This window comes from Schistocerca serialis, chromosome 4 (genome assembly GCF_023864345.2).
Source record: "Schistocerca serialis cubense isolate TAMUIC-IGC-003099 chromosome 4, iqSchSeri2.2, whole genome shotgun sequence".
Lineage (NCBI taxonomy): Eukaryota > Metazoa > Arthropoda > Insecta > Orthoptera > Acrididae > Schistocerca > Schistocerca serialis.
The window spans coordinates 912,777,711-912,849,799 of NC_064641.1; positions in this window are offsets into that span (position 1 = coordinate 912,777,711).

Below are 72,089 nucleotides of genomic sequence, written 5' to 3' on the forward strand. Positions count from 1 at the left end.
ACAGTCACAGTTGATCTGTTAGTTCATTGGGATCGTCCTAGTTTGAATACTACGGGGCTCAATTGCTGACTCTTTTATGCTGGATGTCAATACCATTACCGGCGCTATATCGAGTATGAAATATATTTCGCATTGCCTCAGTTTTTTCCTTTCCTATGTATGCTGGTCATTTGCAGCATTTCACAATACATCTCCATATATTTGCGTGAAAGATTTATAAAGTTTGCAGGATTTAGGAAAATGAGATTCGTTAGACCATCTGTTCCTTGAAAAATCCCTATCACCTATCTGTACTGGTTTTTTTTATTTTAAACTTATAGACTGCATGCCGAGTAAGTATAGCGTTTCTTCACTGACACCAAATATTTTGTATATCCTGTTATCGTTATGGTGGTTAACGAAATCAGCAACCTCGTCAGGATTGTGAAATTTCAGTGGGAGTTCACCGAAAGATATAGTAACTGGTTTAAATGTTTCTCTCGGTATTTACTCTCAATCCAAATGCCCTAACTCTAACAGACGAAGCTTTTCTCAAACAGCTTTCGGTGCCTTGATGACCATCTTGTTATATATTAAGCAAACTCCTTATATACATACCATCTAATTCTATCATCTATGTAAGCCCTCTACTTTCTGTTCTACTCCATCAGCCTTTACAGTTAACTCTTTTACTTTCTTTTCAAATGGGGTAACCCTAGCATCTAACTGATTGATCAGTCTCAGAAGCTGTAGGGAATATGTCTCTAGGTCCTTAACTTCACGTTCGAACTTGTCCATGGTGTAAGGTATCCTAACATCATAGCTACATATACAGAAACTCCGGGAAATTTCATCTATACCTACCATCATTCAGTTTCCTTGTTTTATTGATAAAAATAGACCCGTATTGCGTGTGATTACAACAATCTCCAAATATTTTTACAAATTGATTGAATGACGTATACGTCCCTACATGAGCCTGGCAAATATTTACCATGCATTCTCTTCACCTGACGTTCAGCGATCTACATCTACATCAACATTGATATTCCGCAGACCACTGTACAGGCCCGAGGGATATCTGATCGATTGCTTCTGACCGAAAGTTCTTTGTTCTGATGTGACGTAACACTTACGGTTACAGCATAAGTCTGCGTGAAATTACCCGTTGCTTTCCACAGTCACAATTCTACATATATTTCTCTTTCATATGATGAGTTAGTTTTCACTTTTGGTTTCCTTCTCAGAAATTGTACCAAACGTTCCCAGTATTCATTCACAGTCCGAACCAACTCTAAATCACTTTCAGGCAATCCCAGAAAACCTGATGTGTAAGCATAGTACTACCGGCATTTGAAGTTTATTAGGAAATTTTTTTGGAAGTAACTGCACAATTTCCATCGAAAAAGGTCACGATACCTCTATTCTGATACACCACCACATTTTAATTAATATTAGTACTGTCAACACAAAAAACTGATTTACACTTCAGGCACACTGGTGAACAAAACCTGGTTCTCTGATGCTTTGTGGGACATCTCCATTGTTTATGTGATGTACAGAACAACACAACTGATTAGTCGTCTGCCTATATTGACGTTGTTGTTGCTGCCTTTAGTCCACAGACTGGTTTGATGAAGCCTCTTCGCCAGAACATCCTGTGCAAGTCACTTAATTTCTGGATGATTACGGCAACCTACAGTCGCTTGAACTGTTTACTGCACTCAAGCCTTGGCGTCGCTCTATAATCCCCCCCCCCCCCCCCGCAAAAAAAATCCCCTCTTCCCTATGCACTTCATTTGGCTGCTAAGTTAAAAAAAAAAAAACATGATGCCGTAAGCTGTGCGCTATCAACTTATGGCTTCTATTCTTTTCCTCCTCACTCGGTTTAGGAGTAATCATCCTACACCACCAAAACCTCATATGCAACTCCACCTCCATGTGTTCGTCAGTTTCACTGAACTGCGCCCCATTACTTTAAGCATTTTCTGAGCGTGAAGGGACGACACGTAGTCCACTGTTGATAATCAAAGTGCAGACAACAGCTGCGACAGCGAAAGGCACTGGCACGGAACTGTGACAGCCGAATTAACATTCGGCACGTGGATTAATCACGATTGAAACATTGCTATTCGTAGGCGTACTGAAATTCTATACGAGGCCGACTATCTCAGTGTCTAATCCTTGGATTACAATCACATACAATATTGAGCCTTAAAAAGTTTATTTATGTATGACCATTACTACATTTTTCATTTTCCAGTGCTAACATGTATGGGTGTAGACTGTTTATGTGACTTAATGTCACATCATTCTTGTAGTACTGCGTTTATTTTCAGACCTGTGGCGTAACTCTGCCAATCGTCTGACGGATGCGTTTCATGTTTTGAAACATTAGGCGCGTACGGACTTTGTGACGAAGCTCTCATTGTTTTGAGCCCGGCCGAAGACAGTCGGGTGTCTTTATTGCTGCCTGATCACAAAGGGGCAAGTCAGGCCGACCAAGTACGACGTTTGGCGGTGGCTTTGAAGTCGAGCTCCTCTTACTGGTAGAGTAGTGGGCGGCCGGAATGGCGGCAAGTCTTAGAGCTGCTTCCGTGGTACAGTCGGCGCGGCTTGCTGGCTTCGTACCAATAATTGCTCACAAGGGGTCTCCTAGCGGATGTGATTGGGGACGGAGGACGTGTGTGGGAAGTGTCCTCGGCGATTCCTCACAGTGTCGTCCTGGCGCTGACCAGACTGCAGCCGCGCCTACCCACGCAAGAGACATGTGCCGAGACATCACTGCTGGATGGACTCCTACGTCGTGGACACGAGTTACTACGATGCCAGAGGCGGTCGCACAGTTCACTTAAAAACGACGTTTTCCCCTACGTGTGGTAAAATCCGATTCGCCAGACTCAAAATCACATGTGGAGGGGGTCCGAAGCTACTAGTTCCTCTCGTCTGATTGGCAGAACGATTGGGGGAGACTAAATTAAATGCGTCTTCCGTGACGTAGACGCGGAGAAGAGCTCGTAGGTGAGATAGAGGGAACAATCTGGCGCTAGGCTCTAAGTAAATTCTCGAACCGGACTCTGAGAGGAGCAGTCTTCAATACTCTGGCATTGGTGGACATCAATTCTGATGGCCAATCTCGAGAACCGCAGACTTCGAGTCTCTGGTAGCAGACTCCAGTGCGTGCAGACGTCGCCTTCACTCTGTGATGGTGGCCGTTCGGTTTGGTAAGCGCGGTATCGGTAAATTGGGCGCCAGAACCAAGCCGAACTTGTCAAACTTAAGAATTTTGTGCCGTTACACCGGGTAGATTTTGGCCTAATTCATTTGAAGTGATTTATTTATTTCCATCCCGCTATTTTTCCTTCCGGTATAACACCCAGTGTATTACATGAATTTGTAATGTTCTTCGAAGGTGTTAATTATGGCACATTGAAGTGACAAAAGTCTTTGGATAGCGATGTGCACGTATAGAGATGGCCGTAGTATCACGTACACGAGGTATAAAAGGGCAGTGCACTGGCGGAGCTGTCATTTATACTCAGGCGATTGATGTGAAAAGGCTTCCGACGTGATTATGGCCGCTCGATGGAAATTAACAGTCTTTGAGCTACATGCACGGGATTTCTACCGTATGATGACATATCGCTCTGATTACACCGGATATTCTGGGAACAACTGTCAACTATGCAATGCAGCATGTTGCTGAATAGGGAGACTAGATTTAACACATGTAAATTCCGACCATATCCCAGTGAACGTGCCGAAATTACCATTATCATATGTTTCGTAGTTCCTCCCCTTTTCTTGCACCCACACCACATTCTGACTGCTTATAGTGACCCGCCGGGTAGCCGCGCGGTCAGGGGCGCCTTGTCACGGTCCGCACGGCTCCCTCCGTCGGAGGTTCGAGTCCTCCCTCGGGCATGGTTGTGTGTATTAGTATAAGTTAGTTTGAGTTAGACTAAATAGTGTGTAAGCTTAGGGACCGATGACCTCAGCAGTTTGGTCCCATAAGATCTTACCACAAATCTCCAAATTTCCTTACAGTACCATATTTTCATCTGGTGGCAGAAAGTGAAACAATTATTCTTCAAGATTAATCGTGAGCGTGTTGATTAATAGCTGTACCTACGATATTTCAGCATCCAGCAATGTATACAACCCGCGCTACCGCATTTGAAACACTGTAGTTTAATTATAACCACCCGGTACTTGAGCAACGTATTTTTTTAATAAAAGAACATACCCCATGATTCTATGTTTCGAGGCTGAATTAATAAAAAAAACAAAGATACGCAAAGATGGCGGTTTTAATGCTTCAGATTTTCTACATTGTTCCCAACCCCCCCCCCCCCCCCAAAAACACACAAATACACACACACACACACACACACTCACACACACACACACACACACACACACACACACACACACACACACTTGAGTACAGTGCACAGAACGTTCATATAAACATGTGAAACTGTCAGAAAACGCCTTATCTGTGTTGTTGTTCAATTCGTACGTCATACTGGCTTAAAATTGGTTTTGTCATCAAACTATTGACCCTTCATGTGAGTCTCGTCATCCATGATGATTTTTGCCATAAATTATTTATCCATGTTTTGAATTATTCATATTTTGCATTTCAATCAAGTCACGGCAGGCGCTTCTCCTGTTCGGGAGTCAATGTATCGGGGACAAACTTCCACACTTTTCTGTATGCTTCAAAATATTCTGGAGAATATCTTGAACACTTGATTTAGAATGTTACTCCTTTGTGATTTGTGACACATAATCATTGCCACTACTACGGTCGCATATGAACATCTGCTGTTTACAGTTGTTAGTTCAGGCTGCCACCATAGTCATTGGGCTGACGTCACGATGTTAGTCAGTCTCGGAACTTACTGGACAGACGGTGTATACGGAACAATACTGAGTCGTGTTTTTACCAAAACTAGGAATTTTGAAAAGGAAAATGTGATCAAAAGGTTACAGAGTGTCAGGTGAACGTACTAAAAACATTCAAATTTCAAATACAAAAAATACACATTGAAGCACCAAAGAAACTGGTATAGACAAGCGTATTCAAATACAGAGATATGTAAACAGGTGGAATACGGCGCTGTGGTCGGCAACGCCTATATAACACTTAAATAGTGTCTGGCACAGTTGTGAGACCGGTTACGGCTGCTAAAATGGCAAATTATCAAGATTTAAGGGTGTTTGACCGTTGTGTTATAGTCAGCGCACGAGCGATGGGACACAATATCCTCGAGGCAGCGATTTTCTCTCACAATCATTCCACGAGTGAGCCGTGAATATCAGGAATCACGTAAAACATCATATCTCCGACATCACTGCGACCGGAAAAAGATCCTGCAAGAACGGAACCAACGACGACTGAAGAGAATCGTTCAACGTGACAGATGTGCAACCTTTCCACAAATTGCTACAGATTTCAGTGCTGGGTCATCAACTAAGTGTCAGAGTCAGAACCATTCAACGAAACATCATCGATATGGGCTTCCTCAGCCGATGGCCCACTCCTGTACCTTCGATGACTGCACGACAGAAGGCTTTACGCCTCGCCTTGGCCCGTCAACACCGACATTGGACTGTTGATGACTGGAAACGGAAGAATCTCGTTTCAAATTGTATCCAACCAATGAACGTGTACGAGTATGGAGACAACCTCCTAAAACCATGGACACTGTATGTCATAAGGAGGCGTTGAAGCTGGTAGAGGCTCTGTAATGGTGTGGGCGTGTGCAGTTGGAGTGATATGGGACCCCTGATACGTCTAGATACGACTCTGACACGTGACACGTACGTAACAATCCTGTCTGATCACCTGCATCCATTCATGTCCGTTGTGCATTCCGACGGACTTGGGCAATTCCAGCAGGACAATGTAGCACTCTACACATCCAGAATTGCTATAGAGCGGCTCCAAGACCACTCTTCTGAGTTTAAAAACTTCCGCTAGCCACCATAGTCCCACACATGAACATTATTGAGCATGTCTGGGATGCCTTGCAACGTGTTCTTCAGAAGAGATGCCGGCCGAAGTGGCCGCGCGGTTCTGGCGCTGCAGTCTGGAACCGCGAGACCGCTACGGTCGCAGGTTCGAATCCTGCCTCGGGCATGGATGTGTGTGATGTCCTTAGGTTGGTTAGGTTTCACTAGTTCTAAGTTTTAGGGGACTAATGACCTCAGCAGTTGAGTCCCATAGTGCTCAGAGCCATTTGAACCGTTTTTTTCAGAAGAGATCTCCTCCCCTCATACGGATTTATGGATAGTCCTGCAGGATTCATGGTGTCAGTTCCCTCCAGCACTAATTCAGATATTAGTCGAGTCATGCCACGTCCTGTTGGGGCATTTCTGCGCTCTCGAGGGGATATTACGCAGGTGTGCCTTTTTCATTGGTTCTTCTGTGTATATAATGCGTATATAAATCGCTAAATCACAAAACTTCCCGAGGAACTCACACTAGCACTGAAAGCCAAAGAACTAAAGCAGTGAAAAAGCTAGTAAAACATAACACTGATTAAACTGACTTGCATCAGACGCTCGTTCCGAAGTGTCCGAAAAATAACGTTCGATATATCTATTTCAATTTTTTTCTTGGGAGACACTGTACCTGAGATGACTTAAAATGTATTTAGGAATGGACACGGAACGTTCATTATCAACAGTCACAGTATCTTGTTTTTGAATGGAAAGAATATAACTCCATTTATTCCACGTCAGGACTTTTAATTAAATTTTGCTCCAGTTACTCCATATCCCTTTATAATTGTTCTAGCCCCTTCAGAACTTCTGTTCAACTAATCAAATTTTAGCCGAACTTGAATTGACTTTATTGTATAAATTGCGTATTTCTTACCTATGAAAGCTTGTAAAGTGTCCTAACCGCCAAACTATTTTTCTGTAAATACATGTTTCTGCTTCTATTTCGATATATTATCAGGTATCGGTCTTAACCATGCACATTGATAGTCACAGTTTTAAAAATATATGATCTGAAAACAGTTTCGCTGTTAGATACAATAATTCATATTTTTCAGTGTTAACTGTGAAGATAATATCGGTCTCGACTTGTAATTTCATTAATTTTAACATCGATAATGCAATCGATATTATAAAATAACAGATAGCTTCTATTATTACTATTTTCGAAACGTTCAAACTTATATGTTAACCATTAGGGCTATAAACTTTTATGTAACTTTGTAGTCAGATAGCGTCAGAGTTGTATTAGAGCTAATCAGAGCGCAGTTAGCATTTTTAGAGTTTGGTTCATGATGTTCTCGGCTTACGATCAGACAGTTTTTCATTGAAAGTCTTTGGTTTGTGAAAATATGGGTGCTCAAAGAGAAGATAAACATAAACAACTGTGGTAAACTGAAATTGTTAGTGCTTCACATACAGTTAATACCAAACACATGAGACATATTTTTAGAGAATGTTATGCAGCAGCAGAAGAGACCCAGACAATGAATCCCCGGTCAAAACAAGTACTACTCATTATTGCAATGCACTGAATCCTATCCTTAACCCAGGAAAATACTGCTACAACTTGAAAACAATTCACGTAGTGATGTTTTCATGAAGAATAATTGTGAAAAATTTAAGGATGGCATCATTACACCTTAAAGCACATCATTCTATCAATTAAAATGGTCCACCGTGGTCCTTCCTAAATGCCCCCCTCAGTTTTTGAACGGCTAGCAGTGTCAGTGTTCAACATAAATTTCATTTTGCAATTCTTATTGGACTGATTGACATTTAGCCTCTCTTACAGCTAAAGAATCACATACAAACACATTAACTTTGCAGCTGTCAGCCAAGTCCTCATCCAGTGATGGTGGGTAAGGGTGTAAGATAGTCTTGTAATTTGCATGTGCTCTTGTATTCTGGTAGGAAATTCTTCTACGTGTTTCACAATGCACGATTCAATTCCGTTCTTGTATGAGTATTTCTCTTATTACGACTCACAAACTCGACGAGTAGCACATGTGATGTACGTCATGTATTTAAACTATAGAACACAGATCTGGCGTTAGGAAATGCGAAAACCTATCCCTGTAAGCACTAGCCATACTCAATCATACTTAACTTCGTCAGGTCATGACACAAAACGTATGTTAGGTGGCAGCTTGAATGTATGTCGGTTTCGCACCTTACATGATACTTTATACAGCATAACAAGTAGATGGATATACCCCTGACATACTTAAGCGATAAAGAGCAGATTTGCCTATCAAAATATACAGTATGTAATGCAAAGGAATGACACTCGATTCGACAGTATTAACACTCCAAATCCAAATCCTGCGTGTCAATGAGCAAAATGTGCAAAAAGCAGCTGGAAGAAACAGTTTACTTTCGGTGAAGACACGAGTTGCGCTGTCACAGCCCAACTACAGTGGAACGCTTCTAAGAGGGGTTGGTGACCCACTGCGTGAGGGACAACAAACGCGCCGGGCGATACATCGATGGGAACAAGCAGCGATGCACTGCTGCTTGCGAAGGGGAAATTCTTTACAAAACTGTGTTAGGCAATTTCCAGACGGATACAAACAGACCAGTGACGCAGTTGATCGCGTGAAATGCCCATAGCACACTCATGATGTATGTGTGTAACATTTAGGCGTCACGAATGGGCATAAAATGTCCGATTGGCTGAAATAAACTTGGAAGGAGTAAAAAGGGGCGATACTTCGATGCAGTTTAAAGGTAGACCCTTTGCGATTGGCAGAGGTAGTTTCCACAAGATGAAAGGGACGCTTCGATTGGTCTGAAACATCTGTGACGTGAAGCACGAAAAGACACAGGTGAGGGACAGTTTGCTAAGAAAGACATAAGACCGAAAACTTCGGGCAATCGCCTCTGAACCAACGTCAAGTGTAGAACAGGGCACATTGCGCTCTGTACGACGCCAAAAGAGGAATTTTTTGAGAACACTGCGGTCACTTCGGCTGATATTCAGCTAGAAATTAGCTGAGAGGTCGTTGAGCTCTGATAGCGGATAAACAAAACAGCCTCATAGTTAGCTGTTGTTGCGAGAAATGAGAAGGCTTTGAAGTATACAATATCAAATGGCTCTGAGCACTATGGGACTTAACTTCTGAGGTCATAAGTCGCCTAGAACTTAGAACTACTTAAACCTAACTAAAGTAAGGACATCACACACATCCATCCCGAGGCCGGATTTGAACCTGCGACTGTAGCGGTCGCCCGGTTCCAGACTGAAGCGCCTAGAACCGCTCTGCCACTTCGGCCGATGAAGTATACAAACTGCACAATCAATTCACGTAGTGATGTATATCCTTATATTTTCCTGGCTACGTACGAGTGCATACTATCTTGCCTAACGAGAAACATATGACAGCTTCAGCTGATAAGAACAGTAGAGATTTTGATTAGCTTTTATAGGATTTTCAAAGAGCATCCAAGCAGCCAACAGCACATTGCAGCTAAAGGTAAAAGCCTCTGGCAGAGGCGTAAGCTTGTTGGTTCACCAGCTTGCGTCCACTGTGACCTCGAGCAACCTTGGGTAATCTTTTCCTTATGTTGTCACAAAAACTAATCAACCTTGTTAGACTTGATTGCCATCCTAAATATTACCGAGCTTAGAATCGGAATCGGATGATTTGTCGCGATATTGGCCATGTTCACTGTGTATGAGTGAGAAAAATCTTGCAGAGAGCCTTCTATTTAAATATGGTATTGCTGTGTTCAGTATTACTCGGCTGTTCACTATATAGGAATTCCACAAAGATGTTCAGTACCTATCTGTTTCGCCTGTCAGGGATTTCAAGTAGAATAAAATGTAATTAATCGTCAACTACTAATGCTTTAATCTGTAACACTTTTCCTTGGTTTTATTTACTTCCAGAATGCACACAAAAAGGTACTGAACTGGGAAGTCACTCGCAGGATAAGTGAGCACTTTACAAAATACCCCCCCCCCCCCCATGAACCATGGAACATGCCGTTGGTGGGGAGTCTTGTGTGCCTCAGCATTACAGATAGCCGTACCGTAGGCGTAACCACAACGGAGGGGTATCTGTTGAGAGGGCAGACAAACGTGTGGTTCCTGAAGAGGGGCAGCAGCCTTTTCAGTAGTTGCAGGGGCAACAGTCTGGATGATTGACTGATCTGGCCTTGTAACACAGACCAAAACGGCCCTGCTGTGCTGCTACTGCAAACGGCTGAAAGCAAGGGGAAACTACATCCGTAATTTTTCCCGAGGGCATGCAGCTTTACTGTATGGTTAAATGATGATGGCGTGCTCTTGGCTAAAATATTCCGGAGGTAAAATAGTTAAAACAGTCCCCCATTTGGATCTCTGGGCGGGGACTACTCAAGAGGACGTTGTTATCAGGAGATGCAAAACTGGCGTTCTACAGATCGGAGCGTGGAATGTTAGATCCCTTAATCGTGCAGGTAGGTTAGAAAACTTAACAAGGGAAATGGATAGGTTAATGTTAGGTGTAGTGGGAATTAGTGAAGCTCGGAGGCAGGAGGAATAAGACTTCCGGTCAGGTGAATACAGGGTTATAAATGCAAAATCAAATAGGGGTAATGCGGGAGTAGGTTTAATAATGAATTAAAAATAGGAATGCGGGTAAGATACTAGAAACAACATAGTGAAAACATTATTGTGGCCAAGATAGGTTCCAATGGCTCTGAGCGCTATGGGACTTAACATCTGTGGTCATCAGTCCCCTAGAACTTAGAACTACTTAAACCTAACTAATCTAAGGACATCACACACATCCATGCCCGAGGCAGGATTCGAACCTGCGACTGTAGCTGTGCCCAAGATAGATACGAAACCCACGACTGCCACAGTTGTACAAGTTTATATGTCAACTAGCTCCGCAGATGACGAAGAGATTGATGAATGTATGATGAGATAAAAGAAATTATTCAGACAGTGAAGGGAGACGAAAACTTAATAGTCATGGGTGACTGGAATTCTATAGTAGGAAAAGGGAATGTAGTAGGTGAAGATGGATTGGGGGGAAGAAATTAAAGAGAAAGCCGCTTAGTAGAATTTTGCACAGAGCATAATCATAGCTAACACTTGGTTCATGAATCATAAAAGAAGTTTGTATACATGGAAGAAGCCTGGAGATACTGGAAGGTGTCAGATAGATTATATAATGGTAAGACAGAGATTTAGGAACCAGGTTATAAATTGTAAGACATTTCCAGGGGCAGATGTGGACTCTGACCACAATCTATTGGTTGTGAACTGCAGTTTAAAACTGAAGAAACTGAAAAAAGGTGGGAAAATGAGGAGAGGGGACCTGGATAAACTGAAAGAACCAGAGGTTGAAGAGAGCTTCAGGGAGAGCATTGGCGAACGATTGACATGAATGGCGGAAAGAAATCAGTAGAAGAAGAATGGGTAGCTTTCAGAAACGAAATAGTGAAGGTAGCAGAGGATCAAGTTCGTAAAAACACAAGGGCTAATAGAAATCCTTGGGTAACATAAGAGATATAGAATTTAATTGATAAAAGGAGGAAATATAAAAATGCAGTATATGAAGCAAGCAAAAATGAATACAAATGTCTCAAAAAGTGTCAGGAAATCGTTTCTGAAAGTATTTGTAGGGAGTGTAGCCATCTATGGAAGTGAAACGTGGACGATAAATAGTTTAGGCAACAAGAGAATAGAAGCTTTCGAAATGTGGTGCTACAGAAGAATGCTGAAGATTAGATGGGTAGGTCACATAACTGATGAGGAAGTACCGAATAAAATTGGAGATAAGGGAAATTGGTGGCACAACTTGACTAAAGTGCGCGACATTTATGTTGGCGGCCGAGTTTAGGTTCGTTCTGCGCATCTGACGTCACAAAACACGGTCAGCCAATGAACAGAGAACGACGTTGCCAGGTCTCGACTGCAGTGCAGAGCATGGACGAGTGTCTTCAGTTTTAGAAACGTTCAGTTATAAATAAAGTAACAGAACAAAAGCAATGTCTTGATAGCAGACTTTCTTTTATAGAAAGTTTGGAAAAAGCATTCTTTATACCAATTGCTTCATATTCTACATATTCTATTAATTAATTAAACCAAACAAGCAATAAGACTCCTAATTCAGGCGATAGCAAGGAAAGGTGTTTGTATCAATCTCACGAACCGCTTTTTCGCAATAAAGAACAGCAGTAATTGTTTATTTCCTATTGTACTTCAACAAAGCGTGAGTAATTCATAGTCATTGTTCTTGATAAAACTTTACGTAGTTTTCGTGTTAGATTTCTTAGTGTTTTCTTGATCGTTTAGAACAGAAAGCGCCCTAAAACCGTCTTTTGTTTGTTTCGCGGCCGTTAGCCACTAGTCACCTGAATCAGCAGTTGTCTTGTGACAGCCAGAGCGACAGCAGCAGCGAGTAGTGTTTGTATAAAGCGTTTATTTTGCATTTTGTTTACGACCTTCCACTAAGGAAGGGGTTCTATTTGTGTTTATCTGCTCTGCATAGTAACTAACAGTTCTTGATAAAACTTTACGTAGTTTTCGTGTTAGATTTCTTAGTGTTTTCTTGATCGTTTAGAACAGAAAGCGCCCTAAAACCGTCTTTTGTTTGTTTCGCGGCCGTTAGCCACTAGTCACTTAAATCAGCAGTTGTCTTGTGACAGCCAGAGCGACAGCACCAGCAGCAGCGAGTACTGTTTGTATAAAGCGTTTTTGTACTTATTTGCTGCGCTTAGCTTTTAAATAGTTTTTCTGGGAAAACCTATCGTAGTTTTCGCGTCTCGTATTTCAGTGAGTGTTTCTTGATTATCAGAGTAGCTCATCAGAAGATTATCTTGGGAATTTGTCACCGTATAGAGTAGGGTAAACATAGTCATGTGTAGGGGCTGTGGTTGTTGTGAGCGGACGCAAGGAGAATTGGCCACTCTTCGGGGGCAGGTGGAGGCTTTGTCTGTTAGGCTCATCGAGCTCGAGGCGCAGGCGTCGGCTCGTAGTGGCGTTGGGGCAACTGTGGTGAGACCTATGCCTACTTCGGTGGCCTTGGAATCACATGGAACCCCTGATGTCGCTGCGTCTTCCGGCAGTGAGCATCTTACCGGTCAGCCATCACTCCAGGGTGGTTGGCGGACAGTGGTGGGCTCGCGCGTGCCTGGCCGAAAGGCGAAGGTGGGATCTGGCCGCGTGGCAGCTGCCTTACCCCTTTCCAACAGGTACGGGGTGCTTCCTAGTGGTGATGACATCGTTTCCGAGCCACCACAGGGTGCCTCGCCTGTTGGGCCAGTGGCCGATTCTCCGGCAAGGTCCCGACAGTCACAGAGGGCGGGCCTATTAGTTATAGGGAGCTCCAACGTTAGGCGGGTTATGGAGCCCCTCAGGAAAATAGCGGGTAGGTCGGGGAAGAATGCCAGTGTGCACTCAGTGTGCTTGCCGGGGGGTCTCGTCCGTAATGTGGAGGAGGCCCTTCCGGCAGCTATTGAACGCACTGGGTGTGACCGGCTGCAGATAGTAGCACATGTCGGAACGAATGACGCCTGCCGCTTGGGTTCTGAGGCCATCCTTGGTTCCTTCCGGCGGCTGGCTGATTTGGTGAAGACAACCAGCATCGCACGCGGAGTGCAAGCTGAGCTTAATATCTGCAGCATAGTGCCCAGAGTCGATCGCGGTCCTCTGGTTTGGAGCCGTGTGGAGGGTCTAAACCAGAGGCTCAGACGACTCTGCGACTATAATGGTTGCAAATTCATCGACCTCCGTTATTGGGTGGAGAACTGTAGGGCCCCCCTAGACAGGTCAGGCGTGCACTACACACCGGAAGCAGCTACTAGGGTAGCAAAGTACGTGTGGCGTGCACACGGGGGTTTTTTAGGTTAGAGGAACCCCCCCCTTGGGCGAAACGATAAAATACCTGACGGCTTACCAGAGAGGACATTATCATCGTTGATAAAGAATGTCCGTCCTCAGAGACCAAAAACAGGAAAAGTTAACGTAATATTGGTAAACTGCCGGAGTATCCAGGGCAAGGTTCCTGAATTAGTATCTCTTATTGAAGGAAATAGTGCGCATATAGTATTAGGAACGGAAAGTTGGTTAAAATCGGAAGTGAACAGTAACGAAATCCTAGACACAGAATGGAATATATACCGCAAGGATAGGATAAACGCCAATGGTGGAGGAGTATTTATAACAGTAAAGAATTCAATAATATCCAGTGAAGTTATTAGCGAATGCGAATGTGAAATAATCTGGGTTAAGTTAAGTATCAAAGGTGGGTCAGATATGATAGTCGGATGCTTCTATAGACCACCTGCATCAGCAACCGTAGTAGTTGAGCGCCTCAGAGAGAACCTGCAGAACGTCGTGAAGAAGTTTCGTGATCATACTATTGTAATAGGGGGAGACTTCAATCTACCAGGTATAGAATGGGATAGTCACACAATCAGAACTGGAGCCAGGGACAGAGACTCTTGTGACATTATCCTGACTGCCTTGTCCGAGAATTACTTCGAGCAGATAGTTAGAGAACCAACTCGTGAAGCTAACGTTTTAGACCTCATAGCAACAAATAGACCGGAACTTTTCGACTCCGTGAATGTAGAAGAGGGTATCAGTGATCATAAGTCAGTGGTTGCATCAATGACTACAAGTGTAATAAGAAATGCCAAGAAAGGAAGGAAAATATATTTGCTTAACAAGAGTGATAGGGCACAAATCGCAGAATATCTGAGTGACCACCATCAAACGTTCATTTCTGAGGAAGAGGATGTGGAACAAAAATGGAAAAAATTCAGAAACATCGTCCAGTACGCCTTAGATAAGTTCGTACCGACTAAGGTCCAAAGCGAGGGGAAAGATCCACCGTGGTATAACAATCATGTACGAAAGGTACTACGGAAACAAAGAAAGCTTCATCATAGGTTTAAGAGTAGTCGAATCATAGCTGATAAGGAAAAGCTGAACGAAGCGAAAAAGAGCGTAAAGAGAGCAATGAGAGAAGCATTCAACGAATTCGAACATAAAACATTGGCAAACAATCTAAACAAGAACCCTAAAAAGTTTTGGTCATATGTAAAATCGGTAAGCGGATCTAAATCCCCTATTCAGTCACTCGTTGACCACGATGGAACCGAAACAGAGGACGACCGAAGAAAGGCAGAAATACTGAATTCAGTGCTCCGAAACTGTTTCACTGCGGAAAATCGTAACACGGTCCCTGACTTCAGCCGTCGCACGGACGCCAAAATGGAAAATATTGAAATAAACGATATCGGAATTGAAAAACAACTGCTATCACTTAGTAGCGGAAAAGCATCCGGACCAGACGAGATACCCTTAAGATTCTACAGTGATTATGCTAAAGAACTTGCCCCCTTTCTATCAGCAATTTATCGTAGATCGCTGGAAGAACGTAAAGTACCTAGCGACTGGAAGAAAGCGCAGGTCGTTCCCATTTTCAAGAAGGGTCATAAATCACATGCGAATAATTATAGGCCTATTTCGCTTACGTCAATCTGTTGTAGAATAATGGAACATGTTTTGTGTTCTCGTATTATGACGTTCTTAGATAATACAAATCTCCTTCATCATAACCAACATGGATTCCGCAAACAGAGATCATGTGAAACTCAGCTCGCCCTATTTGCCCAAGAAATTCACAGTGCCGTAGACACTGGCGAGCAGATTGATGCCGTATTCCTGGACTTCAGGAAGGCATTTGATACGGTTCCGCACTTACGTTTAGTGAAAAAAATACGAGCTTACGGAATATCGGACCAGGTTTGTGATTGGATTCAGGATTTCCTAGAAGAAAGAACACAACATGTCATTCTTAACGGTTCAAAATCTGCAGATGTAGAGGTAATTTCGGGAGTACCGCAGGGAAGCGTGATAGGACCTTTATTGTTTACAATATACATAAATGACTTAGTTGACAACATCGGTAGCTCCGTGAGGCTATTTGCAAATGACACGGTTGTCTACAAGAAAGTAGCAACATCAGAAGACTCGTACGTACTCCAGGAGGACCTGCAGAGGATTAATGCATGGTGCGACAGCTGGCAGCTTTCCCTAAACGAAGATAAATGTAATATAATGCGCATACATAGGGGCAGAAATCCATTCCAGTACCATTATGCCATAGGTGGTAAATCATTGGAAGCGGTAACGACCGTAAAATACTTAGGAGTTACTATCCGGAGCGATCTGAAGTGGAATGATCACATAAAACAAATAGTGGGAAAAGCAGGCGCCAGGTTGAGATTCATAGGAAGAATTCTAAGAAAATGTGACTCATCGACGAAAGAAGTAGCTTACAAAACGCTTGTTCGTCCGATTCTTGAGTATTGCTCATCAGTATGGGACCCTTACCAGGTTGGATTAATAGAAGAGATAGACATGATCCAGCGAAAAGCAGCGCGATTCGTCATGGGGACATTTAGTCAGCGCGAGAGCGTTACGGAGATGCTGAACAAGCTCCAGTGGCGGACACTTCAAGAAAGGCGTTACGCAATACGGAGAGGTTTATTATCGAAATTACGAGAGAGCACATTCCGGGAAGAGATGGGCAACATATTACTACCGCCCACATATATCTCGCGTAATGATCACAACGAAAAGATCCGAGAAATTAGAGCAAATACGGAGACTTACAAGCAGTCGTTCTTTCCACGCACAATTCGTGAATGGAACAGGGAAGGGGGGATCAGATAGTGGTACAATAAGTACCCTCCGCCATACACCGTAAGGTGGCTCGCGGAGTATAGATGTAGATGTAGATACCAACAGTGTTTGTCAGTATTTGCGTGACGTGTTAGACTCCTCATGGCGTTCTGTAAGCAGGCGAGCTGCATTAGCGTAACGGTTAATGTGTTTGGTTTATGTGCGAAAGGTTATGAGTTCAAACCTTGTGCAATGCTAAATATTTTCATTATTTAAAACCAATATCGAAGTGCCTTACTTCACGAATTATATTCGTTTGAATGCAATTTTTTTTTAAATTTCTAGTGCTTTGTCTCTTCATTAACCCTTCCGCTGCTGCAGACACGTGCTCCCCGCATTCCGCGCTGTGCACGATTTTGTCATCACTGCACTGCTCGCCTGTGCAGACACATGGTGTTCCCACTGCTTTGACACACTTATCATTCGATTTCACAAAAACTATTTGGCCCGAAAATTTGATTTTTACACGTGTTCTTGACTGATACCTTCCCCCCATAAATGACTTAATTTTGTTTCGAGGTTCAACACAGTTTTTATGCAGCATTTTAATGTAGTAAACCATTGCACGAAATTTTGAAGAGTTTGCAGAGGTAGAAGTCCATAGCGTATACTTTCCGTATGGTCGATTTTAGTTGCCACAATGTTGAGAATGAAATGTGGACAAGATACCTAAATTTCATATAAAATTTACTGTATAACAATATCTCATTTAAGTACCACATGGGTGTCGCATGTAATATTGAGAAATATTCCGCCTTTCGCGACTGTAATAAAAGTTTTATTTACACCGGACGCGTTTGGCTTTATTTTAAAGCACTTCAATCAATGAAAGGTATGGCACATATACAATGATACTTACGTTCTCTTTCTTGTTTTTGTTACACAGTCGCAGTTTATCAATGGTACTGAAATATATTCCTCTTCTCCAACTGTAATAAGCGACTTATTTAGACAAGACGCGTTTCTCTCTTTTGAAGCATCTTCAGTGGACAATATTTTGTCTCCTCCATTGCCAAGTCACCTTTCGTAGTTTTGTGCTGCGGTAACACAATATTCAACGTTTGTGTTGGCTGATCAGTGTTTTAGCAAATAAATGATGTTTGTGTGTGCCACACACAAAAATTATATTTGACATAGCTCAGAGCACTTCACTGATAGACGATATATTCAAGTCCTAATGTTTTTGTAAGTCCACAGTTTTGTTTAATGTATTTTGTCTACTTCCTTTCGATTGATTGAAGTGCTTTAAAATAAATCCAAACGTGCTCAGTGTTGATAAAACTTTTGTTACAGTCGCGAAAGACGGAATATTTCTCAATATTACATACGACACCTATGTGGTGCTTAAATGAGATATTGTTATACAGTAAATTTTATATGAAATTTAGGTATCTTGTCCACATTTCATTCTCAACATTGTGGCAACTAAATTCGACCATACCGAAAGTATACGCTATGGACTTCTACCTCTGCAAACTCTTCAAAATTTCGTGCAATGGTTTACTATATTTAATGCTGCATAATAACTGCGTTGAACATCGAAACAAAATTAAGTCATTTATGGGGGGAAGGTATCAGTCAAGAAGATGTGTAAAAATCTAATTTTTGGGCCAAATAATTTTTGTGGAATCGAATGATAAGACTGTCAAAGCAGTCGGGACACCATGTGTCTGCACAGGCGAGCAGTGCAGTGACAAAATCGCGCACAGTGCGGAATGCAGGGAGCACGTCTTTGTAGCAGCGAAAGGGTTAATGCGGCCGTGATGGCTTTACTTCATGAACTGCGCGCTCCCCCCTAAACGTAAGTTTGCGAACTATGCTATACTATGGCGCTGCTTCTATTGGCGCGTGCGTCGTGTGCAACTGGCAACGCAGCAATCTCCCGCGTCTGGGCGGGCATGCACGAGCCGCCAAGATAAAAGAATTGAACTATAATCTATGATTACCGAAAGAGGCGGACCCGAGAGGGCAGCTGACGTTATCGGATATACAACACCTTACTTACTCGCAATCACTCTTAATAACAAAACTGCTAATATATGAATGCAACAGCAGGTAACAGCCAGTTTTATGGAATTTGGAAGTGGTGAATGAATTAATAATAGGTAATATATGATGTAGTTGCAACGAAGAAATATGAAGCAGCAAGCCAAAGAGAAAACAAATGTTCAAATGTGTAACATCGTATGGGACGTAACTGCTAAGGTCATCAGTCCCTAAGCTCACACACTACTTAACTTAAATTATGCTAAGGACAAACACACACACCCATGCCGAGGGAAGACTCGAACCTCCGCCGGGACCAGCCTCACAGTCCATGACTGCAGCGCCTTAAACCTCTCGGCTAATCCTGCGCGGCAAAGAGAAAACACTTTCACAAAATAAATAAAGATAGGTAGATCTGAAACAATAATGTTTTTGTTTGGCTGCATTACTTGATTTAAATTAGTTTTCATTTACTCAATTATTTATTTTTTCATTCAAACTGTAGTTATTTATAATACCTCTGAGTGTTGAGTTGAACAAACTCGCTGTCTTATTGAGCTGTCGATACCGAACAATTTGGATCATGTTCCCCTAAAAACAAAACTGACAGAAATCTTTAAATATATTCTCAATTTGACAGACTAATGACATTAAGTTACATTAATAGTAGGAAATGGTGCAGATCCCTAGTCTAGATAGCAATGATTTAGGGTAATGACAATATCAGGGAATTAGAATTTCACATGGTCATCGGTATTACTTTTCACTGAAGTTCACCCGACAAGCCTTACAGACTTTCTGGACTAATTTGACGAGTACAGTTGTTGCTGTTAAAATGACAGTGTCGCCGTCTCTGGCTCAGCTTCTTTTAGCTCAAATTATTAAAAGAACACTCTGATTAGTTGAAAGATTGTACAGCAAGATCTTGATGACATCTGGAGCTTAATTCATCTGCTCACATGCACCACTTGCATTGTGCATCTTGGCATCACATGGGCCTACTTCTCGTCTCGCGCGAGATTCATTCTGCTACTCCACATCATGGCTAGTACAGGAGTGCCCAGCGTGCATGCTTTGTTGTAACAAGGAAATGCCCAGAGGCGTTGTAACATTACAGCGTATTTTCTACTAAATATAAAAACACCCAAATTTCCCTAACATTTCCCTACTGATAGTGACACAAAATAATAAACAAATTGGCTTTACAAAAGATGACATTAAATGCGAAAAGCTCATATAGTTTACTTCAAAGGTATAAATTTCGGAGTTACAAAAAAAAAGTTTTCAGAAGTTAAAAATTAAACAATATTTATGGAAAATAGTGAAAAATATCACATCTGCATTATAGTGTGACACTATCGCAACATTAGAGAAGCAATTTAAATACAAAGGTATTTCCAAATTATATATACAAGTTTTTTCTACTATACTATTGTGGTAAGGTCGATCAAATTTTACTGCCATATAGTTCAAACTTATACGCAAAACAACTGAACGATCGGCAGGAGTTGATCTGGGGAAGATTAGTTTGGGTTGTGATGGAATGTAGAAACATGCGATTTAATATTGGCACTTTGACTTACCTTAATAGATACGCTGAAGGATGTCAAACACATATTTACAGAATTTGTAGATTAGGGAAAAGCTTTTGATTACGTTTACTGGAAAACATTCTTTTAAATTTTGAAGTTGACTTTGATAAAATATAGGAGAGAGAGAGACTGTCCGCAATTTTTTCAGAAATGTATTTGCTGTTGCAAAAGATGAAGAGCTTGAAACGTCAGAAGGGTAGGGAAATGTTGTGGTCCAGCTGTTATTCAATTTAACACACAGCAAACAGTTAAGGAAACAAAAGAGTAAGCTCAGCGACAAGAAATAAAAACATAAGATTTTACAACTGCGGTGTAACTGTGTCACAAACAGCGAAGTGCTTGTATAATCACTTAAATGAAATGGTTCGTGTCTCAAAAAGAGGTTATAAAATGAACATCAACAAATGTCGAACAATAGTAGTGTTGCCTAATAGAACAAAATCATTCACTGCTGAGGAAATAAGGTTTTTAAGCAATTATTGAACGAGGCGCAAAGAACAGTAGATGAATTTTCCAATTTGAGTAGCAAAATAATTGCTGAGAGCCGAGGGAAACAGAGTATAAAATGATGACTGGCAATGGTAGCAAAAAGACAACATAAATTTCAGTGTTAGGAAGTATTTTATGAGAGTATTTGTTTGATGTGTTGCTTTGTTGGAAGAACTTGACAACAAAAGCCAAAGACCACAAGAGAATAGATAAAATAAAATTGCTATTTTAGTGAAATTCTAATCAAGCAGTTAAATAATTCTGTCCCCATTTCTAATGCTGGCAATTTATTTCTGAAACCAATTGGTTATAATCAGACGTAACAATCAGTAAGACTAGTACTGATGATATTGATAGCTGCTATATTCAGGGGATCATTAAATTCTCACTTTAGTACACAAAACTCTGGAATTATTTAAAGTAATGATAAGCAAAGTTAAAACTGAATGGATCATAGCAGTCACATTATTTGGTCTTAATTGCATCAAGATGCACCGCCATTCCCCTTTGCACAGCATTCTTCTGTCATACGTAACTAAAGAATATCATCACAGGAATTCTCGCCAAGTGTTGTAACGGAAGCCATCAAATCTAAATGAAAACTTATTGAAGAAATCAGACATGGAAGTACCCAAATCCTAAGTGAGACTTTCAACCAATGTGTAAGGGAAAGATTGCCATAAACAACTTTTGTGGGAAGAAATGCACTTGCTATTGGTGTTTATGATGCAGTTTCATGTTTTAATGATGGCATGGAAAGCAGGAAATATGTTTCACTGAAAACTGGAATTATGCTTGGAGTGTACTGCATCAAAGCTTTCTATGCGATAGACAAAAGACCGTGTAGTGAATCCGGATAAACCCATTTTGGAGGTGATAAGAGTGCATCATAGGAATATGAATAGGAAGAAAACTGATTTAGAAAATGAAAAAGAACCTGCTTATGGTGCTGGACGTTTCTATAAGATTGCCAAATCCAAGCAGAAATTTTAACATCCATTTTCTATAAAACACAAATTTTTGTATGTAGGTACCTGTAACATCCAAAATAAATATCCTATAACTTTCAAACGTGGTATGCTTATTAAACACGAACTTCTTAATGCAAAACTCAAGAATTTTCCAAATATTTTAGAAACTGTGGTAAAAATTAGGATAATTAACTATAAAGTTTGAGTTTTTTTCTAAACATGAAGTTTAAAATGTAACAGCTCATCATTTTTTCATGAATTACATAAATTCTAGAGTTTCATATACCAGTAAGTATGGTTTGTATGCTGTGCAAAATTTGTCGAAGAATCTCTCTTACTTATGAAGAAAAGTGTACCTACAGCAACAAATGCAGCCAATAGTAAGTGAAAATATGATGAAATTTCACATGTCAAAAAATTTCTTTTGTTATGTTTTTGAACTTCCACTACCATGAATGTGAATCGTGAATCCTTCTTGGTCATGCTGACAAAGTTTTATGAATTTATTTGTAAAATTATTGAAATTAAAATGTCCTGTGGTGCCTCTCCTGCTCCAAGTAGACCCGTTTGACGACATACCTCCTTAAAATGGACCAGTATTATTTGTGGCTAAGATGTCAAGTGTGTTTTCGCAACCGTTTACAATTCGTGTGGGCTCATATAGGCCTTCTGCCTTTGAAGGTTATGGTAATTTATTTTGAAATCATCCAAATTTCTTTGTGAGCCTTTGGCCGTTTGTATTGCATCTTGTAACGTTTGTCTGCGATAAAAATATATGTTAATCATATTATTTACTATTTTAACTGCATTTTTATATTGTTGATTTTTAAGATTTCTTGCTTGGAGGCCTTCAGCCGTGAAAGAATTGCATTTTGGAAACTCGTAGTTGTAAAGTTCGTCTATGTCCGCTTTGGTTGTAAATGTGTTATTAAATTACAATAAATTACAATTTTAAGGTGAACCTTATTTGTCCCTTTCCACAACCCTGTTCTGCCCAGCAGGTTTAGCGGGCGTATCAAGTTCCTGCGAATTACTATGGGTGGAGGTTATGCGCAACAGCTATACCAAAACAATAATTGGCTCCTTCTACCGAACCCGCGACTCAGATGATACAATAGCTCAACGGCTCAAAGAAAAAGTAGAATCTCATTACAAATGAGTACCCCACTCATTCAGGTATAATTGGTGGAGACTTCAATCTACCCTCGATTTGTTCTTGAAAACACATATTCCAATCCTGTTGTAGACGGAAAACATCTTCCGAAATTATACTAAATGCTTTCTCTGAGAATTACTGTGAACAATTAGTTCTTGAGCCTACACGAATTGTAAATGGTTGCGAAAACGCACTTGACATCTTAGCCACAAATAATACTGGTCTAATAGAGAGCGTCATGACGGATACAGAGATTAGTGGAGACAAGGTCATTGTAGAGAGGCTCAAAACCATATCAACCAAACACACTAAAAATAAACGCAAAATATATCTGTTTAAAACAGCAGATAAAAATTCGGTTGATGCCTTCCCAAGAGAGAGTCTCTCTTCCTTCCAAGCTAATTATGTAAGTGTAGACCAGGTATAGCTCAAATTCAAAGATACAGTATCGACAGCAATAGATATATCCACACCGCATAAGTTAATAAGAGACGGGACTGATCCACCATGGTACACAAAAAACGTCAGAACACTGTTACAGAAGCAACGAAAAAAGCATACCAAATTCAGAAGAAAAGAAAATCCCAAAGACTGGCTAAGTTTCACACAAGTTCGAAATTTAGTTCGGACGTCAATGGAAGATGCTTTTAATAGTTTCCACAATGAAACATTGTCTCAAAATACGGTAGAAAAGCCAAAGAGATTCTGGTCGTACGTAAAGTACACCAGTGGCTAAAAACAGTCAATACCCTCACTGTGCGATAGCGATGGAAATGTTACCGATGATGGTGCCACTAAAGCGGAGTTACTAAATACAGTTTTCCGCAATTCCTTCGCGAAAGAAGACGAACTAAATATTCCAGAATTCGAAACCAGAACGGCTGTTAGCATGAGTGATATAAAAGTAGATATGTTAGGTGTTGCGAAACAACTCAAATCACTTAAGAAAGGCACGTCTTCCGGCCCAGATGGTATACCAATCAGGTCCCTTTCATAGTATGCAGATACAATAGCGCATTTCTTAGCAATCATATACAATCGCTCACTTGACGAAAGGTCTGTTCCTAAACACTGGAAAGTAGCACACCAATATTCAAGAAAGGGAATAGGAGTAACTCACTGAATTGCAGACCCATATCACTGACCTCAATTTGCAGTAGAATTTTGGAGCATGTACTGTACTCGAACATTATGAATCACCTTGAAGAAAATTACTTCTTGATACATAACCAACACGGATTCAGAAAGTATCGTTCTTGTGGAACACATCTAGCTCTTTATTCACATGAAGTAATGAGTGCTGTTGACAAGGGATCTCAGATCGATTCCATATTCCTAGATTTCCAGAAGGCTTTTGATACCTTTCCTCACAAGCGACTATTAATCAAATTGCGTGCATATGGAGTATCGTCTCAATTGTGTGAGTGGATTCGTGATAACCTCTCAGAGAGGTCACAGTTCGTAGTGACAGACGGTAAATCATCGAGTAGAACAGAAATGATATCTGGCGTTCCGAAAGGTAGTGTCATAGGCCCTCTGCTGTTCCTGATTTACATAAATGATCTAGGTGATAATCTGAGCAGCCCCCTTAGATTGTTTGCAGATGATGCTGTAATTTACCGTTTAATAAAATCATCAGACGATCATTTCCAATTACAAAATGTTCTAGAGAGAATTTCTGTACGGTGTGAAAAGTGGCAATTGACACTAAAGAAAGAAAAGTGCGAGGTCATCCACATGGGTACTAAAAGAAATCGGATAATTAGGAACAACTTAAATTGGAAAGACCACATAGATAATATTGTGAGGAAGGCGAAACAGAGACTGCGCTTTGTTGGTAGAACACTTAAAAGATGCGACAGACCCACTAATGAGACAGCCTACATTACACTTGTCCGTCCTCTGCTGGAATATTGCTGCTCTGTGTGGGATTCTTGCCAGGTAGGATTGATATCGAAAAAGTGTAAAGAAGAGCAGCCCGTTTCGTGTTACCGCGCAATAGGGGTGAGAGTGTCACTGATGTGATACTCGAGTTGGGGTGGCAGTTACTGAAACAAAGGCTGTTTTCTTGGCGGCGAAATCTATTTACGAAATTTCAATCACCTACTTTCTCTTCCGAATGCGAAAATATTTTGTTGAAACGCACCTACGTAGGAAGAAACGATCATCATAATAAAATAAGATAAATCAGAACCCGAACGGAAAGATTTAAGGGTTTCTTTTTCTCACTGGGCATTAGAGAATGGTATGGTAGAGAAGTATGAAAATGGTTCAATGAACCCTCTGCCAGGCGCTTAAGTCTGAATTGCAGAGTAACCATGTAGATGTAGATGTATATCTACCAGCAGAGTAGTCAGAACAGCTCGATGTGTACGTGCGTGTTTCAAAGAGAATGAGGAGGGTTTATCATACTTCCCTGGCCACCAAACTTCCTGGGTTTAAACCCAGTAATGAATCTGTGGGACAACCTCGATTGTGGTGTTTTTACTATGGATTCCGAACTAAGAAACATAGCGCAGCTGGGCACGGCTCTTGAATCAGCATGAATCAGCATGGCTCTGCATACCTTTTGGTGCCTTCCAGAACTTCTTCACTCTCTTCCTGCATGTGTCGCAGTGGTTAACGAAAGGTGGATATTCAGGCTTTTAACAGGTGGTCACATTAATTTAACTGGATCTTGCCAAACGTCTGCTGATATTCTGGCTTGCATCACATGACTTCGTGTAATAGTACGACTACTTACAGCGTTGACATTCATGTATGCTCTATAATTACCAGTGTGATCGGCCACTAGATGATCCATCGTCATGATGTCGTACTACCACTACCTAAGGCGGGGCGTGGGCTGTAGTGCAGCCGAGCAATCTGGACTGTGCGGCTGGTCCCGGTGGAGGTTCGAGTCCTCCCTCGGGCATGGGTGTGTGTGTTGGCCTTAGGATAATTTAGGTTAAGTAGTGTGTAAGCTTAGGAACTGATGACCTTAGCAGTTAAGTCCCATAAGATTTCACACACATTTGAACATTTTTTTCGGCTGTAGTGGACTAGTGAATGGGCGCCTGTTGGACCTCCGATGACACGCCAGGTAACAGCATTGGAAACTGCTCATTTACTACTGAAAGTACATTCGTCATGTCGTCGCCCCTAGATGCCAGGGTCAACGGGTTATAAACAGTACGTGCGCAGTAGAGGAAGGCGCCGCAGTCAGCACACGGCGACGTGCAGGCGCCACAGTACGGCACAACTGGCCAGCAGCACAGTCGCTCTGCGTTAGACTAGACTGGTAGAAGTCTAGGGCAAGGACACCTAAGAGGGGAAGAGCCGGCTGTGACTCTGCGCAGAAGTGGCAGCTTCCAATAGCGGCACATGTCCAGAGCTGAGCAGGTAGCGAGACGATGGCAGACGAGCAGCTGCACGTCCTTAGACGGGAACCAGAAAGCTCAAGGACGGAAGGCAGCGGCAACTGACCTCCAGGTGACTCACTGGTTGGAGAGCGATTATGTCAGAGCATCGGACTTGGCACCAGCAGTAGTGCCATTGCTGGCAGCACCATAGTCCGAAGGGATAAATGGTTGTGACATGTAAACTCGTGGACTTGCGGACCATCATCGTTCCCTTCTCGAGATAAGAAAGAGATGCCATAACTAAAAAAGAGCGTATTTTACAATGGATTGGGGCGTACTTTTTACGCTCCTGAATTGCTTCTGGTCACATGCGTCACAATAAGTCTGTGGTTCGGATGTCAAGTAACTGGGCCAAAGCCACTGAAGCTGGGGTACTTCTTTCTGCTGCATCGATGCTTTTGCGCCTCTGGTCACACTGTTTGACAAAAGCACGTGGTAATAACCTTACCGCTATGAAACGTGGCAAGCACTTTGTTGGTTTCATCAACAATGAGAATACATTTATCATTCCGCATAAAAAATGTTATTGATATTATAGAACACAGTCACTGGCAGCAGGGTGCCCGGGGTAATTTGCATGTCTCTATCTATTAACCAGCGACTGTTTTAATAGATTATGACTAATTCTATGGTGCGTGCAGATGTGCAGAACAGTGAAATTATTTGACAGAGCAACAGAGAATGCTCTTGTCATGCATGTTGGTGTCTGTTGATCGGGACTACGTTCTGAGTGGCGTAAGATTCTTGGAATTGAGGTAGGCCTTGAATCCACAGGGGAAACAAGCATTGTGTTCCCACATGACTGCTTGCAGCTAAGATTCAGCCAAGGGCAGTCCGAGACTGTGTGCAGGATTGGAGGTGTTCTTCCATGTTTTCTGATTGATTTTGAAGATTACCCATTTGTAGAAAGCACACCACAAAGAAAATAAATTATAGTTTCGTAGCGGCCCCTCTGGATTTCTTGAAACCGGTAGCGAGGCATGGACATTGACGGGAGAACATGCAGTCGGCGTAAAGATGTCTCACGTCGTATTGCAGCGTTCAAATGGATTCTTTTTGGTAGTAGGAGAGGGTTTCATCTTGTCATCGGAGCCTGGAAAAAAGACGTGCTATTTCTGGCGGGATTCCCTGTTGGAGAGAATCCTCATGACTGGGCTACAGTGATTCATGATTTAGCGCTTGGCGACCAGCGCATTTAGGCAACAAGGAATACGCAGAGCGTAAGTAAGCATCGAAAGAGAAGCACTTGCTGGTAGGACTCGAAAGTTTCCAGTTAGACCTACTAGTAGAGAGCAAAAGTGTCCATTTCGTCTAGGTGGCAGAACGCGAGAGTTCCGGTGCGACATTCCGGTAGGGTATCTTGTTCGACTTGGCGTAGCAGTGCAATAGAGGCTGCCACATCTTGGAGTCCCACAAAGGTGTTGAATGTCTTCGCGAAGGAGCTAGCGACGTTTGCACCGTATACCTCGGCGCAGTCCAGTCATAATTCACAGCACCGGCAGCGTAGTTCAATTTGATTTCACACGTGTGAATCCAGGACGACTACTTGTGTCATCTCCTTTTGCTCTACTAATGAATGTGTGAATTTCTGGGTTTTAGACAGCAATGTCCAGTCATTGCTCACATCAATAGTTATAGGATTAAATGGTTTTCAGTTACCATTGACCATCGGCTATCAGTAAATTCCTAAAAGGATAGGAAGTTATTTAACTGACAGGTCAGTGACACTATTTTCCATTTAATCTTCGTGCAAATTTAGACAGAGATAACTGTCTCAGGATTTTAGTATGAAGGGTTTCACGACCGGATGACATATCTTCTGGTAAACCTTCCGGGATGTAAGGTCGTGGTCCATGAAACTCTTCAGCTCCTAACGTTTCGTCCAGAGCTGCGCTGGACATCTTCAGAGGGGTGTTTCTCCTCCGGTGAGTCTTGCCGACTGACGGGTCGGACGTCTGAGAGCGACTTATGTATCGTAGAAAGTGGGCGTGACCAGAGTTACACGTGATATGCAGAGACAACCTTTGTCAGAGATAAAACTTAACTATCGATCGTAATCTCGTCACGGATAAAACTGTCTAGCAATGGACCACGACCTTACATCCCGGAAGGTTTACCAGAAGATATGTCATCCGGTCGTGAAAGCCTTCATACTATGATCAGAAGACTCTACGGGGAGCAATTCTCAAAATCAGACGCCTGGAAATTTTACGTAAGAAGAGAGAGCATTTAATTTGTACTTTAACTTTCTTGTTGCGTTGTAGGGGATTCGTCTACCATACCGAATTTTCTAAAGTTGAAGAGGATGTTCCAGACAGCCCGTGTTCATCGGATATTTAATTATACAGAAGCAGCACTACTTCGAGAGAGGATACATTATACAAGACGAGAGATGGAATCTGTTGACCGTAAGTTACTGCAGTTACATTTATTCCTTGCTAGTAAGATACAGAGAGACCTATGGAATAAAATAGATTGCCTTACATTTCGATCTGTGGAAACCATGATGGAAACGACTACTAGAAGGCATAAGAAGAAGTTCGAAAAGTTACAAACTTATGCAGAATCTACAAATAATATAGCGATGTCCGAAACTGTTATTAATAAGTCAGACAGAGTTTTATCTCAAGACGAAATTTCAGTTCTTGCAAAAGGAGGAAACTACTCTATAACAGCTCCGAAAGTTCCTGTTGAGGATATTATTGCAAATGTAGAAGCAGGTATACGTACTCTCCCCAAAGAAACTGCAAATGCATTCCGGATCGAAACCACCAGAGTATTATGCCGCAGTAAACCTCTGGAAAGTAATTTAACCAATGGCGAAAGAAAGGCTCTGAGAGATTTAAATGCAGATGAAGACATAGTGATTGTTCCTGCTGATAAAGGGAATGCTACTGTCGTTTTAAATACAGAAGATTATCAAAGCAAAATTTTGAATCTCTTAACGGCAGGGCAATACAAAAAACTTAAGAAAGATCCTACAGCCAGCGTACTACGGAAAACAAATAATTTGTTAAAATCGGCCACTACTATTCAAAAAGAAGAAAAAAGAGCTTTATTGAAGACTGAAGCTATGTGTCCTAGACTCTATGGCCTACCCAAGGTACATAAGAAGGACCTTCCTCTGAGACCGATTGTTAGTACTATCAATTCTCCTACGTACGAAATAGCAAGATATCTAACAATTCGCTTACAACCATATTTTGGAAAAACGGACTCATATATAAAGGACTCACGTCATTTTATAGAGAAAATTGAAGGTTTAATTCTGACTCCTGAAGATATTTTAGTAAGTTTCGATGTAGTATCTTTATTTACTATGATTCCAGTTAATGAAGTTATGGATTTTATAACGGATATTTTTCCAGAAGATCTGACTGCTCTTTTCAGACACTGTCTTACTTCCAGTCATTTCCAGTGGAATAATGAGTTTTACGAACAACTGAATGGCGTAGCAATGGGTAACCCATTGGGTCCTGCAGTAGCTAATTTCTACATGGAGAAATTCGAACAGTCAGCCTTGGAAAAAGCAGATGAGAAACCATCTCGCTGGTATCGGTATGTAGACGATACATTTGTGGTCTGGCCACATGGTAGAGAAGCCTTAGGCGAATTTTTTGATTACCTTAATAATATAAATCCAAGAATCCAGTTTACCATGGAGAGAGAAAATGATAATAAAATATCGTTTTTGGATGTTTTAGTTATGAGACAGACGGATGGAAGCTTGAAACAACAGATTTTTAGAAAAATAACGCACACAGACAGATACTTACATAAAAACTCTAACCACCATCCAAAACAAAAAAGAGGTGTGATTACAAGTCTCGTTGACAGAGCCAGACGGATTTGCACGCCGGAGTATCTAGACGACGAATTAAAACATCTGAAGCACGCTTTTGAGAAAAATGGCTACTCAAAGAAAGAAGTAAGCAGAATTCTGCACCCAAACAACAAAAAGCTTAAGGACAAGTCCGAAAAACGATGGAAGAATACAGTCTTTCCTTTTATAAGGAAAGTAACGGATCAGATTGGAAAGATTTTAAGTAAACATGATATTAGACCTGTTTTTGGACCAACGAAGAAAATTTGTCAAGTTCTTCGGTCTGTAAAAGATAAACGCGCTCCTCTATCAGCCAGTGGCGTATATAAAATTCCGTGTACATGTGGTAAAGCTTATGTTGGAACAACAAAAAGAAGCGTAAATACACGGTTAAAAGAACACAGAAGTCTTTGCCGATTAGGAAAAACAGATAAATCGGCTGTAGCAGAACACGCTTTTCAGCCAGGAAATCATCAAGTGAAGTTTTCCGAAACAAAAATTTTATCTACGACGACAAACTATTACCCACGGCTTTGTAGAGAAGCAATTGAAATATATAAACATAGGGATAATTTTAATCGGAAAGAAGAGACCATGAAACTTAGTGATATTTGGACAGTAGCACTACAGAATTGCTAGACAGTTTTATCCGTGACGAGATTACGATCGATAGTTAAGTTTTATCTCTGAGAAAGGTTATCTCTGCATATCACGTGTAACTCTGGTCACGCCCACTTTCTACGATACATAAGTCGCTCTCAGACGTCCGACCCGTCAGTCGGCAAGACTCACCGGAGGAGAAACACCCCTCTGAAGATGTCCAGCGCAGCTCTGGACGAAACGTTAGGAGCTGAAGAGTTTCATGGACCACGACCTTACATCCCGGAAGGTTTACCAGAAGATATGTCTCAGGGTTTGATTATTAATTTATACAATATGTTTACACCATAAATGCCTTTATGAATAAATCTGAGTATTGAAGTTTCCCATTGTTTCTATTCGACCACTTCACATACATTACGCTGTAGGCCTTTGACCTATATCAATGAAGATATCTGCAGTCAGGTCTAAATCATAAGCAGCGTACTGTTCAATTCAAAAAGTGTTACAGTGAACTTTTGTGCAAATTTCCCAGTTTCAGAACTACGCCTAGTGAAGCAATTTTTGTGGTATCTATTTAACTTTGTGCATAAAATTGTACAGATTAATTCTTAATGAGATGGCATTCCCACAATAAATTTTGGAGGGTTAAGTAAAATTTTACACCAGGAGGTTTTTCCATAATCTACAGTTATTGTTGTATTAGCAAGTAACTCAAGATATAACAACGTTCTGGTGTGTCCCATCCCACCCACTACCTGGGAATTAGAGGGAAATTAAAGATGGAGGTACACTTTCTGAGACGTGAACCATGATCACCCTGGATGGAAAGACCAAGTGCTCCCTCCTAACACAATCATACCACCAGACGCCCCTGCAAACCGGGGGAACTTAAAAAGGGCGGTACTCTCTCTGGAACACGAACCTGAGCCTTCTGGATGGAAAGCCCAAGTGCACCGCCAACACATGGAAACTGACCATATGCAGTAGAGGAAGGTTAGGTTAGTGTACTTTAATGATTTTGGATGTAGAACAGATGTAGAGATTGGTCCTAATTATGCAATTAACCATAAATATGGGGTGTTATTACACAAATACATATCAAAAAAAGATTTGCATCACCTCGGTTCCGAGAGTTCCGGAACCTGAAGACAAAATTGGAATAGAGATCAACGTAAACATCATTTCCGCCCTTTTTAATGGTCATGAAAACCACACATTGCATGTTGTGTCAGCATACACCGAGACCTTCAGAGGTGGTGGTTCGCTCAGTCAGGAACCGCGCGACTGCTACGGTAGCAGGTTCGAATCCTGCCTCGGGCATGGATGTGTGTGATGTCCTTAGGTTAGTTAGGTTTAAGTAGTTCTAAGTTCTAGGGGACTGATGACCTAAGATGTTTAAGTCCCATAGTGCTAAGAACCATTTTTTAGGTGGTGGTTCAGACTCCTGCACACACCGGTACCTCTAACATCCAGTAGCACGTCCTCTTGCATTGATGCATGCAAGTATTCGTCTTGGCATACGATCCACAGGTTCCTCAAGGCACTGTTGGTACAGATCATCCCATTCCTCAATGGGGTTTCGGCGTACATCCCTCAGAGTGGGTCGCGTCGTCCATAAACAGTCCTTCTCAGTATATTCCAGGCATGTTCGATAGGGTTCATGTCTAGAGAACATTCTGGCCACTCTAGTCGAGCGATATCGTTATCCTGAAGGTGGTCACTCACAAGATGTGCACGATGGGGGACGCGAATTGTCGCCCATGAAGACGAATGCTTCGCCGATATGCTGCCGATATGGCTGCACTGTCGGTCGGAGGAGGGCATTCACGTATCGCACAGCCGTTACGGCGCCTTCCATGACCACCAGCGGCGAACGTCGGCCCCACATAATGCCATCCCTAAACAGCAGGGTACCTCCACATGCTGCTTTCGCTGTACAGTGTGTCTAAGGCATTCAGCCTGACCGGGTTGCCTCCAGACACGTCTCCGAGGTTTGTCTGGTTGAAGGCATATGCGACATTCATCGATGAAGAGAAAGTGATGCAGTTCCTGAGCGGTTCATTCGGCATGTTGTTTGGCCCGTCTCTACCGTGCTGCATGGTGTCGTGGTTGCAAAGACGGACCTCGCTGTGGACGTCAGTAGTGAAATTGCGAATCATGCAGCCTACTGCGCACAGTTTGAGTCGTAACACGACGTCCTGTGGCTGCTCGAAAACATTATTCGTAACCCGTAGGTAGCGGTCATCCGCTGCAGTAGTGGTCCTTGGGCGGCCTGAGCGAGGCATGTCATCGACAGTTCCTGTCTCTCTGTATCTCCTCCATATACGAACAGCATCGCTTTGGTTCACTCCGAGGCTCCTGGGCACTTCCCTAGTTGAGAGCCTTTCCTGGCACAAAGTAAAATCGTGGACACGATCGATCCGCCGAATTGACGGTCTAGGCTTGGTTGAGCTACAGACAGCAAGAGCTGTGTACCTCCTTCTTTGTGGAATGACGAACTGATGGACTGTCGGAGCCCCTCCATGTAACAGGCGCTGCTCATGCATTGTTGTTTACATCTTTGGGCGGCTTTAGTGACATCTCCGAACAGTCAACGGTACTGTGTCTGTGATACAATATCCACAGTCAACGTCTATCTACAGGAGTTCTGGGAACCGGGGTGATGGAAAACTTATTTTGATGTGTGTCTGTGCATCGCACTACATAAGGACTGCCTAAAATCGCAATACAGTTCAAAAATTAACGATACCATACAACTATTGTGATCCTGTTGGGAAAAAACTTCACGATACCACTCGAAACTGGTGACAGACTCTCTCAAACTCCATCTACAAGATGGCAGGAAAGAGGTTGGTGTGTAAGGTACTTCGAAATTGTCATGAGAAAACGAGCATTTGTAATGAACCGGTCATAAAGCAGCACATGAACTGGGGAAAATTGTCGTTCCAAAAGACTGTAGTTAATAGTGCATTCTCCTCGATAGGTGCTCACAAATGCCGAAATTCGAGGCCATCTTACCTCCCCTCATCCCTGCCCTCCCTCCCTCCAACCATCCACCTGCGGAAGGAGCGGGAGGCAGGATTTTTCAAAGAGCCAGCTGCTGCCCCGCACCGTGCTTCACGCTCTACTGTCCTTCCGCCTTCGCCTTGAAGCGACAGTCCTTTGCCAACACAAAAGCATGTATAGTCAACCGAACAATACGAGATAAAAGGACACCCACCCCTAATGCAACTTGTTCACCTAACTATCGACACTGCCCCACCCCCACACACGGCCCCCACAGAAGGCGCACCTGTGGCTGTGACATCACGCAGACTTGGCATGCACCCATCGCCTCCAATAGGCCTGTCGTTGTGAGATGGAGAACAATTTTATTTAACGTCAATGTGACTCTTTCATACAGTAAAGATGGAAATGCAGCGTGGCTAGCGCCTCCCGTCGGGTAGACGGTTCGCCTGGTGCAAGGCTTTCGAGTTGACGCCACTTCGGTGACTTGCGTGTCGTTGGGCAGGAAATGGTGATGATACGGACAACACAACACCCAGTCCCTGAGCGGAGAAAATCTCCGACCCAGCCGGGAGTCGAACCCGGGCCGTTAGGTATGACATCGGTTGCGCTGGTCACTCAGCTACTAGGCACGGACTTCCTTTCAGACGTATTTCTTGAAAAGACTGGACCTCTCCGGAACAAAAACGAAATTCTAGAGAACGTTCGACATCGCTTTTTCAAATGGCTAGCTGCGCTGTCGAGCCTTTCGCTGTTTTCCTGCGGCCCCTCTGCCACCACTCTGCGGTCGCTGGAACCCCCAGGCTTTCTGCTGTCCTTCGCGGTCGCATGCGGTACCCTGCTTGCCTTGAGGCGATGGCCCTTGACCAACACAAAAGGGAAATTTAGCTGCACTGCCCAGGCGCTATACGGAGCGTAGCTATGTCCGGCGACCACCCACAGTAGAGTCGTTCCCCACGCACTCCAGCAGCCCGCAGTTCTGTAATGGAGAATAACAGTATTTAGCGTCAATACATCTTGTATAATCAAGCATCTATAAACAGGGGCGATCTATTTTCTTTCAGTTATTTTGCGACATCAACGAAGTGCACCGCCGCCGATTACAGATGATCAACAGAAACATTTCCACCCTACGTAACATCAGGAAATATTTCCCACTATTTTGATGCAAAAGCTACAGATCACTGCAGAATGTCCTAGTTATTTCAAAAATTCCAAAGGAAAAAGCAATTTCTTTCAGCTTGGTGGACAAATTACACGACCTGAGAGCGTCTCCTGCCTTCAATTCAGTGTCATAAACTGTCATGCACATGTGTATTACAATCATTTCTGACACATTGAATAACATTATAGAATACAATCTTTCACGACATTGGCTCATATATAGGAAAAAACATAATCAATTTACGTTCGACAACAACAAGCTATAATTCAATAGAACATAGCTGTTTTGTACACTACGGCAGATTCCATTTTATCAGTGCTATGCTATATCATAACAGCGTTCATGAAGCACGTGAGAACCTGTCTCGCCCTGTGTAGGTGGGAGATTGAAATTTCGTTAAAAGATATCAACACAACGAAAAAAGAAATAACGCCTGTCAAGAACAGTTCCATGGTTCCCTAGCCATCTCTTCCACCGACTACATGGCACGTCATTATTATCAAATTCATAGGCTAATTAAATAAATTGAACCTGAGAGTCAATTTGCGTGGAGAGTAATCGTTTCTTCAGCGGTCGTGTTACACTTACCAGGTAGGTCAAATGGGAATCCATGAAGGGAAGTCGATGTTCTTTTCGAGGAACACTACTGAGCACCGACATTTGGAGCGACGTCAAACGGATTCCCCAGCCCACAACATACATTTTGCATAAGGACTGTGCTATTAAAAACACGATCATGACGACAGTGGTTCTGTCACGCTGCATAAAAACCGGTCTTGAATCTACAGGCACACACGAGTCTATGGCAGCGTAACGCTTTCTGGTAGAAATGTCGTCTGCAGTTTGGAATCAAGTCTATCGATTCAGCCAGATACTTGCGTTATACCCTGTAGAGTCGTCTTTTAATGATCGGAGCCACTGGTGAATCATATTCGTGCCACTCTCATATTTCAAAACCAGTTACCTTTTTCGAAACTATCTGCTAAGGATCCCATACAGCGAAAACTCTCGTGCTGTTTCTTAGGCAGTCCCTCTGCATCTTGTAACTGCTCCTCAGTCTCTGCCCCAACCTCCCTGCAGCTTTGTCCATGTGATCGTACCACTTTAAGTCGGGCCTGAATTGAAGTTGGAATGCGCTACATCTGACACCTTCTGCACCCTGTGCCATCTGCGACATATGAACAAACACATACATCCAAAAAATAGAGCAAACGCATTGCAGCAGTAGAATATGTCGTTTGCAGTGACTGGATGCATTCGATAACAACGATGTGCTATGTCGTCCGATCAGAAAAAAATGGTGCATTTGCACTGGGTGTTGACAACTGTTACATTTACAAACAATTTTAGAATAAGTGCAAGAAATGATGTCAAGATCCTATGGGAAGAAGTGACATAAAATCGATAAAATAACGAAAAATGAAGAAAAATACGTGTAAATTGAGGGAAAATACGCCAAAATATGGGGGGAATTGAGAGGAATGCGTGGGTACATGCATGTCTTCCACTTGGTGCAGAAAAATTCTTGTGCATGGGAACGAGTAAGAGACAGCAGCCGCGCGGTTCTAGGCGCTGCAGTCTGGAACCGCGAGACCGCTACGGTCGCAGGTTCGAATCCTGCCTCGGGCATGGATGTGTGTGATGTCCTTAGGATAGTTAGGTTTAAGTAGTTCTAAGTTCTAGGGGACTAATGGCCTCAGAAGTTGAGTCCCATAGTGCTCAGAGCCATTTGAACCATTTTTGAAGAGACAGCAAGAGGAATACGAGAGAAAGTTCACATGAAAGCACCTGTCAGGGAAACAATCATTTTTTCGTCGACAGCGATAAAACGGTTTTTATAGGCTGTTTAACGTAGATGACCATCAAATGTGGAGTAATAAATTTATATATGTCGTGTCACAAGCCCAGGTGTGACCCCAGAGTTATCGGCAACTGCTTCATAAATTCTGCTAACGTGTCCTTAGCTAAAGAGCGCTCTATTACCAGCTGGGGTGACTGCAATATACTGCTAAAGAATGGGTCGCGTGTTTGACCCTGTGCAGGACTGTTTAGGTGTTTTAAACACTAACAAACTATATTTACAATGTGCTTCTCTGTGCTCTCCACCAATCATAGTCATGCCGTGTGAGCTAACAAATACCTTGCAAACAGTTGCTGCGTGGCCTTTTTTAGCAACATTCTTCTGTATGTCTATTGAGGTAATAGTGATACACGGAAGTTGACTGCTGCCTTTGATGTTTTCCTCGAAAAAAGAGCCATCTGTCTCTAACATGACATGGATCTGCGTTAAAGGATGTTACAAAGTGGATGGAGAGATTTATTGGGTTGTAGCGAGGTACGTTTTAATGGTAGACTGACGATGGATACTAGGGAGAGGGAAATTTTGCCACATTCCATTTATCACGCGTTTTACCATTTCATTCCGTTGTTCTCTCCGGGTGTATCAGTTGTGTGGTGCAACGTGCTATCGCGTAGCACACAGTTGCGTGTTCTGTGTGTGTGCCTTAGAGCACTAGCCACCTGCGATGGTTAACATCAGACATATCCATACCACAGTGATCAGAGGACTTCCAACACATGAGTGATGATGAAACATATCAATCAAACATATCCTGTTTCTGCGCCCACCTCTAGGCGAACGAAGATGTATGCGGTGTACTCCATTTCTCTGTCACATCTTGGACATAATTCGAGCCTTCAGTTTCGTATAGATAAGAAGCGGCTGTTAGCAACCAAGTGGATCATTGGTGAGGAGGCAGAACGTTTTAGCAGGTTGGTGTATAAGATGAGCAAATAATCTCGCAGAAAATCAAACAGCACATGGGTATGTTAGCAATATGACAATATACATATGGAAAACTGTGGAAAAATGTAGCAAATATAAAATTTGTAAAATTCGAGGAAAATGTGGAACATTTACGAGAAATTTGTGTGGGATACGCAACAATTGAGGGAAATGGCATGACATATGTCAAATCGTGAGAACCTGGTAAAATTAAAGATAATGACTGAGAATACATAAAATTATAGACAAATACCATGTAAAGAGTACTGAGAAAAATCGATATAACTGCGTGTTCTAGAGAAGGAGAGTAGACTATGCTACATATATACACCTTAATAGCGGAGAGAGGAGGCATTCTACAGACGTCGCATCAAGGCGAAAGGCAATATTATTCTGCACATGAGCAACACAACCTATCATCGGGCCATAACTGCTGTGTGCAAGAGGAAGGTTACCAGGAGCGGTGGTTAACTGCGGTAAGAGTGTTACATCTCCTCTAGCTACTGATTGTGGTGTTAGTTGTTCAGACGCATTTTCGGCTGTCGACGATCGTTGTGAGCCTATCATAAATTTCGAATCGCAATCAGGCTTGAACTTCAAAAACGACAGGCATAATACACCGCTGGAAACCTATATAGTGTTTGTGTTACAAAGAATCGATATTTTCTTTGTAGTAGCTTTATACTTTACAGTTTGTGGCCCTAGTTTATCGTAGAGAAACTTGTCGGGAGAATGTATGTCATGCTCTGGGAATATACACTGGAATATTAACGGCGTCGTATTCCACACGACTAACAGCCGCGCCGCTCGAGCAGTCCAGTGCATTTTAAGTGCAGAACCGTGCAGCCTTATAGCACACTGGACTCGCATTCGGGAGGACGACGGTTCAATCCCGTCTCCGGCCATCCTGATTTAGGTTTTCCGTGATTTCCCTAGATCGCTTCAGGTAAATGTCGGGAAGGTTCCTTTGAAAGGGCACGGCCGACTTCCTTCCCCATCCTTCCCTCACACGAGCTTGCGCTCCGTCTCTAATGACCTCGTTGTCGACGGGACGTTAAACACTAATCTCCTCCTCCTCCGTGCAGCCTTAGGAATGTATGTGCTTATGTTCCACGATCATTTCTCTTTTACAAACACCTTCTACATACTGACCCCAGACACTAGAACAATACTTCTTAAATGATAGTGCTGTTGATTTAAGTAAACTGCTTCAAACTACGTTTGTCTGGAGCTCCATCAGGCAAAAACCACACGTTTCTTCTTCATAACTATCTGTTATATCATCACAACACTCTCATATCTTGTGTACACCGATAATGGGTGCTAACCTCCTCGACATGCGCGCATCTGGAGAGATCTGGTACACTTGGATGGGCGCTGTGAATAAGATCAGTGCAGAACAGTCTTCGCTGAACAGCACTTACAGACTCGGTTCGCTCTGTTCCTCCACGAGACGTGGAATGTAGTGCACGTACTAGTAGCCTCCTACTTCTGGTCAGCTGCAAATTAAATCAGTGACAGAGTTTCAGGGGGAGGGGGGGACATTGAGGGGAGATCTCTCAACCTACAACTTTATCCTAAGAAAGCGAGAATGCTCTGCGACTACTATCCGTAAATAACGTAATATGGTCGAAGTATTAGAAATATGTAGATCAGTAAAGGACACCGTCTGGTATTTGCAAAGTAGTAGAGGGGCGGTTTGGCGATGATACAGAAATTGGGAAGCACGCTGTCGGCTCACTGGTTGGTGCTGAAACTACAGAAAAACTTATGAAATTGCTAAAATTGATCACACTATCAACTATGGTGTTTATTACAGTAAATCGACAGCGTCTTTTCCATCCCATACGTCCACTGGTACGCTGTTGATTAACACATGGTGACTGACTGACATCACTTTTTTAAGATGGAGAGCGAGTCGTAGTGGAAGCAACATCCTCTGAGGATGGCCCGCACTGAAAGAGTGATCACATACATGACTGCAATATGATGGATCAGTCGAAACAGGACACCTAGATATCCACTACCACGTCATTGTAAAAGATGGCTTTAAATATAAATATCACCAAACACACTCAGATAGCTGTTTGGAAACACACCACAACACCGAAAAACTCTACCGGTTTGCATATGTCGCGATGTCTTCCGCATTTTTGTTCTTTTTTGTCAATGAGAAACATAACCTCTATCTTTTATTGAAATAGCCACCGCGGTGGCCGAGCGGTTCTAAGCGCTTCAGTACAGAACCGCGGGACTGCTACAGTCGCAGGTTGGAATCCTGCCTCGGGCATGGATGTATGTGATGTGCTTAGGTTGGTTAGGTTTAAGGGAGTTCTAAGTTCTAGGGGACTGATGATCTCAGATGTTATGTCCCATAGTGCTCAGAGCCGTTTGAACCATTTTTTATTTAAATCATCGTGTTGTATTGTGGAAGCAGCAGCTGCATAATTTACACCATGCGATGTCCAGTTTTCTGTGAGAGCCAGTGGATCAAGACTTGTTAATGTCGGTTTAGCACCCAACACAGATATCAAAGCTGTCGTGGAAAAAACTAAATGATGATGGGGTATGTAACTGTATTCATGCACCGCTTGGATGTGTTGCAGCAAAATAATATCACTGTATCAGACAAGAACACAGGGATCTCCTCTCATGATTGATAGTCTGTGGGATATGGTCTTCCTCTAGTACAGGTGACGAAACTGGACACTAGTCTGTGGAACTGACTGCGATCACGAGCCACCTGTTCCAATGAACCAATACCTGTATATCTAATAGGATCGCCACATATGGTCAATGCCGGCATGCAGACTGTATTTGTTTTCGATATATTAGAAGACAGGGACATGGTAATAGCCTGTCAAGTTCTCTAACAAATGACATCAGCAGAGTTTTTATGGTTCGTAGTTTTTCTCTGTTACATGGTACAAAATACCGAGGTGGGAGAGAATGTTTGGTTGACAGACATGAATGCACCCTGAGAGACACAGATCTCCCACGCACTGCAGTACCTGTATGTAGTCAGAAGAATTATTGCAGGCCAGTAGCAAAATCCTCGTCCTTGTTCCATGCGCTGTATGATGTGGAGTCTTCCTAATTTTTCCAACAAGAAACTCCAGAGTAATGTGCTCGTATTATCTTTTCAACTACCTCGTGCTGCAGGGGAAAGCTAAGTTTGGCGCTGGCGTTACACATTGTAGACAGTAGGCGGAGCTACGACAACATCTTCCCATTTCCACTGAGTAGTCAAAACGCGGTCTTGTGGCATAAATTCACCTTGTCCCGGTTCTCCACAGGGTGCAGAAGGACTTACATATAACGCTCTATGACTTCCATTCAGGTCTGACATAAACTGGGACGATCACATGGACAAAGCTGCAGGGAGGGTGGAGCAGAGAGTGAGGAGCAGTTACAAGATTGCAGAAGGACTGTCTAAGAAACAGCACAGGAGAAATTGTTGTATGGGATCTTTGGTAGATAGTTTCGAAAAAGGTGAATCGTTTTGAAATATGAGAGTGGCATAAATATGATTCACTAGTGGCTGTAATCACTGCTTCACTGCCCTCCCCCCATAGGTAGATGGATGGAGGGAGGGGGGGCAAGGATGAGGGGAGGCAAGCGGGCCTTGAATTCCGGTAGTTGTGAGCACCTATCGAGAAGAACCCACTTTCAGCTACAGTCTTTTGGGACGACAATTTTCCCCCAGTATATGTGCTGCATTATGACCCGTTCATTACAAATGCTGTTTTTTTTTCATGACAATCGAAGTTTAATTAGAACGGTGATACATTTTTTGGTCGGCCAGTGTGGCCGTGCGGTTCTAGGCGCTTCAGTTTGGAATCGCGTGACCGCTACGGTCGCAGGTTCGAATCCTGCCTCGGGCATGGATGTATGTGATGTCCTTAGTTCTAAGTTCTAGGGGACTGATGACCTCAGATGTTGAGTTGCATAGTGCTCAGAGCCATTTTTTGATATATTTTTTTCCATGAGTTGTGGTAGCACGTATGCGATTACCTGGGCTGCAGGATGATTTTTGAGCAGTCATCTGTAGCGAACTCTGACATCAAACAACGATAGATACTGTACTCAGCTGCATGCTTACAGGTAATACACTTATACACTCGTCTCTGTCCAACACCATCATCTTGAAAGTTATACATATTTCCCACAAGAAAGAATAAAGAATACATCCCAGGTTTTTCCCCTCCTGCTTGTAGGTGTAGGGTAGAGTCTGAGTGTGTGTGCCATTAGCTTCGAGTGATATTATGAAATTTTTTTTCCAGCAGGATCACACCAGTTGCATGATATCGTCAATTTTTGAGCTACATTGCGATTTGAGGCAGTCCTTGTTACCGTGATGCATACAGTTGTGTACTTACACCCCCGCTTTACGATTAATTACCTAAATGGAACCGATCTTTAGTTCATATTCACAGCCAAAATACAGGGTGATTATAATTAAAGTTAAGCTTTCAAACTGCTGTAGAAATAACACCACTGGTCAAAGTGACATCAAATTGCAACGGAATATTATCGAAAAAGGGGGAAACATATGGCAGAAGAAAAATAAATAGTTACAAACTGTAGCAATAGATGGCGCTGTGAGCATCAGAATGTGATAGTGGCCGACTACAAATGACAAAGGAATCGTGCAACAACGCCTAAGATGTACGTTTGATGTTAAATAAACTGTGCTACTTAGTGTGCATGGATGTACAGGTGTGATACTGTTAGTTACGTAAGCTCTTCCACCACAGCAAATTCATATCACATCGGATGGAAAAAATCGGTTTTTAATTGTCCTGAGCCCAAAAAACGCATAAAAACATCAATCACATTGGTTTTTAATTGTCCTGAAGCCAAAAACTGCATAAAAAGCACCAATCACATCGGTTTTTAACTGAGGCCAAAAATGGCATAAAAAGCATCAATCAAACTCAAATCGAATTATTAATTTCCGCGTGACTGGTGCAAAACATGTTCAGTTTGCTGTCCACCGTTTTCTCCAACAAGTTCAAATCGAGAAACAGCATGTTCCACAACTGGTCGAAGTGTTTCTGTGGTCACATTCAGAATGTGTTGTGCAGTGCGTGCAGCCCCACAGCCAGAAGTCACACAGATTAAGATCAGTTGATCGGGATGGCCAAATGGCGGCTGATTTACAATGTACGGAGGTGCGCCATCTTGCATAAAAATGATCCCATCCACGCTGTTGGAGACCTGAAATGATGTGGTTCACAAAAGACACTCATAGCGCTTGCCGGTGACGGTAAAGGTAACAGGGCTGGAAGCACCAGTCTCTTCAAAATAATGTCGCCCTATGATAGATGATACCATAAACCTGTACCACACAGTAACCTTTTCAGGATGAAGTGGTACTGGTTGATTTGTGTGTGGATTTTCCATTGCCCATATTCGACAATTCTGTTTATTCACGTGTTCTGCCAGATGGAAGCGGCCTTTGTCTGTCCACAAAATCTTCCACGGCCAATCATTGTCCACTTCCATGCGAGCAGGAAGTTCTAAAGCAAAGGTCTCTCTTGCTGGCAGGTCAACAGGAAGCAAACCGTGCACATGAGAAATTTTTTATGGATAGCAAAGGAGGACGTTTCGTAGGATTGTATGAGCCGTGCTCACGGGTATGTCCAATGTTTGGCCAACTCTCTGTGCACTACACGTTCGCACACCACCACTCGTCTCCTCCTGCATTGCTGAGGCCACTGCTTCCACTGACGTCGAATAAATTCGTTTCCTCCCTCTACCAGGTTGCAGACCAAAAGACCCCGTCTTTTCGAATTTCCGAATCATTTTCTCCGACCCACGGCACCCATCGGACCAACACCTTTTTCCAAACCCTTCATTGTTCAGAACTTCTGTAGAGCGACGTGTGCACAGTCATCATTCTTGTAACACAGCTTTACAAGCAGAGCGCGATCCTGCACTGAGACAATCCCGGCGAACGTCACAGACACGAAAGGAGGAAAAGCTGTGTACCCGGCATGGGTCGTGCTCATGACAGGTGTTTCCATTTACGTATTCTGACACATACAGCGCCATACACTAATCAATGTTCACACTATTTTTTTCTATTGCCGTACGTTTTACTCCTGCTCCAATAATATTCCGTTGCAATTTGACGTCATTCTGACCAGTGGTGTTATTTCTACGTGTTTTGAAAGCTTAGCTTTAATTGTAATCAGCCTGTAAATAAAGTGCACTAACCTAATCTTCCTCTCCTGCATCTGGACAGTTTCCATGTGTTGGGGGTGCACTTGAGCATTCCATCCTGAAGCACCATGGTTCGAGTTCCGGAAAGAGTACTGCTATTTTTAATTTCTCGCCAATTACAGGCACCTCAGGTGGTATGATCGTGTTAGGAGGGTTGCACTGGGGCTTTCTGTCCAGGAGGACCAGGATTGGATTCCCAGGAAATACACTTCCATTTTTAATTTCCAGTCAGTTCCTGGTTTGTAGGTGGGACAAAGAAATTCCCACCAAAATTCAAAAATACGTTCACTAGGTTAGGTGGGGGAAGGGGGAGGGGCTGGGCATAGACAGAAGGGGCATGGGGTCCACGTGTAAGCTGACGAAAACGTCCGACATTATTTGGGGGTGGGGATAGGTGTGGTAAGGTGGTGTTAATTGATCAGTTCAATTAATTCGAATACCATCTTGATATCAAATTTGCACCACTGCCACCATCCCCCTAGTACTGCTGTTGCAATAGCCAAGGAAGTTATCTTAGTTTTCCACTGCTGGACTGAGTACTTCTTGTTGTGGTGCAACATGCCACCCTCCTTTAGAAAATCAGCCCTGAAATTTTGATCATGGTTCCTTTAAAACTTCTTGACACGTGTTTAAACATTAACAATTCTACGCAATACAGTTAGTGTTTCTCTTATACCAGTTCAGTTTTAGACTCAAGGTACACTGGCGGCTTTCTTACAAGCGAACATTAGTATCTAAAGTACTGTACTAGACTGTCTTGTTTCCTTGCAGGTACATGTTTCCATTAATTCAAGACTAGTACAATGAAATTCTCCCTTATTGAGAGCTCTTCAGCAAAGATGAGAAGATTCTCACATAATTCTTCCATAAACTCTACATTTCTTCTCATTTACCATATGGGTCCCTACCTAGTTCTTATTTATTAATGGTTACCCAGTTCACTTATATTTGATGCACTGGCTGTTCATGAACGTTGCCAAGTTTTCGCTTTAGGTACCTGTAGATTATACAAAACGCAATCAGAATCACTATGGTGCTGGAAATCCTGACACTTCTAGTCAATATGTGATTTTGTTTATCACAATACTTACATAAATGCTGGAACATCTTTTTCGAGGTAAGACGTCCCTTTTGTGAAACTATAAGCTCATGTAATGAAAGAGGAATGTACGGTTTCAGGACGTCGCTCAAAAAGGTAAGTTTCTGAGCTGGTAACAAGTCTAGTTGCTTCTCTGATCAATACAGCAAAGGTTGCATCAGATGTATCGTAGCAAGGATTTTCAAGCACGAAGCATTGACTGACTTTGTATTTAGGTAGTTTACCAACACACTGTCCCATATGCTCTTGACACTTGAGCAGTTTCATATTTCCTCTCTGTACCTTATTCCAAGCATCTCGTAACATAACTTCTTCATCGACTTCCCATTCTTCCCAAGCTTAGGAATAATTTTTTCAAAAGGCGAGGACGTGTTTTTGTTGTGTACTACCTCATATGGTGAGAACCTGATGCTGGTGTGTATTTTACAATTATGTCACTACGTCATAAGAAAGGTAAACGACCCAATCTTTGTGATGTCTGTTCACGTAATAGCATTTTGTCAACCTTACAATGAATACTTTCTCTTTTTCTAGTTGACTGAGGGTGAAAGCGCTAGTTCTAAGCTTCTGAGTGCGCTGTAGATGGCACAGTTGCTTAAAAAGATCAAAATTAGTGCCTTGACCAATAATGACTGTATCACAAAAGCCAAATTTCAGTATTAAGTTGTTTACCATCGTTTGTGCCACTTCATTTGCCTGTTGATTTGGGATTGCAACCATTACAGTGTAAGGTTAAAATGGTTTATAATCGTCAGCATACAATGGTTACCGCTAGTGTTAGGTCGAACGGATCCAGAATGTCCATCCTCACAATTTCAAATGGACTATGTGCCTCTAGTAATTTTTGCTGTAGTTCTCCTTGATGACTGAGATTAGCACACTGTGTGCATGGCATGCAACACCCTACATATTGTTCGACAACCTGCCTTCTTGCCTTTCACCAGTATTTCTTGGCGACTCAAGAACTAGTTATCCTTCGCCCTCTGTGAGATGTATGCTTCCTTGGCACTCCGCCTTTCAAAGTTCCAGGTACCACAACACGTGGTTCATACTTCATCATTTTGTGTAATAGCCCATTCTGCACTGTGATCTGCGGCTGGATCCTGAATACTTCTCAGTCTGTGCAGCAAACTGCACTTCTTACCACTCAGGGCTCCTGCTAAGTGCCTGCTTAACCCCAATATCTCTGCAAGGCATCGTCATTCCTGTGTTTCTTGTGTATCACTCCACAATCAAATTCACACAGCTTCAGCACCCAACATGTTAATTTACTTTGAAGAGTCATTAAGTCTGAGTAACCAGTTCATTGCGGCATGGTTCATTATAACTTCGAATTTCCTCTCATGCAGGCAACATGACACTCAACATATCGTTTTCTGTGGTAAAGTAATTCCATTCATCTTTACTCAACTGTCTCAATGCAAATGTTACTGGGTGTTCCTTGCCATCTGTTTCCTGACTCCAGTGGTTGGATGGGCTTGGAATGTCATGTGCAGTTGACAATATTCCCTTTGTCTTACAGCAAAGAGGGCAGTCAAGGATTCTGGCATAAAGTCTCTGAACATCAGTCTTCTCGCCAATCTCCTGGAATCAGTTCCAAACCCCTCTACAATGTCTCATGAAGTGAGGGCATGTTACACTGTGTTAGACTGGTGATCTGCCTGTCAGGTGGGGATGCTGAGCTCAGCAGTACCATTAGTGCTCTTCAAAATGAGTAGGCTATGTACTGGCATTGGGTTTTACCCTCTTCCTTCTCCCATCATCTCCAATATGAACATGACACTACATTACACACACACAGACATTACAGTCAACTACACTTCACAGATATGCCTCTGCAAACACCTCTCAGTCTTCATGAAGGAAGGACGCATACAAGTGCAAAGAGTAGGAAAAACATTGCCGATTATACAGTTGAACCACCCATTTCGGGTCTCCCAGCAGTTCATACCATGCAGATTTACAGCGTACTTATATCCTGATTGAGAATGTATCTAGTCACTTCACTGTCACATAATAGGATAAATTTCTCCTCATAATTAGGACTCATTGTTAATTCCACTTTCAGTTTCTCAAATGCAGTCTGACAGTTGGTAGTCCAGTGGAATTTCACACTGTTCTACAGGAAAACATTTAAAGAATTATCTGTAATAATTACAGTCCTAAAAATGATTGCAGTCATAGAGCAATTCTTGTTGTATCAGCAAGTAGCTCACAAAGCATTAACGTTCTGGTCTGACGTGTTTACAAAGCTCATTGCATTAGACGTGGAATATATCTCAATTTTTCCCAACCATGCTGAGTACATCATGTTACAGTGCAACAGCAAAAAGGCCACACTCATTATACATTTGATATGCCTTGGACCACGACCTTATGCCCACAAAACAAATATCAGGAACCATGAAGATACCAGTCATGAAAGCCTACACTCTATAACAGGTTCGCTGTTAGGTGCGGTGGTCTGTTTTCGAAGTAAGAGACAAAACCAAGTTAGTATTAATCCATCTGTATACTACTGCCGTTGAACTCATCACATTCCTGTTTCGTAAACTCTTCTTAGCGCTTTATAATGTGTATGGAGTTCTTTTTGTTTATCTCTTCCCTTTGTGACGATCTATTGTAAGACGTAATTCACGTGTGGCCGATTGAGTGCTTCATCATCGCCATGATCATGCTTTGAATGAAATTATACTCTTTGTTTAATGAGTCTAATATCTTTACAATATAGCATAACGAGCAGTCAAATAAAAACCAAACACCCGCCATTACAGAACCATGGAATGGTTCAATTCAACAGTAATCACCACACATGTTAAGACATTTATCCCACTGGAAGACGAGTCGATCAATTCCTGTTTCGTAGAGCGTCGTGTGGAAACATCCCATATCTCCCCCGCCAAAGAAATTAAAATGCTGTTCACACAAATTCCTTTGATCTTCTTCTTCAACTGCAGGGGCCCTCTAGTCGTCGAGTCCCACGTATGTGGAAGCAGAATCAATGCTCAGTACCATAATGACACTTTACAGAAACTACAGGGCGCTATAAAGTCAAAACGCTCAGAAATGCTGCCGGGCAGAATCATCCTGTTGCACGATAAAGCCCGACCCCACACTGCTAGTCAGACGGAAGTGGTTGACAAACACCGCATCATCCTCCGTGCAGCACGGTTCGTTCACCCCGTGTGATTCTCACATCTTCGGTGACCTCAAGAAAGACATGCGTGAACGTAAGTTTCAGTATAATGATTATGTGCAGGACTGAGTGAGGTTGTGGATCCGTCAGTGCCCGACCGCGTTCTGAAAAACAGGACTGATCGTCTGTCTGGCAGTAGGATAAATGTCTTAACGTATGTGGTGATAACTTTTGAATGGAACGATTCCATGGTCCCGTTGTGGCGAGTATTTATTTTTCATTTGACTGCACCTCATACATATTAGGTTGGTGCATAAGTTAGTAACTCTTTTCCATAAACACAACAGAGCCACGTAACAGAGATGTTAATCAATAACATACACTCCATCAGTATTTACATCAGTCTGCTAACGCTGGGGTAACTTTTCAATTACGGGAGTGCAAAAATCACGTGGTTTGGAGTTGAAGAACTCGTTGATCCATGTACAGAGTATATTTTCATCCAGAAAGCAACTTTCTTGAAGGTTTGGCGATATGCACCGAAAAAAGTGAAAAATCTGTGGTCATAAGATCAGGCAGATAAAGTGGGTGAGGAATGATTCCAAAACGAGCTCGTGTATAATGTTTTCTGTCGTGTAGGAGAATACGGACGAGCGTTGTCGTGAGGTAGCATCACTTTACACAGTCCTCCTGTTCTTGGACTGCGTCTTCAAAACGTCTCAGTTGTTGACAATAAATGTCGGCAGTGAAGGTTGCACCTCGGGGAAACAGTTTGTACTGTCGTTGTTCCACCAGATGCATACCATTATCTTATGTGGGTGCTCGCAGGGCTTTGTACGGGGAGTTGCTGCTTTTTTTGGGCTCAACCATTCTTTTCCCTCCCTTGTGTTAGCATAAAGACATCATTTCTCTTCACTAGGAATGGTGCAGGTAAGGAGAGACGCACATATGCTCATCTGCTTATTTTCGTGATTCTGGCTTGGAGCTTATGATTTTTGAACGTTCCCTATTGCATGTGAATGTCGCACGTGGTGGGAAGGGCCACAGGTCATCATATATGTCAGTTCTCGAGAACGCTGATATGGAATTTAAACGATATTCAGCAAATCCCAAAGGTCTTCCTGAACCTGGAGAGCCACTAAAGTCGAATGATCCTCCTTAAAAAGAGGAAACCATTTTCTTGCCATGCTCCGTCCAATGGCATTATTCCCACACGTGACGTAAATGTTTCCGGCTGCCTTTGCTGCTACTACTTCTGTCACCCCTCTCCTGAACTGAAACAGAAGACTGCGTCAAAATGTTCCACTTGTCCACTTGGCCCTCCACTTTCTAGAATCCACGGCTCCACGCGCTATCTCCGGACGACAAAATGAAAATATGTAAACTAAAATACAAACCGTCAACAAAAAATAACAACTTACAACAGTTGAATAAAGGCACAGAAACCGTAATATCAACGTGCAAAACAAAAACAGTATGAACTTTTGCATCAACCTAATAGTTTGAAATCTCCATCGAGCTGTCATACGTAACGTTGCAGATTTTGAATCTTCAGCAAATATATCTATCACCTTGAGCCACTATTATAAACAGTATAGGTGTTTCTAAAATCTGCGGTCAGCAGTACGTTTCGGCTACTACTCGCCAGAGAGTAGAGAGAACTGGCAGTTCATCACTATATGTACGACATGATTTCTTTCTATCTACAAGTTTCAAATTTCTTAACATAAAAACTTAGGTTAACAGATTAAAAAAAGCATGCTCACCACTTGTAACGGGGCTATAAGTTCAGATACTTTCACGTCGTTGAAGCCAGGTCATGGGTTTATCACAGGTTAGTATGATTGTAGAACTCTGTGAAATGTTCGTTTACGCCCATTATATTTACATTCGTTAAACTAAGTTATTCTTATCCATCTCGTGTTCTTTTTAAAAAATTTTGTCTCTCTCTCTCTCTCTCTCTCTCTCTCTCTCTCTCTCTCTCTCTCTTAGCCCTATTCGATAGCATCACTGTGTAATGTGGCACACACACTCTCTACAGTAGCTTAAAGGAAAATGAAAGGAGAACTTTGATCTTGGAGCATGGAACTACAGCGTGCCTACATATGCCTGTGGTCTGTAGTATCCTCCAAATGTGGTTACTAAACTTCCTGAAATCTCTCAGCTTAGTTAAGGACTCTGTAGGTGATTGCGTAAGAGCCGCACTGTGTAAATGGTCGTGCTTTAGCATCCGAGACTTGCAGAGACGTCGCGTAGGACTTCCTCCTGCCTGTTTTGTCGCAAATCTCTCGTAGCTGACGACCCTCACACAAGCAGTATCTGTGCCATAGGATTCTCCGCAAAGTACAATTCTGTATCCTGTAATTTCTAAGTGATAATATCATCAGCCTAATACTTCTTGAGTTCAATAATAGTTATGAAACACAATGGAATATTTCGCTCTCATTTTCCAGTGGATGGTTTCCCCTCCCATATAAATCCATCGGTGTATTTTTACTACTTGGAATAACGTACTTGGATGACCCGACGATATGTTCATTTTCAAAAACGCCGTAATATGACAATAATGAAATAAACCTTCACGTTTAACTCAAAACTAGCTATTTCCTAAGCGCATGGTCTTACGACAGAAGTAGATCGGAAGCCGTCCTGTCGGCGACTGGTGACTATGGCACGCAGTCTGGATCTTGTACATCTGGAACATCGTAGCTCTTCGTTCAGCTTCTTTATCTTAAACATTATCAATGAGTTTACTGAAGCAGTGCTTTCTTGCGACATAATACTGTTATAAGAAAGTACGAGTATTTATGACCAGCGGAGCTCTGGAACTCAAGTTTGCGTCTGAAGGGTTGCTCAGCCGGCAGGCGTTTCGTCCTGTGAGTCTGTTCCTCCGTAGCGTCAAATGATAACGTTTCTGCCTATCACCTCTTTTTTTCTGTTTTTCCGCAAGCTTTGCTTGTACAGTTCAGAAACAAGCTTCATAATTACACAGTGAATGGACTTACTGGGCGATAGCTAATCTTGACTTAAATACGAGGGTCCTCCTGCTTTATTTTGTTTCTTTATTCTCTCAAAATATAGGCTTCCTTATGATTTCCAAGGCCAAAGATGAAGTTGTATTTTATTGTTTTCTTCAAGATCACGGTGGGCATGGAAAAGCAAATTACGCTATCTCTCCTGTTACGGGAGGCAAGTGGGGAGGGGTTTCCTTGCAGTTTGGGTGTGGTCCCCCTGTCACGCTTAAAAAACACAAAATACTTAAACATATGTATTCAGTTTACGGCATACGCCAAAAGAAGAGTTGAGAAACGAATGGCAGTGCAGCCTCGCGTAAAGGAGCTTCCTTGAGGCAATGGTTTGTTGACAATAACACTTCTGAAACGGGATGGCCTGTCGACAGTGACGACGTGATAACCAATAGAACAGCTTAGATATAAGTTAGATAGTCTACTTCACACCCAGCGTGTAACATCACCACCCTCTCTCGTTTCGGTTCTTGAAGAACGGCCTGCAATTCGTCCACGGACATTGAGATTCTTCACTGAAAATGTCGTCGACAGAGTTCAAACCCTCCTAAAAGCGAAGAGGGTTACATCCCATATTAATGTTCTCCAGTGGCTGCCCGAATATTATGAACAGATAGTGTGTATCGTCGTCGAAGGGCAATAGCTGTGTTCTGGTCATTTGCTGTAGCCCTGCAAAAACTGGTGTTTCACACTGTGGAGTATCGACGAACTAGTAATTTTCATACGGGGAACTGTGATGTATGAAAAGTATTTGATGGATTAATAACTCAGTCGTCACCGTGGAGGAAGAAAACAGTTGTTGCGGCTTGGGGATCGTGGGTTGCATTGTATGCTAGTGAACACGGAGAGTCGAAGAGTGGCCAAGTTTATGCCCGGAGGCGATAGTGACACATAGGAATCTGTAGTAACATTTATTTTCAAGAAGTAGTTTACAGACCTATAAAGTGTCCCATTGTGTTAGATGGCAAGGCATAAGGGCAAGCCGTTAAGAAGCGCTGACAAGCCTCGACAGTGAGCCATGAGGACGAAGCCATAGGACAATGAGCTCTAGCTGCATGTCGCGCCGGCGGCAGTGTGGAGACGGGTTTAGTGTCAGTCACCCATCCAGACATTCTGCGGCACAGCATGGCTCACGCCTCAGTGCTCTCGTAACCAGCCCACTGCACGCCTAGGAGACGACAGCCAATAGTGTTGCGAAGACTAGGCCCTGGTAATCCACGATGGACCGATCAAGACTGCAGCAGGTGTTCACGAATCGGCCAGGGGGCTGCGCGACAGCACCAAGCCAGGATGGTTTTGAAATCACAGCCTGTATATCATCCACAACTCACCCACAGTGGAGAAAGGCTGGCCACACAGCAGTCTTCTCCTCATCACCATGTCCCAGTAGACATCAGAGGCAGACTATGGCTGTGGTTTACATCAAGTTGGCTGCATCTCGGTGGAGTCAACAAGTAGCAAGTACGCTGATACTCAACAGCCCACCGCTCTCTCTTTCCTAGCGACACGCACAGAATGGTGGCCCGACCGTGAGTGTCTCTGAGCTACAAAAGCTATGTTGTTGAAAGAGCTGAGCCTGCTACTATGACGCGGTGCTCTGGGTACATGATTGAATTTTCCCTTATTTTTTTATCTCTTCAGCAGTTCTTGTCTCACTATAGTTATTCAGTGATTGTTCTAGGTCTTTGTGGAACATCTAATTACTGCAGTGGCGCCCTAGTGCTGAAGTTACCGTTACTTCACTCTACCCTATCATGTATCACTTCACTGGCTGTACTTGTGCTTCGATCGCTTGGAGGTTGCATGGCAATGCTCGCATAGTTTCCTGCCTTTGCTACATCGGCAATATGCCTTATTGACATTCTGATAGTACACTTGCCACTCTGAGCTTACAATCAGTAAGAAACAACAGCAATAGTCAACCGTGACTGTCCAACTTCAATAGCAACATTATTCAAAGTAAAGTTATTCCGTCCAATACGAAACACTGCATGGGGCTTAATTATTATTAAATTTGAAAATAATTTTTTATTTTTCGTAGCTGTAGGTCCGATTACGCAATTCTCGTAAACGGTTGGCCCTGACTAGTCTTAGTACGCAATCTGACTGCATAGAACAACAACAAAGAATGAAAGAAAATTTCCGTTAACACAATTAATTAATTAAGTCCCCAGCAACTATACAACCTACGAAACCAAAGCACAAGTATAACTGTTCTGTGTCTGGAAGTATGACTCAACGTACACATCTGGCACGGTTCTTCTTCAATTAGGCAAGAAATTTTAAATATCATTTATACTGAAGTAATTAAAAAATAGAAATACTATAATTGCGTAAGGAAAGCAGAATTACACCCTAATACAAGAACACAAGCCAGATGCTTTGTTGACTGAACCTGTAATGACGCATTATTTAAGACATTGAGATAATAAAAAGAAAAGGAATTTTTTTTTCTTTTACCTTCATATATTGACGAAAATCACTCTAATCATTACAATATATCTCCACACCGACTCTCTACTACCACATCTCAACAAGAACTCTCCACCACGACCTCTCGACAAGCACTCTTCACTACCACATCTCAGCAAGCACTGCTACTACGAGTTCTCGACCAGCACTTTTCAGCAGCACATCTCAACAAGCACTGACTACTACGAGTTCTCCCCAAACACTGCCAGTGGAGGCGGCTGAATAATACTGTTTGGCGCAATCTCTGGCGCTGTGGCTCAGTGTAGCCACCTTTCATATGCCCCTCCTCCACGGGCCAGAATTCGATGGTATTTTTGCCAGCATTGGTGGTGAAAATACCACCAAATTCGTCCACAAAAATACAGACAAAAATAAAAGATAATATTAATACGTAAATATCGCATAATTAGATTAAATTTTGGCTTTGCACTGACCTTTCAATAACCTAATATATAAAATACAGTAAGCAATACAAATTCTTTCATATATGTGACTTTACATAATAGTTTACACAATACACAAAAAATCAGTTTATACAAATGTTGACATAAAATGCTTTCAATGATTAGTTCCAGCAGTAGCACCCAGTAATGGTCAACAGGTGCAGACACCAACAAGTGACATAATTCAGCAGAAGCAGTTCCATTAATGGCACTCAGCAGTGTTGAGCAAGTACAGACACCAACAGGTGACATCTTTTCAGTAGAAGCAGTCCATCAGTGGCACCCAGCATTGTTGAACAGGTGCAGACACCAACAAGTAACATTATTTCAGTAGAAGCAATCCATCAGTGGCACCCAGCAATGTTGAGTAGGTGCAGACAGCAAGAAGTAACATCATTTCAGTAGAAACAGTTCTAACAGTGGCAGCCAGTAGTGTTGAACAAGTGCAGACACAAACAAGTGACATTATGTCAGTAGAAACAGTTCATCAGAGCCACCCAGCAATGTTGAGCAGGTGCAGACAGCAACAAGTGACAACATTTCAGTAGAAGCAGTCCATCAGTGGCACCCAGCAATGTTGAGCAGGTGCAGACACCAACAAGTGACATCATTTCAGTAGAAGCAGTTCATCAGTGGCACCCAGCAATGTTGAACAGGTGCAGACACCAACAAGTGACATTATGTCAGTAGAAGCAGTCCATCAGTGGCACCCAATAATGATGAGCAGGTCCAGAGAGCAGTCCATAATATTCACTATCATTGATCACACTGTTCATCAGAGTTTATTAGCAGAAATTAAACATGTCCTAGTGGCACCAATCATGTAGAAAAAGTACAAGTAACAGTCCATAATATTCACTATCCTAATCACACAGTTCATCAGCAGAAATTAATCATTTCTAAGTGGCACCCATTATGTTGAAAAAGTGCAGGTAACAGTCCCTAATACTCACTATCACTAATCACACAGTTCATCACCAGAAATTAAACATTTCTAAGTGTCACACATCAATGTTGAACAAGTGCAGGTAACAGTTCATAATATTCACTATCACTAATCAGACAGTTCAGGCATGAACAATAGTTTGAATCCACATACAAATGCTTTTACACTAAACATACAAATCATAACAAACACACAAATGATGTCAGATAATTGTCATATTAACTATTACAAATACTCAAATATCAGTAAACCTATAATATTTATGGGTGTCAGTGCAAGCCACTACATACAAATAAAATAATATTTAGGAGATAGGTGGGTAGGATTAGGAAAGGAAAACACACAAAACACACTCACTCACCTTTCATCCACATTAAGTACTACTGTGTAATTGAATAGTGTTAACTGTGTAAATGCAATTCTGTCAAAATCTGATGTTCATCTTGTGTATCAAGTAGTAGTGGCAGCAATGTATAACAGTCAATAATAGTTAGTCAACGTCATAGTCATCATGTCAAGACCAATGTTTGCCAAACCAAATCAAAATGTACGGTTGCTGAACAACTGTCAGTGAGCCAAGATATGCAATTACTTCCTCTCTCCAAAAAAAAATATGTACTGCTTATTAATTTAACAAAGTGTGTGTAGACAATCTTCCTTCTACTTGAGTGTTCTAGTCTGCTATCTTCATCCTCCTTGTTCCATGTAGACCAACAAAAAAATATGCACCTCACTTACTTTACCTCTTATCCACCAAAACTCCAATAATCATCAGCATCACATAATCTCAATACTTCAATAATACCTCTCATGTCGATACATATAAACCTTATCATTAATAGCATTTACCTTACCTCTTGTCCACCAAAGCTCCAATAATCATCAACTTCATATAATCTCAATACCTCAATAATACCTCTTCAATACGTCGATACATATAAACCTTATTACCAATATCATTTCACTTCCATAACAACTCTTTCCTCTAGTCAGTCTCCTCGAACAAGTACAGATAAAATTCTAATGCAAACCTCATCATCCTATACAATCCGAAGACACACTGTCAACACACGACCTCTGTGTAATCCATCTGACCCAAATCTTCTACTCATTATGAATTATAAACAAAAGAAATACATACATGACCTCTAACAGACTTAGTTCGAATAACTCTCAGTAATTCAGTACGATTACGGAGTGTGAATGATCATAATATTCCACAGTGTGTACACCACTTCAAGAATTATGGCAAACAGAAGCAAACATGTGGAGTATTTCTTGTGTCAAGTGTCACTTCCTATTTCAATTGCTCACGAAAAATGCAGTGTTATAACTGTCAATGGTCTAAACCTAGTTTTGGTATGTCATGTCGTTAGCTTCCTTCTTATTAGCATACATTTATACAGCTTCCATAAAACCTCAGTTCATGTGACTTCTATGAATTTTCTTGTACTAATGTCGTTCGTCGGATTATAGCAGTTCATTTTCTTATCTTAAAAATATAAGGCACTAAGCGTAAGCAAAACATGCAATAGCGAGTAAATATGCCAGTAGAGAACAGAATGTCAACAAGTGGATGCACCACAATTCTTACAACGAGGCTCTGCCAAGCGAACAATCTATAATTAATACCATAATGTGACCTAAACTCTATGTTTGTACACCTTATATCAGCATTTCTATATACCAAATTAAAGAGTAGTTATGACAACAAAACAGAAATGTGTAAATATGCAATCCATAAGCAAGGCAGCAAATATGTTATCTAACATAATAAATAGGTCATTAGCATCATATCAGCATAAGCAAATAATTGTTCATATGTAATTTTAATAAGTAAACATGAAGGCGCAAGCAGATAAATCACAAAGTATAACTTACATACATAATCACAGTCAGCACAATTAATCAGGTTACAATTATAATTTAAATAAATAAGCACATCAGACACATAATAAAAAAATATGACATCAGTGAAAAAGCAAGGCAGCCAAGCGATGCATAATATATACAAATAACAACCCTGTTCATTAATAAAACATTGACAAAAATCACCAATGTACGCAAGCACGTCGCTTCACAAGTAAATTCATAGAACATGAAATTAGCACAAAGTATGAATCACGTAATCGCGAGCAGCAAATTACGTCTAAAGTACGTACCTAAGTGGAAATATGTTACCTGAAAAAATAAACTCAATTAATAGTTACCTTTTTAGTACATTAGTTTCTTCTTCGAAATTACATTCTTTCTGAAATTTTCTCGATAGCAAGTCCTCTTAAGGTCGGAGACACACAGAATTTACCTGAAGCTCTTAAATATTTTATAGAACCGTATCCTGAAAAATACTGAATGTTGATAACATAATTCATCAAGTCACTATAGCTTTATACTGAATTTAGTCGGAGAAATTAGACTGTGTATTTGTCTATGGCTGTCAGTGCATTCGCACTGAGCGCTCGATCAGCTGTAGGCGCGTGACGTAGGAAGAAATTGTTTGCGGTCAGCGACTGCCTTGTGTGGCGCGCAGACTTGACTGTTGCTTTGAGTATGTGCCGCCGCCAAAACACAGCGCGGTATCCTTGTACTCTCCGCATGTATACGTGTAGCTGTTAGTTTCTCTAAAGTATGTCACTCCACAATAATTTTAACGTTTGATATATGATGTATTCCCTTAGAGCGTCGTGATTTAAGAGTTTCTACTTCAACAGTGTTATCATGAATAATTTTGCGAATTCTATATGGACCGTTATAAAGCAGAAAAAATTTGCGACACAAGCCTTTTCCTTTGTGCGACAAGCGATGAGACTTACTTAACACTTTTTGACCAACTGAAAAGATTTTTAAACGACCAGGATGTTTAGCTGATTTCTCTCTTCTAGCAGCTGCAGATGCAATATTTTGCAGAGCCAGCTTGACAACTTCAGAATGCTGCAGTTTCCGTGTAGGCGGAAAAGGAACGATTTCAGATATGCGATTTGTTGGTGCTTTGTTTTTTAATATCAGTATAGGCGGTAAAGAAGTTGAGTCATTAGGAAGTTCATTCAGAATGTTTTGAAAAATATGAAGATACTGATCCCACGTTCTGTGATTCTGATGACAATAAAGTCGACACAATTTATTGATTTCCTTCATCCATCTCTCTGAAGTGTTAGATTGAGGGTGAAAAAGTGAAATGAAAATTGGTTTAATTTTACGACGCCGTAGAGTACGAAGCCAAATTTCAGAACGAAACTGTGATCTATTATCTGATATAACCTTATCAACATGACCAACTTCTTTAAGAAAATGGTTAATGAAAGCATTAGATACTGAACGAGCTGTTGCTTTGCGTAAAGGTGTAAAACACACATATTTTGATGTCAATTCCACTGCTACGAAAATGTACGCAAAACCATTAGTAGAACGAACCACTGGACCGAACAAATCGACTGCAGCCATGTCCTTTAATTTCGCTGGAATGATAGGAAACAACGGTGCTCTGTGAGAAATTGTAGGCGGCTTAGCCTTTTGACATAATTTGCATTTGGCCAGAACAGATCGAATACATTTTTCCATATTACTGAAGTAGCAATTTTCCCATAATTTATGAAAGCATTTTCTGGGACCAAAGTGTGCAAAACTCAAATGCGTGTACCAAATCAGCTTATTAACCCACTCATCAGGAATACAAACTAACCAAACAGAGTTGTCGACCGATTTTCGTTTAAAAAGAATGTCATTGCGAACTAAATAATGCTGTCTAATCGCTACGCTTTCCTTTCTCCTCCACTTCTCCTTAATGTCCTTCCAGATTGGATCCTTATTTTGCTCCTTAGCGATGTCCTGGAGCGAAGACGAAATAAGTTCTCAAACGCAACACCTTGAATATACATCAAACAATAATTGTTTTCCTTGCAGTCCTCTTCAGCACTTTGTTTCAAACCCATAGGTGCACGTGATAAAGCATCAGCAACAACATTTGAAGAACCCTGTATGTAAACAATACTAAAATCAAATTCCTGTAGGTACAACGCCCATCGTGACAATCTGCCATGAGTTAATTTTGTCGACATAAGAAATTCCAGAGCTCGATGATCGGTGTAAACCTTAGTATGTCTGCCATACAAAAATGTCCGAAATTTTGTAAAAGCCCAAACAACAGCCAAAGCTTCAAGTTCCGTAATCGAATAATTCTTTTCTGATTTAGAAAGAACACGACTTCCAAATGCAATAGTTTTCTGTACTACAACGCCGTCTTCTCCTATCTCTTGAAATAAATGTGCACCTAGGCCCTTGTATGATGAGTCCGTCGCCAAATAAAAATCTTTAGATCAATCCGGATGTGAAAGAAGTGGAGCAGCAACTAAAGCATCACGAAGTTGTTCAAATTCTGATTGAGCTTCCTCATCCCAACACCAATTAGATTTCTTTCCAGATAGTTCACATAAACGAGGTGTGGCCAAATTGTCCAATCTAACAAAGCGTCTAAGAAAATTACAGATACCAAGGAAACTACGAACATCACGTTTTGTGGTAGGAACATCATAATTACGAATAGCGTCTAGTTTCTCTGGATCAGGAAGAATACCTTCTGTGGAAATAATGTGACCGAGAAATTTCACCTGAGAATGACCAAATTCAGATTTTTCCAAGTTCACTGTAATGCCAACTCTTGCAAAAATACGTAATAATGAATCCAAAATTTTGTTGTGCTCACTCCAAGAATGTTTAGCAATATAAATGTCGTCAACATATGAAGTAATATTGTTACGAAGATAAACAGGTAAAATTTCATTTAAGCTACGAATGAATGCTGCTGAAGATACAGTAAGTCCAAACGGTAATTTCCGAAACTGGTAACTGCTACCAAAGGCTAGAAAGGCAGTGTATTTTCTACAATCAGGGTGGAGTTCTATTTGCCAAAAACTTGCGCGCATATCAATCGTGGATAAAACTTTAATTCCATGAAAATGTTGAAGAAGTTCATCTAAATTTTTTGGACGGTCAGTTTCAGGAATGGTGATATTATTTATCTGTCTGGAATCCAGAACCAAACGAATTGACCCATCCTTTTTAAGAACAACGTGTAATGGGCTGGTATAAGGACTGACTGCAGGCTCAATAATCCCTGATCTAACATGTATTGAAGTTCATTCTTAACCTTGTCTCTGTAAGCCAAAGGAATAGCGTACGTTTTCCCCCGAAATGGTGTGTGTTCTTTTACTTTAAATAAATATTGTAAACCTTGTATAGTTCCTGTGTGATGACTAAATACTGTAGCATGTGAAGTCAAACTGTGGTGCAGCTCTTCTCTTGCAACGTCATCTGGCACTTCAGCTTTCTTAACCTTTTCATTAATTAAATCTTCGCTATTAATTATATCATCCATCGCGTCTCTGTATCTATTGTGATTGTCATGAATAAACACACTGTCGTCATAATGCTCAACGAAAACATCAGAAGTAAGAAACCTTAAACATTTTGTATATGATTCAGATCTTGTTAAACACTCGAAAAATTTCAAACATTTCGGCATTCCGGCAACAGTCAAATTCACACTTCCTTCTTTAAAGTTCAAAATTGCCTTATGTGTGTTAAGAAACTCCATACCTAATATAATTTGTGTACTGAGTAATGGAACAATAATAAAATCAGCAGAAAATTCGTATCCTTGACAAATGAAATTTAAGTTGGTCTGTTGTTTAACTTCCACACTTTTTCCAGAAATAGCGCCTCGAATTGTAGTTTTAGAAACAGGTAACACAGGACAAGCAATAGCTCTTACACATATACGAAAAACTGATTCATTAATGACATTAAATGGGCTCCCAGAATCTAAAACTGCAGAGAACTTATTCTTACCCACACATACTTCAATAACAGGATGTAAAAATGCGTCTACATTATTTTCCTTTTCGTCTAACAAAATGTCTCTCATGTCTTCCAGGCGTACGTAGTGTAAAGTCGTAGTGTCATTACTTTTTGAACCGTCTATATTGCTGCCAGAAGCCGAAGCTGCAAGTCATTGTCGATTGTTTGCGTCACACCTTTGATTATTCGCGTCATTTCGCAATTTGTCTTATGGATTGTGGCAGCTTAGTTAAACAAATGCGAATTCATTCAGTCGGGCTGTAAGGGTTGGAAAGGAACTGATTCTTTCGAATCATGTCTTCAAAATATTCTGCCGGCGTGCGGAACTCAGACTGTTTAAAATTACGCTGCATAATCAGACTATGTTTGACTCTATCTTGCGTGTTTTCGGACCAATATGCCGATAGAAATGCATGATAAATATCATTTAGATTATTACAATCTCAAATGAGTGCGCGCATCCGCGTCGCCGGTTCGTTTTCTAAATATCCACACATAAATTCCAGTTTGTGACTTAGTGGCCAATTTGGTGGAAGTGCGTACATAAATTGATCTAACCATGAACATGGATGTATGTCATTCTTAGAATTGCGGAAGATCTTAAATTTCCGAACAGTTAAGAAGTGTTTATAGTCAAAGTTTTCTCCTCGTGGCGACAAAGACCTACCGCGTCTGTCCCAATCCGAATGTCGATTATTGTCAAGTTCGCGCGCCTGGCGCTCTCTTGTTGCTTCCCGTAAATGAAACAAATTATTTTCTTCAAATCCCTCTGCTATCTGTGATTCTAAATTTCTTCTGCTGTCTTTCCCTGCAATTTCTCCTCCGATTTGTTTGACTTGCTTTCGTAATGCCTCAACCTCCTTTTTAACGCATTCATTAAATTTTCCCTGATTTTCAACATGCTTATTTATGTTCTGATACTCTTCGGTTTCTGCAAATGGTAATGGAGCTGTATCATCCGAATCTCTGTCCCCATGTAAATTAAGATTTGTCAATTTATCTGAAATCTCCTTAACTCTTTCCGATAAGTCACCTATTTTTTCTTTCTGTTTATTTACGTCTTCCGTAAGTGTCGCGACTCGGGTTTCAGTATTGACACATTTGGTAGTTAACTGTTCATATTGTTGTGTTAGATTATTTATTCTGTCATTTGGTACGGATTCCTCGATTCTCTCAAATATTTCTTCCTTATCGTGTGCACGTTGTAAATTTAATTCTGAAAATTTTTGTACTATCATGCGATCTCTTTCTTCCTGTTCTCTATCCTGTTCCCTTTGTCTAATCTCTACTGCAGTTAATCTATTATTGTGAGAATTCAAAATCGGTTGTACTTCTTCTCTGATTTCTTTCTTTAACTCATCTTTCATATTTTTGAGACATGTCCCTATTCGTGAGTCCAACCGTGTTTCCATTGTTCCCATATCAGTTTTTAATTCAGATCCCAAAGTTCCCATCTCGGTTTTAATTCTTCCTATTTGTGATCCCAGTGAGTCTAACCGTGTTGTCACTGTTTTTAATTCAGATCCCAAATTTAATTTTACACCCATCAACTGCTCCATATTAACTGTTTCAAAATTCTTTTCACCCCTAACATTTCCCGCGAAACCAGTTTCCTTCGTCATAGCTGTAAAGCTATCTGAGTTCGATACTATTCCAGAATCTTCTGTCGTTAATCTCGGATTCTGAAAACTTTTTGATTGTGAAAAATTTTCAAATGGTTCCGGACTATTTTCCCGACTTATTAAATTGTTTTCCACTTCATTATTCATGATACTGTTTTCCTCTGTTGGCGAGTTCGCCATGTTAACAATTTCGTCATTCTCACTATTCATCATTTTCGCCTTTTTTATCGATCGCGTAATCATTTACAAAACATACAAAACTCGTCACTGTACGAAAACTACACACAATGACTCTTTATCTCCAACAATACCATTTACATGAAATGTTTCCCTCAAACACGATTATTCGAACAATTGAAATAATTGCCCTAATTTGTCAAACCCATAGACAAGACAATAAAAATTAAATTTTGAAAAATACCATTAGAAGAATGCCAATTACCAAATCTACACATGCAAAATAGACTACAATTACTAAACTACAAATTACTACAACAATACTACTGTCTACTATTTTTACAATCAGAAGAATTCCAAGGGACCATCCGAAGCAGCGGTCGCCACGTGCACGGGGACTTAATTATTATTAAATTTGAAAATCATTTTCTTATTTTTCGTAGCTGTAGGTCCGATTACGCAATTCTCGTAAACGGTTGGCCCTGACTAGTCTTAGTACGCAATCTGACTGCATAGAACAACAACAAAGAATGAAAGAAAATTTCCGTTAACACAATTAATTAATTAAGTCCCCAGCAACTATACAACCTACGAAACCAAAGCACAAGTATAACTGTTCTGTGTGTGGAAGTATGACTCAACGTACGCATCTGGCACGGTTCTTCTTCAATTAGGCAAGAAATTTTAAATATCATTTATACTGAAGTAATTAAAAAATAGAAATACTATAATTGCGTAAGGAAAGCAGAATTACACCCTAATACAAGAACACAAGCCAGATGCTTTGTTGACTGAACCTGTAATGACGCATTATTTAAGACATTGAGATAATAAAAAGAAAAGGAATTTTTTTTTTCTTTTACCTTCATATATTGACGAAAATCACTCTAATCATTACAATATATCTCCACACCGACTCTCTACTACCACATCTCAACAAGAACTCTCCACCACGACCTCTCGACAAGCACTCTTCACTACCACATCTCAACAAGCACTGACTACTACGAGTTCTCCCCAAACACTGCCAGTGGAGGCGGCTGAATAATACTCTTTGGCGCAATCTCTGGCGCTGTGGCTCAGTGTAGCCACCTTTCAACACTGATGGATAATCAGTCTCAACGTCCAAAACTGTCTCTTAGAGACTGAAATGCCTCGTCGTCGTGTGCATCGTGTGTCTCATTTGCTCCAGGTGTCTAAAAGACTGTTTTTGATGCCGAGACTGATTATATTATGAACGTTGCTGTACCTAATGTCATTATATTCTGTATGGTCCATCATTGTCTCGTGTTGGACGTAACGATTTTTCTTTGACAAATGTTGCAGTTGAACTTGAACAGGCGCGGTATTGTTCGTATTTATTCACCTCTTTGTTCTTTGACAACTAGTTTGGAGAATTTGCCATCCATGATTTTATTGCGTACAGGACTTTTATGGTAAGTCTGGCGTATGCTGCTACTGGAAGTGATAAGTCAGTAATATTTTTTTTTTTACTGACAAACTTACGTGTGTAAGGGCCATAAGTACGCGTAAGCTGTTGAAACATGATTCTGCAACGTAACAAAACACTGTGAGTGATATAATATATTCAGTCCTGCATTTCACAAGTGTCTTGCTCTGCTGAGAAGGAGAAATTAAAAGAGCACGCAAACTACTGCGGAGAATAAAATAGGAGATTAGCGAAACGCCTTACTCCCAGTCCGCAGAGGGAAATCAGATGGCCAATACAAAGTCTACCCAGTTTGCCCGAGTCCGCCCCGATCTTCCTGCGACGAAGAAAACATGTGGATAACGAAACGATTCAGGCAGCAGCGAAACGGTACTTCGATTCTTGTGGAATACTCGTTAGTGAGCGCCTAACACATACAATATTCAACAGTCCTTCATGCGGAAGCATGGCCTGCTTCTCTCGCACATTCTACAGACGGGTCAGCATCAACTGCCAATTGGTCTCAGCCCGTGAGACATGACGGAGAGGTTTGAAGTTTGCAGTGTTTGCTGCCGATCACTCCGATATGAATGCTTCGGTACTGTTCGCGGGTGCGGTAGCCTTTAAAACGCGACGTTGGCTGCCGGTGTTGCTGTTCATGCAGCTTTGTTGGTGGACATTTTCCATCAAGTATGCTACAGTTAGTCCTATGTATTACTCAGCAGTGCGAACTGGTTACGTGGCCATAGGGAGAACCAATTTGTTCGAACGGTTGCGTACAATCGTGATGCTATATAATGCAGGACGCATTGGTACCTTGCAGTGCGAGTCTGCTAAGTGATCACGAAAAGTGATCGCGGAAAATAGCTTCGTGGAAAGCCGCGACAACTAGCTGTTGACGTCATAAATTTTACTGATAATGTGAGAGAGCCGACAAAGGAGACAGACTGCACAAACAGATGTTGACAAACAAAGGTAAGCAAGTGGGCGATTCGCTAATTGCGGAGGGAGGTGGCAAGATGCCCAGTGGGGCAAGATTCAGGTACCTGCCCCAAAGCAGAACAAATAAAATGCACGCAATAGTTTTTTTCATGGATTACGTGGTTAAATGTGGTATTATAAAGAAATTACTGTGATAGTACGAACAACACAAGGAAGCAGCATCTTTGCAAAAACTTAACAGCTTTTGTCTCACAAAATTGGACGCCCACGGCAGCAAAGAAACTCTGAGCAAAACTGTTTCACCAGTTGGATTTGATTTTAAAATTTGTTTGCATGGACGAGTCATTGTGCACCAACCAGAGAACATACTCGCAAAAAGAGCATAGCACATACGATTTTTTACGAGAAAATGACTGAAAGCGGCCAGTGGAGTATTTAGACGAACCATACGTTCATACGCTCTACACCATGTCTGGTACCGCGCGCTGTGGAATTTGAATTCGACCCAGACGTAAAAGACGCATAGAGATCTCTGCACCGTAAGCTGTGGCGGCGCACGCCTCCGGGCTCGATTTTAGTGTGGGGGCGCTACCGTGGGACACGTGGCCCCAGCATCCAATAGCGGCGCCCTCGATAGCGTACTTAAGCTAGGCCTCTCGCTCAGCCAGACCGCCCCTAGTCATGATGGCGTCACCTACCGGAGTGTTTTTAATACTGTGGCCGACTTTCAACCTGTGCATGCGCATTCAGTGTCTTCTCTGTGTTTTAAGAATCGCCAACTGTGTTTTTTTTTTACTTTCTGGTGACTTTTTAACTGTCCCCCATGAACGTCTCCATGTCAGAGTATTTCTATCTCCATTTTCTTCCCTTACTCTGTTTTTTATCGTGTTATGTGTTGTTGTTGTTGTTGTGGTCTTAAGTCCTGAAACTGGTTTGATGCAGCTCTCCATGCTATTCTATCCTATGCAAGCCTCTTCATCTCCCAGTACCTACTACTGCAGCCTACATTCTTCTGAATCTGCTTAGTGTATTCATCTCTTGGTCTCCCTCTACGATTTTTACCCTCCATGCTGCCCTCCAGTACTAAATTGGTGATCCCTTGATGCTTCAGAACATGTCCTACCAACCGATCACTTCTTCTATTCAAGTTGTGCCACAAACTCCCCTTCTCCCCAATTCTATTCAATACGTACTCATTAGTTATGTGATCTACCCATCTAATCTTCAGCATTCTTCTGAAGCACCACATTTCGAAAGCTTCTATTCTCTTCTTGTCTAAACCATTTATCGTCCATGTTTCACTACCACACATGGCTACACTCCATACAAATACTTTCAGAAACGACTTCCTGACACATAAATCTATACTCGATTTTAACAATTTTCTCTTCTTCAGAAACGCTTTCCTTGCCATTGCCAGTCTACATTTTATATCCTCTCTACTTCGAACATCATCAGTTATTTTGCTCCCGAAATAGCAAAACTCCTTTAATAATTTGTCATTTCCTAATCTAATTCCCGCTGCACCACCCGACTTAATTCGACTACATTCCATTATCCTCCTTTTGCTTTTGTTGATGTTCATCTTATACCCTCCTTTCAAGACGCTGTCCATTCCGTTCAACTGCTCTTCCAAGTCCTTTGCTGTCTCTGACAGAATTACAATGTCATCATCGAACCTCAAAGTCTTTATTTCTTCTCCATGGATGTCAGTACCTACTCCGAATTTTTCTTTCGTTTCCATTACTGATTGCTCAATATACAGATTGAATAGCATTATACAGATACAGATACATATTATACAGATACAGATACATATACAGATTGAATAGCATCTCACACCCTTCCCAACCACTGCTTCCCTTTCATGTCCCTCGACTCTTATAACTACTATCTGCTTTCTGTACAAATTGTAAATAGCCTTCCGCTCCCTGTATTTTACTCCTGCCACCTTCAGAATTTGAAAGAGAGTATTCCAGTCAACATTGTCAAAAGCTTTCTCTAAGTCTAAACATGCTAGAAACGTAGGTTTGCCTTTCCTTAACCTTTCTTCTAAGATAAGTCGTAGGGTTAGTATTGCCTCACGTGTTCCAACATTTTTACGGAATCGAAACTGATCTTCGCCAAGGTCGGCTTCTATCAGTTCTTCCATTCGTCTGTAAAGAATTCACGTTAGTATTTTGCAGCTGTGACTTATTAAACTGATAGTTCGGTAATTTTCACATCTGTCAACTCCTGGTTTCTTTGGGATTGGAATTATTATATTCTTCTCGAAGTCTGAGGAAATTTCGCCTGTCTCATACTTCTTGCTCACCAGAAGGTAGAGTTTTGTCAGGACTGGCTCTCCCAAGGCTGTCAGTAGTTCTAATGGAATGTTGTCTACTCCTGGGGCCTTGTTTCGACTTAGGTCTTTCAGTGCTCTGTCAAACTCTTCACGCAGTATCATATCTCCCCTTTCATCTTCATCTACCTCCTCTTCCATTTCCATAATATTGTCCTCAAGAACGTCGCCCCTGTATAGACCCTCTATATACTCCTTCCACCTTTCTGCTTTGCCTTCTTTGCTTAGAACTGGGTTTCCATCTGAGCTCTTGATAATAATGCAAGTGGTTCTCGTTTCTCCAAAGGTCTCTTTAATTTTCCTGTAGGCAGCATCTATCTTATCCCTCATGAGATAAGCCTCTACATCATACATTTTTCCTCTAGCCATCCCTGCTTAGCCATTTTGCACTTCCTGTCGATCTCATTTTTGAGACGTGTGTATTACTTTTTTCCTGCTTCATTTACTGCATTTTTATATTTTCTCCTTCCATCAATTAAATTCAATATTTCTTCTGCTACCCAAGGATTTCTACTAGCCCTCGTCTTTTTACCTACTTGATCCTCTGCTGCCTTCACTACTTCATCCCTCAGAGTTACCCATTCTTCTTCTACTGTATTTCTTTCCCCCATTCCTGTCAATTGTTCCCTTATGCTCTCTCTGAAACTCTGTACAACCTCTGGTTCTTTCAGTTTATCCAGGTCCCATCTCCTTAAATTCCCACCTTTTTGTAGTTTCTTCAGTTTTAATCTACAGTTCATAACCTATAGATTGTGGTCAGAGTCCACATCTGCCCCTGAAAATGTCATACAATTTAAAATCGTGTTCCTAAAACTCTGTCTTACCATTATATAATCTATCTGAAACCTTTTAGTATCTCCAAGGTTCTTCCATGTATACCACCCTCTTTCATGATTCTTGAACCAAGTGTTAGCTATGATTAAGTTATGCTCTGTGAAAAATGCTACCAGGAGGCTTCCTCTTTCATTCCTTAGCCCCAATCCATATTCACCTACTACGTTTCCTTCTCTTCCTTTTCCTACTCTCGAATTCCAGTCACCCATGACTATTAAATTTTCATCTCCCTTCACTACCTGAATAATTTCTTTTTTCTCATCATACATTTCATCAATTTCTTCATCATCTGCAGAGCTTGGTGGGATATAAACTTGTACTACTGTAGTAGGCGTGGGCTTCATGTCTATCTTGCCTGCAATAATGCGTTCACTATGCTGTTTATAGTAGCTTACCCGCACTCCTATTTTTTTTTATTCATTATTAAGCCTACTCCTGCATTACCCCTATTTGATTTTGCATTTATAACCCTGTATTTACCTGAGCAAAGTCTTGTTCCTCCTGCCACCGGACTTCACTAATTCCCACTATATCTAGCTTTAACCTATTCATTTCCCTTTTTAAATTTTCTAACCTACCTGCCTGATTAAGGGATCTGACATTCCACATTCCGATCCGTAGGAGGCCAGTTTTCTTTCTCCTGATAATGATGTCCTCTTGAGTAGTCCCCCGCCAGAGATCCGAATGGGCGACTATTTTACCTCCGGAATATTTTACCCAAGAGCACGCCATCATCATTTAATCATACAGTAAAGCTGCATGCCCTCGGGAAAAATTACGGCTGTAGTTCCCCCTTGCTTTCAGCCGTTCGCAATACCAAAACGGCAAGGCCGTTTTGGTTAGTGTTGCAGGGCCAGATCAGTCAATCATCCAGACTGTTGCCCCTGCAACTACTGAAAAGGCTGCTGCTCCTCTTCAGGAACCACACGTTTGTCTGGCCTCTCAACAGATACCCCTCCATTGTGTTTGCAACTACAGTACGGCTATCTGTATCGTTGAGGCAAGGAAGCCTCCCCACCAACGCCAAGGTCCATGGTTCTTGGGGGGATCGCCTTATGTATGTATCATTTTATTCTTGTTTTAGTTGTCGTATCACTCGGCTGAAGAGCGGCGGATTGTGCCGCTGACAGCCCTGCCCTGCCCATATGGGGCAGAGAAATTAAATCACAATAAAAACAAAAAAAAGCCCAGCAAGTCAGTCTGATCTCGCTTACGTCAGTTTATACCTCGCTTTGCGCTGGACTGCCTACTTCCTGGTTCGTGTTCGAGTGGACATGTTTGTTTCCTTGTGACTCTGTTGTTCGGTCATGTTGTATTCGTTCTGTCCTTCGTTATCGTGTCCGTCCTCTTCCTATGTGTTGTTGTTCTCGGGCCTCTCCGCGGGTCCTGCCGCGCCTTCCGTCATTGCTACCCCGCGACTGTCCTTGTCGCATTTACAACACCATGAATAAACTGGATGGTACCCGTGGTCTTGGGGTACCGTCTTTGATTCATAAACAAAACGTCTTCGGTCCCGGGTTCGATCGCCGCCACTGCCTAATTTTTGATAAATAATCAGCATTGGCAGCCTAAGACTTCCGGCATAAGAAGTCAGCCTCATTCTGCCAACGGCCTTGTCAAAGAGGGCGGAGGAGCGGATAGAGGTTCAGGGCACTCTCTTGTCCTAGGGGTGGGAAATTGCCCCTAAAGGCGGAAGAATCAGCAATGATCAACGACATGAGGATGCAGAAGGCAATGGAAACCACTGCATTAATGACACTTAACGTGTATCCTCAGGCCATGTGGCCTATAATTGAAGAAGTGTCATGATGATCTCTCCATTGGCAAAAGATTCCCGAATAGTCGCCCATTCGGATCTCGGAGAGGGTACTGCCAAGGGGGAGGTTACCATGAGAAAAAGATTGAATAATCTACGAAAGGATAACGTTCTACGAGTCGGGGTATGGAATGTCTGAAGCTTGAACGTGGTAGGAAAACTAGAAAATCTGAAAAGGGAAATGCAAAGGCTCAATCTAGATATAGTAGGGGTCAGTGAAGTGAAGTGGAAGGAAGACAAGGATTTCTGGTTAGATGAGTATCGGGTAATATCAACAGCAGCAGAAAATGCTATAACAGGTGTAGGATTCGTTATGAATAGGAAGGTAGGGCAGAGAGTGTGTTACTGTGAACAGTTCAGTGACCGGGTTGTTTTAATCAGAATCGACAGCAGACCAACATCGACAACGATAGTTCAGGTATACATGCCGACGTCGCAAGCTGAAGATGAGCAGATAGAGAAAGTGTATGAGGATATTGAAAGGGTAATGCAGTATGTAATGGGGGACGAAAATCTAATAGTCATGGGCGACTGGTATGCAGAGAGAGACGGGTCATATACAATATGTACAACAACCAAGAGGAAATAGTAAGAGTGGACGATCAAGAACGAAGTGCTCGTATTAAGAAAGGTGTAAGACAAGGCTGTAGCCTTTCGCCCCTACTCTTCAATCTGTACATCGAGGAAGCAATGATGAAAATAAAAGAAAGGTTTAGCAGTGTAATTAAAATACAAGGTGAAAGGATATCAATGATACGATTCGCTGGTGACATCGCTATCCTGAGTGAAAGTGAAGAAGAATTAAATGATCTGCTGAACGGAATGAACAGTCTAATGAGTACACAGTATGGTCTGAGAGTAAATCAGAGAAAGACGAAGGTAATGAGAAGTAGTAGAAATGAGAACAGCGAGAAACTTAACATCAGGATTGATGGTCAAGAAGTCAATGAAGTTAAGGAATTCTGCTACCTAGGCAGTAAATTAACCAATGACGGACGGAGCAAGGAGGACATCAAAGCAGACTCGCTATGGCAAAAATGGCATTTCTGGCCAAGAGAAGTCTACTAATATCAAATACCAGCCTTAATTTGAGGAAGAAATATCTGAGGATGTACGTCTGGAGTACAGCATTGTATGGTAGTGAAACATGGACTGTGAGAAAACCGGAACAGAAGAGAATCGAAGCATTTGAGATGTGGTGCTATAGACGAATGTTGAAAATTAGGTGGACTGATAGGGTAAGGAATGAGGAGGTTCTACGCAGAATCGGAGAGGAAAGGAATATGTGGAAAACACTGATAAGGAGAAGGGACAGTATGATAGGACATTTGCTAAGACATGACGGAATGACTTCTATGGTACTAGAGGGAGCTGTAGAAGGCAAAAACTGTAGAGGAAGACAGAGATTTGAATACGTCAAGCAAATAATTGAGGACATAGGTTGCAAGTGCTACTCTGAAATGAAGAGGTTAGCACAGGAAAGGAATTCATGGCGGGCCGCATCAAACCAGTCAGTAGACTGATGACCAAAAAAAAGAATAAACTGTGCAAAGTGACAGTGTGCGGAGAGTACTGTCAAGTAACAGCGCCAGGAGACGCTTCATTGTTGTGAATGGATAGTTTTGACTCGAATTGGTACACTTTCAATTAACATAAAAAATATTAGGTTATCTAATCCTAGTTTAAGCATTACAGACTCATAAAAAGAGCCATAAAAATTTTAACATTTCACCTTACAAATCTATAATTTAACTCTCAGATTATAAATAACTGCTTTGACCAATAAACAGGAAAACGTCGGACTATCACATAGATGTTTGCCTATGAGGATGGTTAAAAGACGAAATTTACAAAGCAGAAGTTCGTTCAGATTACGAATTTTGCCGTCTACGAAAAAAAAAAGTACCGAAACGAACTTGAAAACGTTAAACGTAGGGTTCTCAAGATGATGAGGGAGTGCACTGAATTAGGAAATGGTATCTATCAAAATCAACTTTGAATTAAATCATTTGCCTTTGTATAGCAACTTCTGTGATTAATTGTTTGAATTACATTCTAACAACT